This window comes from Muscardinus avellanarius (genome assembly GCF_963383645.1).
Source record: "Muscardinus avellanarius genome assembly, chromosome: 12".
NCBI classification, from domain to species: Eukaryota; Metazoa; Chordata; class Mammalia; order Rodentia; family Gliridae; genus Muscardinus; species Muscardinus avellanarius.
In genome coordinates this window covers 12,078,002-12,138,949 of record NC_137798.1, presented here as the reverse complement: position 1 = coordinate 12,138,949, position 60,948 = coordinate 12,078,002, and the positions used below count along the sequence as shown (strand labels likewise).

The 60,948-nt window shown below is 46.5% G+C and overlaps 3 protein-coding genes across 3 annotated transcripts in view; 2 read left to right on the top strand and 1 right to left on the bottom strand.

The window, feature by feature from the left end:
- Positions 1–6,369: 6,369 nt before the first annotated feature.
- AFG2B (AFG2 AAA ATPase homolog B) lies at positions 6,370–22,403 on the top strand (the record flags this gene model as incomplete). The annotated part of the gene is made up of 8 exons (XM_080707970.1): positions 6,370–7,431; positions 9,623–9,808; positions 13,264–13,422; positions 15,344–15,553; positions 16,824–17,016; positions 19,250–19,380; positions 20,710–20,835; positions 22,254–22,403. The coding sequence occupies 8 exons, from the start codon at positions 6,370–6,372 to the stop codon at positions 22,401–22,403; spliced, it is 2,217 nt and encodes a 738-aa protein (XP_080564096.1).
- Positions 22,404–26,974: 4,571 nt separating this feature from the next.
- LOC308271244 (normal mucosa of esophagus-specific gene 1 protein) lies at positions 26,975–31,567 on the top strand (the record flags this gene model as incomplete). Its single annotated transcript, XM_080707472.1, has 4 exons — positions 26,975–27,010; positions 27,629–27,714; positions 29,058–29,118; positions 31,499–31,567. 4 exons carry the CDS (start codon positions 26,975–26,977, stop codon positions 31,565–31,567), a joined length of 252 nt encoding a protein of 83 aa, XP_080563598.1.
- A 26,330-nt stretch (positions 31,568–57,897) lies between these two features.
- The window catches only part of SLC30A4 (solute carrier family 30 member 4), a gene marked incomplete at both ends in the record, with an annotated part of 25,921 nt that continues 22,870 nt past the window's right edge, over positions 57,898–60,948 (bottom strand). The window contains 3 exons of the mRNA XM_080707867.1: positions 57,898–58,052; positions 58,942–59,076; positions 60,720–60,825. Of these exons, the coding sequence (XP_080563993.1) occupies positions 57,898–58,052; positions 58,942–59,076; positions 60,720–60,825 (396 nt within the window). The remainder of the gene's footprint in view (positions 58,053–58,941; positions 59,077–60,719; positions 60,826–60,948) is intronic.

Here is a 60,948-nt window from a genome sequence, read left to right as displayed (position 1 = left end):
AGCATATTAATAAAACCTGAGCAGGAGGTGGTGGGAGCCCAAGTTACAGCTAGTCAGTGGACAGCACTGGCTGCAACCTGGGACGTGTGATTGACATCTGAAGGGGTTAGTCTTGTAGGACAGAGCTACTTAACCTGTAGGATCTGATGCTAGCTCCAGGACAATGCCAGAACTGAGCTGAATTGGAGAAAACCCAGCTTGTGTGTGTAAGAGAATTGCCTTGTCTATGGTGAAAACTTCAAGTTTTGGTGTTACAAGTGTTATACTGAGTGATTCAATGATATAAAAGTAGGGAAAACACCATATCCTGCCCCCATTCTTAATACCTGTACCCTTTTCTATTTCTTTTTTTTATATATATACTGGGGATGGAACCAGGGGCATTCTACCTCTGAGTTACACCCCCAGCCCTATTTTTTAGTCTTTATTTTGAAATAGGGTCTAAGTTGTGGAGGACCTCACCAAGTAGCTGAGGCTGGCCACAAACCTGAAATCAGTCCCCAGTCAGAGTGTCTGTCTGTCTGTCTGTCTGTCTCTCTCTCTCTCACACACACACACACACACACACACACACACACACACACAGAGAGAGAGAGAGAGAGAGAGAGAGAGAGAGAGAGAGAGAGAGAGAGAGATGTCTGTATCTTAAGGAACACCTGTTTGCATATTAGGCCACTTGATATATATCTGCATGAACATGTTGAAATGCAAACATTTGCAAATCATGCTTTTCTAGTGCAGTGAAATGAATCTCTATATTCAACTCTTGCAGTTTATAAACATTGCTAATGTTCAAGTATATTAGGGTTGAATATAATATGAAAAGGGAAACTTGAAGCCAGGCGTGGTGGCGCACACTTGTGATCCCAGCACTCGGGAAGCTGAGATAGGAGTGGCTCGAGGCCAGCCTCAGCTGCTTAGTGAGGAACCTTGCAACTCAGTGAGGCCCTGCTTCAAAGTAAAGAATAAAAAATAGGGCTGGGGTGTAGCTCAGAGGTGGAATGCCCCTGGGTTCCATCCCCAGTACCACAAAAAAGAAAGAAAGAAAGAAAGAAAGAAAGAAAGAAAGAAAGAAAGAAAGAAAGAAAGGAAGGAAGAAAGAAAGAAGAAAATGGAAACTTGGAAAAGGTCAGGATTCATTTTATCCAGCAGCATCATGACTCTTAGCTTTTGCATAATTATGCCATTTTTTCATGTAGTAAAATATACTTAATATATAATATTATTGATGCCAAAGGCCCCAAATTAATGTTTAAGCATTATCCTAAAAAATAAACAGGTCTCGATTATTTCTTTTTAGTTCTAGACATGTTGCAAGTTAAGAATTTCTATATTATTAGTTAACTAATTCAACATCAGATAAATTGTAACTTTGAATGTCTTAACTGAAGTCTCTTGACTTCAGTTACATCTTTTTTTTTTTTTTTTTTGCAGTACTGGGGATAAAACTCAGGGGCATTGTGCCTCCAAGCTACACCCGAGCCCTATTTTTTAGTCTTTCTATTTTTTGAAACAGGGTCTCACTGAGTTATGAAGGGCCTCACAAAATAGCTGAGACAAACATCTTTATAAACTATTTATTTAAAAATATTTAATAAGCTGGGTGTGGTGGCGCACATTTGTAATCCCCGCATTTGGGAGGCTGAGACAGGAGGATCGCGCAGGTTCGAAGCCAGCCTCAGCTACTGAGTGAGGCGTTCAGTAACTTAGTGAGACCCTATTTTCAAATAAAATATAAAAAGGTCTGGGAGTATAGCCCGGGGGTAGAAAGCCTCTGGGTTCCACCCCCAGTAGCACCAAAAAAAATTTGTTTTAATAAAAATATTTAAAAAAATAAATGTATTTAAAAATATTTAAATTGTTCATAATTTATAAACTATGTATAGTCTTTATAAACTATTTATTATACATTTTTATTAAACTTGTTACACGTCTCTCTTTAGGAAAATCTCTGAAAAGATTTTGTGTAGCAAAGCTACTTGAAACAATTCAAAGCTAGAAACGTTTCTAGACAAGATGTTTTTAGGCAAGATGAATTGTGTTTCTAGCAAGATGAATTGTTTGTTTAGACTTTGATTCCCCCACTAAATTTTAAATCTGGGGAAAGTCTTATTTTATATTTTATATAGAAATTAAATTTTAACTTGCCAACTGAGTTCTATCTGGGTTGAGGTATGCACAGATTAAGAGAATAAATTAGTTACTGCTGTAATCTGAATATTTGTGGCCACCACAAAATTGTAATGCTGAAACTGTTATCCTCATGATGATGATATTAAAAGGAGGACCTCTGTGGGTTCTTATGTCATGTGGGTAGATCCCTCATGAATGAGATTCATGTCTTTATAAAAGATCTGGGAGAGCCAGGTGTGGTGGTGCATACTAGTAATCCCAGTACTTGGGAAGCTGAGACAGGAGGATCATAGGTTCATGACCGGCTTCAGCTACTTAGGCTTTCATCAACCTAGAGAGACCCTGTTTCAAAATAAAGAATAAAAAATAGGGCTAGGGGAGGTGTATTTTGGAGGTAGACTGCCCCTGGGATCAATCCCCAGTACAGAAAAAAAAAAAAGAAAAGAAAACAAAGAAAAGAAAAAAAAAAAAAAGAAAAAGATTTGAGAGAGCTAGCTTCTCCTTTTCACTATGTGAGGACCATCAACGAGGCTCTCTCTGTGAACCAGAAAGCAGGCCCTCACCAGACATGTCTGCCCGCACAATGACACTGACTTCCCAATCTCAGGAACTGTAAGTAATACATTTGTAATCTATTATCTACTGAGTTTATGCTATGTTTCTATAAGCTCCACATAGACTAAGATGCTAAGCAGAGGAAAAAGATTGTTTCAAACGTGTCTGTGTGAATCCTGGGCAAGGCTGGTTAGCAGCCATAGTTGAGAACGCTTCAAGTCTCCAAACCACCCTGCTGGCTGCAGACTTAATTGGTTCTGGGCGCCCTCTAGTGGCTTCCCCCCTTTTTGTGCTCTGCAAGTCAGAATTACCAAATTTGGAGTCACACTGAGAGCAAATGAGCAAAAGAACCAGACAGCTCCTTTAGAAAGATTTTCCATAAGAAGATTGTATAATTGGATGGCATTATAAGTATGGAAGTACATATGGCTGGAGTAATCGTGTTGAAATGGTCTGGCCCAAGGGAACAGAAAGGATTTTATTAGATGACTGCGAAGGACAGCGAGAGTCCTTCTGAAAACTCAGTAGATGAGAGTTGAAGGCCCAGGGACAGGATCCCTTGTGGATTTCATTTGAGACCCGAGATGAAGACTGGACCTTGGGAGGGCGGGGGAAGTGGCTGTTTCCTGGCTATACAAGATCAGCGAGTCTAGTTTAATTTCCCAAATTAACCCAAACAACACCTAGTTTCCTCCGTATCATATTCCTAGTGTCAAAAGACTCTAGGACTGGCAATTAGCTTGGCATCTTTTGTTGACTTCCCTATGTTGGCTTGGTTATGCCTCCTGACTAGCCCAGGGTCTCACCAAGTTGCTGAGAGCCTCACTCAGTAGCTGAGGCTGGCTTCGAACCTGTGCGATCCTCCTGTCTCAGCCTCCCAAGCGTGGGATTACAAGTGTGCGCCACCACGCTCGGTTCCAATTGTTTATTCTTTATTTTGAAATAGGGTCTCACTAAGTAGCTGAGGCTGGCTCATACCTGAATCCTCCTATCTCAGCCTCACCATGCTCAGCTAAGATGAATCGTTAATTTCAACATATGCAGAACTGTTACTGAAAAGCCTGAAGACCAAAGAGATCAGAGGCCAATGAGGTTAAGAGAAAAAAGAAATTAGGAACGTGTGAGTGACCCCTTTCAGGACTTCCTCCTGCTACAGATGCTATTTTCAGATACCTTTTGGGTTGTTTCAATACTAGAGCTGGGAGAGTATAGCAGAGTTCAGACATGTTACAATGGAATATAGGCGTCTATCCCACGGCCACTGTCTGATATTGGGTTTAGGATAGAAAGAGATCAGGAATTGGCTAGTCTTTGTGTTTGTTTTTTTTTTAATTTTTATTACTTTGTTCCTTATTTTTGGTACTGGGAATTGAACCCAAGGACATTCTACCTCTAAACTACACCCCCAGACCTATTTTATTGTTTTATTTTTTGGTGGTACAAGGGGTGGAACCCAGGGGCTTTCTACCTCCAGCCTATGCTCCCAGACCTATTTTATCTTTTATTTGGAAACAGGGTCTCACTAAGTTGCTGATAGCCTAAGTAGCTGAGGCTGGCTTCGAACCTGTGCGATCCTCCTGTCTCAAGCACGGGGATTACAAGTGTGCACCACCATGCCCGGCTCCCCCAGACCTATTTTAATTTTGAGACAGGGTCTAAGTTGCTGAGGGCCTCATTAACTTTCTGAGGCTGGCCTGTTTTCTGCTATTCTCCTGTCTCAGCCTCCCATACTGAGATTACAGGTGTGCACCACCATGACCAGAACCAGCAGTGGTCTTCAGGTTCCAGATCTGATAGTTCTTTCCATTGATGAGATACTGCTGTATAGGTTTGTGTGTGTGTGTGTGTGTGTGTGTGTGTGTGTGTCTGGGGAAGGAACCCAGGGGCATTTGACCTCTGAGCTACACCCCCTGCCCTAATTTTTATTCTTTATTTTGAAACAGGGTCTCACTGAGTTGCAGAGGGCCTCACTAAGTAGCTGAGGCTGTCCATGAACCACGATCCTCCGGTCTCAGCCACCACGCCTGGCTTGGGATTGTTTGCTATAGAAACAACAGCAAGCTCCCAGCAGCTTAGGCACTCTAGCTGCAATATCAGCTCAATCTCACAAAACTGGGTTGTAGTCGAAGTGGAGGAAAGAAAGGTAGGAAGATGTGAGTACGGTTAAAAACAAGGCATATTTTCTGGCTTTTAAATACCTGTCCTTCTTTTTGGTGAAAACTAAAAGGGATAGGAAATGAATTCTACCTGATAAGAGGAATTCCTTGTGGAAAGAAGAGAGGTAAGACAGAAAGCACATGGGTATAGAATAGCAGGTGGTTGCCTTGATGAAGTGGACAGTTACAGGACTTAGTTCTGCCGTGTCCCAAATACTATGATTTTTTGTTGTTGTTGCCAAAGAACATTCGAAAGAGTAAATCAGGAAGCAGAATAAATACACTGGTGTGCTACAAATATATCGGCTAGCCAATATATTTCTTTCCCCTCCCTAAGGTGTCTTAAATGCCACTGTGCTCCTGTCCTGCTATGTTGGTGCTTTTCTACAGAAAGGCTGGGCCTGGACCTCCCAAACAGGTCAGAACCCTGGTTATGGAATGTGTCAAGGCTGTAATCTCAGCTACTCCAGTCACATAAGACACTGGCACTAGAACACCCCAAAATATTGACCCCATTAAGGATGGTCAGAGTTTCTTCACAAAACAGCAAGGTCTGTCAGATGATACTGGGACACCCGTAGGGGTAATGAAACGGGGATCTTAAATTTGAATGATCTTGTGGGCTGATGGTGATTTTCTGGCGCCCACCAGTCTCTTTCCTTCCTTTTTACTTCCCCCAATCTCACTGAAGCCGATGCAGATGTCTTTGAGATCCTGTTCCCTGCCGGCCATGGCGGCTGCACACCCATAATCCCAGTACTTGGGAGGCTGAGAGGTAGGATCGCAGGCTCGAGGATAGCCTCAACAAGTAGTGAGAATCATCAACCTAGAGAGACCGTTTCCAAATAAGAAATAAATTTTATTTATTGAAATAAATAATACTAATTTGATGAAGTAAAGCTCTTTCAAATGAGAAATAAAATTGGGCTGGAAATGTAGCTCAAAGGTAGAATGCCTCTGGGCTCAATCCCCAGTACCACACACACACACACACACACACACACACAAATAAACTTCAAAAATAATTAGTTAAATCCAGTTCCCAGGTCCTCTGCCCCGCCTAAGTAATGCTCCAGCCCGAAGGCCAGGGACATCGTAGGCACTGCTGGTAACTTCGTGACCTAGCGAAGTGAGCTTACGCTGCTCAGACACCTCTAGCGACTATCTCCAAAATGCCCTGGGACGGGAGACTAGATTTCACCAAAAACCACAAAAATTCCATTACAAGATCCTCCCCCCGCCGCGCGCGCGCGGCCTCATTTTCCAATTGGTCCTTCCCACTCACACTCTGCAGACAGTAACCGCGGGACACTCCCGGCGCCTGCGCAGTGCCAGCTTCCGGCTCGGGAGCGCGGTGTTGCGGCCTTTCCCGTCCGGGTGGGGTTTCTGTCCGGGTGGGATTCCTGTCCGGCTGGGGTTCCTGTCCGGGTGGGGTTCCTGTCCGGTTGATATTCCTGTCCGGGTGGAATCCCTGCCCCGGTGGGATTCCTGCCCGCGTTGGCTAGGCGGTCATCCTCCGTCTGCCATGGCCCCGGACTCAGGCGCCGTCCCTGAGGGGCTCTTGAAGCTGCTCCCCGTCGATGCGCGGGACCGGGGCACCCAGCGCTGCCGCCTGGGCCCGGCCGCCCTGCGCTCCCTGGGCGCGCGCCTGGGCTCGGCGGTGCTCGTCTCGCTGCCGGCGGGCGGCTTGGGGCTCTGCACCGCCTGGCCGCGGCGGGACGGCGCGGACGGCTTCGTGCAGCTGGACCTGCAGTGCGCCAGCCCCGGGGCGGCGGCGGCGGCGGGGCCCCTGCGCCTGAGCAGCCTGCGCCTGGTGCCCTGCCCGCCGCTGCGGCGCCTGGCGGTGCGGCCCGAGCTGCGGGCGCCGGCCAGCGCGGCCGCGGTGCTGGAGGCGGCGCGGGAGCTGCTGCGGAACCGGCCGGTGGCGCTGGGCCTGGTGCTGGCCGCGCCGCCCGGCGCCCCGGGGCCCGTGGCCGCGCTGCACATCGTGGGCGGCGCGCCCGAGCCCGCGGGCCGGGTCACCGCGCGGACCTGCGTGGCGCTGAGCCCCGAGCCCGCGCCGCCGCCGCCGCCGCCCGCGCCCTCGGGGGCGCCGCTGGGGGGCCTGGCGGAGCCCGCCGCCGCGCTGCGGGAGCTGCTCTGCCTGCCGCTGCGCTTCCCGCGCGCGCTGGCCGCGCTGGGGCTGCCCGCGCCCCGCGGGGTGCTGCTGGTGGGCCCCCCGGGCGTGGGCAAGACCCAGCTGGTGCGCGCCGCGGCCCGGGAGGCGGGCGCCGAGCTGCTGGCCGTGAGCGCCCCCGCGCTGCAGGGCTCGCGGCCCGGGGAGACGGAGGAGAACGTGCGGCGCGTCTTCCAGCGCGCGCGGGCGATGGCCGGCCGCGGGCCCAGCCTGCTCTTCCTCGACGAGCTGGACGCGCTGTGTCCCCGCAGGGGCGGCGCGCACCGGGCCCCCGAGGCCCGCGTGGTGGCCCAGGTGTTGACGCTGCTGGACGGCTTCGCCGGGGACCGCGAGGTGGTGGTGGTCGGGGCCACCAACCGGCCCGACGCGCTGGACCCCGCGCTGCGCAGACCTGGGAGGTTTGACCGAGAGGTGACTGGGCCGGGCGGGCGGGGAGGGTAGCCCCCTGGCCCCGGAACCTCGGGCTCTGGGGCTGGGGAGTCGGTGAGGCTGAGCTGGGGCATCTTTTTATTATTATTATTTTATGTTTTCGGTGCTGGGGATGGAACCCAGGGGTATTCTACCTCCGAGCGACACCCCAGCCCTATTTTTTTATTCTTTATTTTGAAACAGGGATTCACTGAGTTGCAGAGGGCCTCACTAATTAGCTTAGGCTATCCTTGAACTGAGATCCTTCTGTCTCAGCCTCCCGAATGCTGGGATTACAAGTGTGCACCACCACGGCCCGCTCTAGTCTTTATTTTTATTTTTTATTCTTTATTTAAAACAGGGTCTCACCAAGTTGCAGAGGGCCTCACTAAGTAGCTGATGCTGTCCGCAAACCGAGATCTCCAGCCTCAGCCTCCCAAATGCTGGGATTACAAGCGTGCGCCTCCCCGCCCAGCTTGACTGGGGTATCTTGTAATGAGTCCATATATGATCTGTGAGCTAGGACCTGCTCCCCGCCCCTAGAGTTAAATTGTTTCAGAAAGCACGGTGGCCCTTAGAGAATGGTTTGTGGTGCAGGGTCTGAAGATGAGTACTGTTATCAATAATGTTATGCTTAAGGAAACTAGATGTGTTATAAGCATGTTAAACTCAATAGATTTGGAATAGGAACTTAAAAGAGATAGTTTAAAAAAGTTAGTGTGTTGAAATAAAAATGGAGAATGCAGGGAAAAGCTAAATCAAAGCAGGCATGAACTCCACATTTATCCATTCATTATCAGACGCCGTACCCTACCCGGTAGTTACCCTACCCCGTAGTTACCCCTGAAGTACTGTTGGTCAGTGGGGGCGATGCAGGCTTGTAACCCCAGTACTTAGGAGGCTGAGACAGGAGGATCTCAGGTTGGTGGTCAAGCCTCAAGCCTCAGCTGCTTAGTGGGGCTCTCTGCAACTTAATGAGACCCTCTTTCAAAATAAAGAATAAAAAATAGGGTTGGGAGCCCGGCGTGGTGGCGCACACTTGTAATCTGAGCATTCAGGAGGCTGAGACAGGAGGATCGTGGTTCACAGACAGCCTCAGCTACTTAGTGAGGCCCTCTGCAACTTAGTGAGAGAGACCCTATTTCAAAATAAAGAATAAAAAATAGGGCAGGAGGTGTAGCTCAAAGGTAGAATGCCCCTGGGTTCCATCCCCAGACTTGCCAAAAACAGATAATGATAATAATAATAATAATAATAATAATAATAATAATAATAGAGTTGGGGGTATAGCTCAGAGGTAGAATGCCCATGAGTTCCATTTCCAGTACTGCAAAATAAATAAATAAATAAATAAATAAATAAATAAATAATAAAATAAAGGAAGAAAGAAAAAATAAAAAAAATAGGGCTGTTGGTGTAGCTTGGAGGTAGCATGCTCCTGGGTTCAATCCCCTGTACCACAAATAATACAGCTGTCCTGTTTTGTTAAAAAAAAAAAAATAGCTGCTTGTCTGTGGTGGTGCACACCCATAATCCCAGTACTTGGGAGGCTGAGATAGGAGGCTCATAGGTTCAAGGCCAGCCTCAGCAACTTAGCCAGACCATGTTTCAAAATAAAAAAAAATAAGGTAGGGCTGGGGATTTAGTTTAGTGGTAGACTGCCCCTGGGTTCAGTCCCCAGTGCCACAAATAAATAAAGCTGTCCGGTCTTACAAATTTTGGTCCTAAATTGATTTCTAGTCCTAAGGAATAGTTTGAAGCTTAGTGATTAGGTAATATTTGAATATTATAGTAGGATTCTGGAGATAATTGGTAGTTGAGCAGTTTTGCTTACTGTGTTCAGGACCTGAGTGGATTTCTTCCTTGTACCATCTTCTACTCATTTCCTGAATAGGCTTCAAAATGGCAGGGCCATGGACTGGCTTACTTTTTCATTCCCGGCTCCTAGAACTTGGTAGGTTCCCCAAAATAACAAAATCTCCTTAAACAACATGTAATTTTCACTGTGCAACTTTCTAGCCACTCTTAACTCCACTGGAAAATTGAGATTTTTATATAATCAGAATTTAAGATAGGCTTAAAATTGCACAGTACTAGTTTGGAACTGGTTCATTTAATGATCATATTGGCTTGTGAGGATAAAGAAACAACTTCAAACCGTAGATTTAATATTTTGCTTTTGTTTTGCCTAAAGGTTGTCATTGGGACACCCACACTTCAACAGAGAAAGGCAATTCTGGAGGCGATTACCTCAAAGATGCCGGTCTCCAGTCATGTTGACTTGGGTCTCCTTGCAGAAATGACCGTGGGCTACGTTGGCGCTGACCTGACGGCGCTTTGTAGGGAGGCGGCCATGCACTCTCTCCTTCACGGTGAAAAGGTAAGAAGTGTGTATTTGTGAACATCTATGCTCATTTTTTTAATCAATGCAATGAATTAATTTAGCGGTTTAAAAAGTGGTAAGCAGCTGGGCATGGTGGTGCACGTGTGTAATCCCAGCATCCAGGAAGCTGAGACAGGAGGATCAGGTTTGCAGACAGCCTCAGCAGCTACTTAGCGAGGCCCTTTGCAACTCAGTGAGACCCTGTTTCCAAATAAAGAATAAAAAATAGGGCTGGGGCCAGGCGTGGTGGCACACGCTTGTAATCCCCGCGCTTGGGAGGCAGAGACAGGAGGATCGCGCAGGTTTGAAGCCAGCCGCGTGCGCTGGCTTAGGAGACCCTGTTTCCAAATAAAAAAGTATAAAAAAAATAGGTCTGGGAGTGTAGCCCGGAGGTAGAAGGGCTTCCAGGAACCCCAGTACCACCAAAAAAAAAAAAAAAAAAATAGGGCTGGGGGTGTAGCTTGTAGGTAGAATGCCCCTGGGTTCCATCCCCAGTAACACACACACACACACACACACACACACACACACACACAGGTGATAAGTACCTCTTGGAAGCTACCTTTGGTAGGTTCCATAGCTGTTTCTTAATGTGGAGTTTTATACTTGAATTCCATATGAATAGTATATGGTTGAAGGCAGGGATAAAGGGCTGAGTATTCCAGGTCAATCCAGTACATTTCCCCACTCAGAGAAATTCCCTAGTGCTGAAGCCCAGAGTAGCTAGGAAAAGCAGTTCAGAAAAATCAAAGGTTTTCATTTTATTCTTTTTCTTTTTCAGTACTGGGGATGGAACCCAGGGGCATTCTACCTCTGAGTGAAACCCCCAGCATTATTTTTGATTCTTTATTTTGAAACAGGGTCTCACTGAGTTGCAGAGGGCCTCACTAAGTAGCCGAGGCTGTCGATGAACTGTGATCCTCCTGTCTCAGCCTCCCAAGAGCTTCGATGACAAGTGTGCGCCACCACACCCGGCTCAAAGGTTTTCTTTCTTTTTCTTTTTCTTTAGTACTGGGGATGGAACCCAGGGGCATTCTACCTCTGAGTGATACTCCTTCCCCTATTTTTTATTCTTTATTTTGAAACAAGGTCTCACTGAGTTGCAGAGGGCCTCACTAAGTAGCTGAGGCTGTCTGCGAACTGTGATTCTCCTGTTTCAGCCTCCCGAATGTTGGCATTACGAGTGTGTGCCACCACTCAAAGGTTTTCCCTTTCTTTCTTTCTTTCTTTCTTTCTTTCTTTCTTTCTTTCTTTCTTTCTTTCTTTCTTTCTTTTTTTTGTGGTACTGGGGTTCCTGGAAACCCTTCTACGTCCAGGCTACACTGCCAGACCTATTTTATATTTGGAAATAAATGTCAGGGTGTGAGCATATATGGCCTTTGAGGGAGAGAGCCAGTACCGGGGGACAGGGCAGGAGGTTTACATGCAGGATTTCCTCTGCTGTGAAGTTGTGGTTTGACCTTGAGCACCTCTGGCTTAGGTGGACCTGTCAGCTGCTGGCGCCCTGGGGTGGAGCCCGCTGCTACCTGAGGAGGGGCCTGCCTAAGCATAGTGCCACGACCCAGGGGAAGTGGAGGAGGAGAGGCAGGAAGGAAGAAGGACAGAGACTTCTGGGAAGGTACTGGCTCCATCTTTCTCCTTCCTGCACGAGGCAGCTGAGTGACTGTTACTGCCTTTGATTCCGAGGGCAGTCGAGGGGTCTGTTAAAGTTGGCTCAACTTTCTGCGATGTATTCCTATTAAGGAACTAGGAATGTAGTTTAATGCACACAGAGGGGAAAGAATTTATATGCCTGAAGTGGTTATGAGAATCAAACAAAATAATGAATCCACAAGTGATTTGAACTGTAGGTGAGATGTACAAATGATAGTTGTCGTTGCCTAAAATTGATTAGTCCTCAGGTACCCAGCGTCTCATACTGCCAGCCAATTAAATTGCCAGGTGCTGGGTGGTAGAGCACTGGCCTTCGTGGGCAAAGTCCTGGGTGTCCCCAGAAGCACTCTTCCCCTCAAGTGCTACCCCCGTGTGCCGCATAACAACGTCTTGACCAACACTGGGCCAGATGCACAGGGCATAGACCAGCAGCCCAGGTGCGCAGTAGGCGCGGCCATCTAGGTTTGTGTGTTTGTGTGAGTGTACTTCACGTTTGTAGTGATAAGACCACCTAATGATACATTTCTCAAAATGAATCCCTGTCGTTAAGCAACACAACTGTATTATCAAAAATTGTATAACAACATTCTTGGTGAGAAGTTAAACAAGATAGAAGATTATGACGTAAAATTTGCCAGCAATCTCAATTTCCAGATATTACAGTTGTTGACACTTTTGGAGAATATTATTCAGAATAGTTCAATACATGTATATTCACTTGAATAATTTTATATACATGAAGTGAAATAATCCTTGAAAATGGGAATTTGTGGACAACTGTATATTCAAAATGTGATAGGAGGGCAGATTCTTTGATAAATATAATATAGATGAAGCAAAGAGAAATGTAAGGAATTTCTAACCAATAAAATTTTTGTTTCACTAGAATGATCAGGGAAATAATAAAGCTGCTTACAAAATAAAATCAGAATATAATTTTAGAGTGAAGGTGGCCTAAGTATAACAGAAGCTGTTAGCTAAAGTAGGACATGATATGCTAATTTGAGCATTTGGGGTTGGAAAACAATATCGTAAGCACAGTCAAGACTGGGGAAAATACTTTTATTTCAGTTTCTGTGATAGAAAATGAATGCTTACAAATCTATAAAGAAACAGTAGTTACTAAGACAGGTAGTTCACAGTAAAGAAGACAACCATTAAACATGAAAAGTTTTTACTTTTTATTTATTTAGTATTGGAGTTGAACCAGGGGAGAAGTACCACTGAATGACTTTCTTTTATTTTTTGAGACCGGATATTGCTAAGTTGCCGAGACTGGCCTCAGAGTTGGCAGTCCTTCTGTGTCGGCACCTGGCTTGCTGCGATTAGAACTGTGCACCACCATGCCTGGCTCACTTTTTATTTCTTTACAAATTATTCCCTTTCAGTTATTTCTTATACTTTTTGTTTTGAAATAATTTAAAACATATGGGTAAGTTGCAAGATTGTTAAAAAGAACTCAAACTCTATTATTATTATTATTATTGTTGTTATTGTATTATTAGTTTGTGGTAGGGGATAGAAGGGATAGAACCCAGGGACTTTTCTACCTCCAGGTTACACCCCCAACCTGTTTTATATTTTATTTTGAAACAGGGTCTCACTGAGTTGCAGAGCCTCACTAAGTAGCTGAGGCTGGCCGCGCAAACCTTTAGTCCTCCTGTCTCAGCCTCCCAAGTACTGGGAAGATTTATAAATTTAACAGAGGAATAAAAAAACAAGGGATTGTGCTTGTGCACCACAAAGAAGACCTGCCTGATTTTTGGTTTGATTTTACTTTTTTGGGTGTATTTCTTCAGAACCAAGACAATCCCATGATTGATGAAACAGACTTCCATGAAGCTTTTAAAAAGATTCAGCCTTCATCATTTCGAAGTGTCATTGGACTGATGGACATCAAGCCTATTGGCTGGGAGCAGATTGGTGGCCTTGAAGACGTAAAACTGAAGTTAAAACAGGTAATAAACAATCTGCCTTGACCAGTAGACCGTACGGATTAGCATCCTGTGTGTTTATGATGTGATTGCCCCTGAGACCTGGAGCCTAGCTCCAGGGTCACTTCCAGCCTTGACTCAGCTGGACTTCTGCAGACATCAGAACTGCTTTTCATGCCTCCTGGCCTCAACCCTCTCTTTGTTTTTGCTTTAAATAGCTTATCTAGAACAGAAGCCAGCAGATTTGCTATAGACCGACAGCAAGTGTTTTAAGGGTAGTGAGCCATACGGTCTGCCACAACTATTCAGCTCTGCAGGCGTGCAAAAGCAGCTGCAGACAACACACAAGTGATTCTAGTCAGCCCTGCCTTGGGGGTTCTACCCTCAGTCTTCAGCCCTCAGTCTTCAGCGAGGGGCCAGCACTTAGGCCACGGGAAGTGGACTCCCGATTGTGCTCCCAGGATCCACCCCTTCCACAGGGGCTTGTAAGTGGCTCCCTGGCCTAGCGCCGTCCCTGCTGTGCCCCCCTTGCGCGTCCCTAGTGCCCGCCTCCTGTCTGCGCTTTAGCTCTGCGGCCTCTGCTTCCTCATCCTCTTTCTTCTGCTCACTTTTAGCGGACATGCGAGGGTTCCGTGCCCCTCTGTGGTGCTCCTCCTCGGATGCCTTCGCTGGCCTGGTTGTTATTCTTTAAGCCTGTCGCCCTAACTAGAATGGGTGCAGCCTAGGTTCAGCGATCTCGCCTTATTTTTTTATTCTTTTAGTGGCCACGTATTAGAGTTGAGTGCCCTGGAGTGGCATCACGGGCCTATCTTGGTTCTGCTGCATGAGGCAGTAGGAGCTGGGCTAGTTAACCTTTCTAAGCCATCCTGTAAATCAGAGTTGAGCCGTAGACCCTGCAGGCGGGCCTCATTAGGGGTTCAGTTCACATTTATTTAGCGCCGCTCTGGGCAGGTGTCATCTAGGTGCTGAAGACCTAGAGGTGCCCATTGAATACATTCTAGAAAGAGCTGAACAATAACCCAACATGGAAAAACTAATAAGTGCTCTAGTGTAAGATGGGCTGCAGCAGGAGGGGCTCTGCTATGACTGGAGTGGTTAGGGACGGCCTCTCCAAGAGAGCGACTGTGTGTGTGTGTGTGTGTGTGTGTGTGTGTGTGTGTGTGTGTGGTGCTGGGGACGGAACCCAGCGACTTCTACCTCCAAGCTACACCTCCAGCCCTTTTTATTTTGAAACGAGCTCTTGTTCAGTTGCTGAGAGTCTTGTCATGTTGCTGAGACTGGTCTGGGACCTGCGGTCTTCCTGTCTCAGCCTCCCAAGAACTGGGGTTACAGGTGTGCACCACCATGCCCAGCTGAGAATGCCATCTGAACTGGGCCTGAATGGCGAGGGACAGCCGGAAAGACGGGGATGTTGAGATGGGGAGAAGAGCCAGTGCAGGCTGGGACGGGGCACGTCAGGTGTTTGGAGGTAGATGGCATAAGGCCTTGTGAGGAGTGAGGAGTTTGGATTTTATTCTAGTTCTGATGTGAAGTCATTGAAGGGCTTAAAGCAGGAAGTAATGTGGCCTGAAATTCCTGGCTGAGCTGGGCGTGGTGGTGCACACCTGTAATCACAGCATTTGGAGGCTGAGACCGGAGGATCGAAGTCGTGGCCAGCCTCAGCTACTCAGCGAGGCCCTCCGCAACTTAGTGAGACCCTGTTTCAAAATAAAGAATAAAAAATAGGGCTGGAGATATAGCTTGGAGGTAGAATGCTTCTGGGCTCAGTCCCCAGCACCACACACAATAGTAAATAAATAAAATCCCTGGCTGCTCTGTGGAGAGAACAGGCTGTGTTTCCACCTGTAAAAGGTGCCTGAGAATCACTGAGAGTGAATTTCCTGAATTGTTTGGTGTCTGGTTACACTGAAAACGACCTTTCTGTCTCCTGTCTGCCTCTTCCCAGAGTGTTGAGTGGCCTCTGAGATTCCCTCAGGAATTCCTCAGGATGGGCCTGACCCAGCCAAGGGGCCTCCTGCTCTACGGCCCCCCTGGCTGCGCCAAGACCACCCTGGTGAGGGCCCTGGCCACCGCCTGCCACTGCTCCTTCGTCGCCGTGAGCGGAGCCGACCTCTTCTCACCTTTTCTTGGAGATTCAGAAAAGGCCTTGTCTCAGGTGTGTGTCCCTCCCCGGGTGCTCAAGTTTACTTTGACTTTATTTCAGGCCTCATGTTTCAAACTATGTTTTCTTTCCCATTATAAGAGTTGTACATGTTTGCTTATAGAAAACTTAGAAAATATTAAGACAGTTTGAATAAGAGACCCTCATAATCCCAGCACCTACTGTTAACAGTTTGGTGAGTTGCCTTTGTCTTTTTTCTTTTCTCTTTTTAAACAAAATAGAAGATAAATTTTTATCAATAGCTTTATCCTGCTTTTTTTTTTTTTTTTTTTTTTTTTTGTACTGGGGATTGATCATCAGGAGCATTCTACCTCTGAGCTAAACCCCCAGTCCTTTTATTTTTTATTTATCATTATTTTTATTTTATTTTATATTTTCAGTACTGGGGATGGAACCCAGGGGCATTCTACCTCTGAGCTACACCCCCGGCCCACTTTTTTATTCTTTATTTTGAAACAGGGTCACTCACTAAGTAGCTGAGGCTGGCCGCAAATTGCTGTCCTCCTGTCTCAGCCTCCCAAGGACTGGGATCACAGGCGTGTGCGTCATCATGCCTGGCTTTTTTCCTGCTTTTTTAGCTTAAAATTGTCCCTTTTGAAATTCCATATTAAATATCTTTCAAAACAATGATTTTTAAAATTCCTATATACTACTCCATTATTTCTTGATTTTTGTTTGCATTCTCCAATTCTCAGGCATTTAAAATCTTTGTTTTTTTTTTTTTTTTTTTTTAAGGGACATCCCCACCACCCTCCACCTTCGCCACTACCACCACCTTTGCCATCCTGGGGATTAAATCCAAAGACTCATTATCACTGAGTTGCATCACGAGTCCTTTTTAGTTTTTATTCTGAGACAGGATCTTCCTGAGTCTCCCAGACTGCCTGAACCTTCTCCCTCTGCCTCCCACATCACTGGGATTGCAGGAGTGCACCACCGTATCCAGCTCCCTCTCTTTCTGGTCTCTTATCCCATCGAGTTTGATTTCCTTTCATTATCCCTAGTAGAACCACACCCCCAGTACTTTTTTAATTTTTACTTGAAGCAGGATCTTACTAGATTAATGGGAGTCTCGCCACGTGTGCTGAGGCTGTACCTGTACCTGCAATCCTTTTGTCTCAGCCTCTCAGGTACTGGGATTACGGGTGTGCCCCTCCACGCCCAGCTATTACATTTTAAATTTTGTAAATAGTAATGCAAAGAACATTCATTTCCATGAGTAGTGGGTAACATCAGCTTCTTCCGGTGTTTCCCCTAATAAAAGGTATTTCGACAAGCAAGAGCGAACACTCCAGCGATTGTGTTTTTGGACGAAATTGACTCGATCGTGGGGTCTCGCTCAGGCAGCAGGACAGGATGTGACGTTCAAGAACGCGTTCTCTCCGTTCTCCTGAACGAGTTAGACGGAGTGGGACTGAAGACCACAGAGAGAAGAGGGAATACATCCAGCCAACAGGGTAAATACCAGGAGCAGAAAAAATGAAGAGGTATTTATTAGCCAGAATACACCAAAAATTCAGACCCAGATTAAGTACAGGCCTTACATGCTATTGCATTCTGGTGCTGAATTCATCTCATACAAAGATTTATGTAATTTCAGTTGGATTCTGTTGGGAGTTTTACAGGGCTGGCAAAAAATGTGATTTGGTCAGGCAAGGTGAACTAAATTTTATAATAAATTGCCTTAGCCAGGCACAGTGGCACACCTGTAATCCCAGTACTTGGGAGGCTGAGACAGGAGGGTCACAGGTTCAAGGTCAACCTCAGCAACACAGTAAGACTCTCAGAACCTAGTGAGTCACTGTTTTGAAGTAAAAAATGAAAGGGGTTTAGGGTGTGGCTCAGGCAGAACGCCCCTGAGTTCAGTCCCCGATGCTAGTTATGGGCTCTCACACACACACACAAGAAAAAAGAAAAGAAAAGAAAGTGAATTACCTTAGGTGTGTATGAATATAAATTTTATATTTCCCAAGAATGAGAAATAATATTGCTAATAGAGAAGGGGGATTATTCTTATTTCTGTATCTTGAAGAGCCAGTTTTCATCATTTTCTAAAAACTTCTAAGTAAAGCAAAACCACAGATTACTATTTCAATAATCTTAGTAAGTTACAGACCTAGTTACCTTGAGGAAAGATTTTCTTGGCTATAATGAGGGCACAGTGACCATTGACCCCCTCCCCACCCCTGCTGCTGCCGCTGCCGCTGCCGTCCTGGGGTTGAATCAAGACTCTCTCACTAGGTACATCTCCAGCCCTTTTTATTTTTTATTTTGAGACAGGGTCTTCCTAAATTACCCAGATTGGCCTCAAACTTGCTATCCTCCTGCCTCTGCCTCCCAGATCACTGGGATTACAGGAGTGTGCCCCCCATGTCTGGCTTCCTCTCTTTCTGAGTCTTTTATCCACATCCAGTTTGATTTTCTTTCATTATCTCTAATAAATAATTTTTTTCCTTTATTTTTTTCTTGTTCTTGTTTATAGTTTTTAAAAAATAAGTCCATGGAAGGAGAGTTTCAACAGCTCATCAGGAACATGTCACCCTAGAATTAGAATTAGAAGAGACCTATGAAGTTAACTAATCAAATTGTATACTGCAGGAATTTCTTTTACAGTATCTGGCAGTTGTTAACCCAGCCTCTGTTTAAAAAAACAAAGGTGCTTGCAAATATAGGGAACTTGCTACTTGGATTTTAATCAAAGTGTCATCACTGAAAAACCGCTGATTATTTATCGAAGGATTTTGATTGTTATTGTGCCTAAGGTTTTGTCCCATCTGCTTTTTTTTTTTTGGTGGTGGTGGTACTGGGGTTCCTGGAAGCCCTTCTACCTCCGGGCTACACTCCCAGACCTCTTTTTACATTTTATATTTGGAAACAGGGTCTCCCAAGCCAGCGCGCGCGGCTGGCTTCGAACCTGCGCGATCCTCCTGTCTCTGCCTCCCAAGCGCGGGGATTACAAGCGTGCGCCACCACGCCCGGCCAGTCCCATCTGCTTTTAAAGGTTTCTTCCCTATTCAGGATTTCCATACCCACAGCTTAGGTTGATTGTCATTATTTTTGCCTCTGGAAAGAGAAAAGTAAAGCAGTCTCCTTCCTTGGGGACAGGCTAGCCACGACTCTTCGGAGCCGTCCATTTCTTCGTTAGTCATGTGCTTGTGTCTACTGGGCAGGACATTAAGTTTAGCGAGTCCTCGAGGGCTCGCCAGCGAGGTGTTCTCCACTGTGCTCTGGGCCTTTTCATCAGCTCTCACCTGGAGGACGTCACAGGACGAGCTACTCTGATTAATGCCCTTTGTCTGGAGGGCCTTGAAAGTGATCAGGAGGCCAGGAGAGGTGGGCATGCTTGTTATCCCAGCATTTGGGAGGCTGAGACGGGAGGATCACAGGTTCACAGACAGCCTCCACTACTTAGGCCCTCCACATATCAGTGAGACCCTCTTTCAAAATAAAGAATAAAAAATCGGGATGGGAGTGTAGCTGGTTGGTAGAACACCCCTGGGTTCAATCCCCAGCACCACACACTAAAAAGATAAAGTGATCAGGGAGGTGGTCTGGATAGGGGTGTAAGCATCTGTCCTAAGAAGAGTTTATCCCTACTTAAAAACAAATGGACCTTCTGATGTATAACTTAAAACAGTTAATGAGCAACAGTTTATGGACGTTGCTTTGTATTGTATGTTTTTTCCTCAGAGTTCCAAGAAGTGTTTAATCGAAGCGTAATGATTGTTGCAGCAACAAATAGGCCCGATGTGTTAGATGACGCTTTGTTACGACCCGGAAGATTAGATAAGATTATCTATATCCCCCCTCCAGATGAGAAGGTAAGCATCGCACACTCACCTGAGCAATACACCAGCCTGGTGTAGGGGAGCACGGAGCCCTGCTGAGCAGGGCACATGCTTCCTCCTCGCCTGCCCTGGCCTTCCTTCAGTAAAGTCATGATCTTCATCTGCTCTTGCTGAGTGCCTGGCCCTGCCTTTCAGAGAAGCCCGAGCCCAGGAGAGAGAGAGGTCGTTACCTGGTGTCAGTGTCGGGGCAGGCTCTGGGCCAAGTCTGCTCCAGTAGATTTTGCAACTGGAATGGGGAAATTTTTTTTTTTTTTTTTTTTTTTTTTTGGGTCAGGGGATGGTACCTCCGAGCTACACCCCCAGCCCTATTTTTTATTCTTGATTTTGAAACAGGGTCTCACTGAGTTGCACAGGGCCTCACTAAGTAGCTGAGGCTGTCCGCGAACTGCGATCCTCTGGTCTCAGCCTCCCGAATACTGGGATTACAAGTGTGCGCCACCACACCCGGCTTTGGAATAGAGAAATCTTCAAGTGTTAAAAGAGGCTAAAAGGGAAATTATGTGAGATTGCAAGATTATGCAGTGCATCCAAGTCAATCAGTAAATCCTTTGCCCTTCACATCCAGAGCGCTGACACGGAAGTAATGAAGGACTCACAGAATGGGTTTTTTCTTTCCTTGGGCTTTTATCAAATTTGAAGCTATAGTTTTTGTTTGTTTGTTTGTTTGTTTTTGTGGTACTGGGAATGGGACACAGGGGCATTCTACCTCCGAAGCTACATCCCCAGCCCTATTTTTTATTCTTTATTTTGAAACAGAGTCTCACTAAGTAGCTGAAGTTGGCCATGAATCGCGATCCTCCTGTCTCAGCCTCCCGAATGCTTGATTACAAACGTGCACCACCTCACCCGGCTCAGTTATAAAAAAATTTAATGTCTGTAATACTTTTAAATTTTATCTGGTAATTCATGTATTTGCCTCTTAAGCTGTTCTAATTAGCATTTTTTGTATCCAGAAGAGGGTGCACACTTATAATCCCAGTACTTGGGAAGCTAAGACAGGAGTATAGCAGGTTCTTGGCCAGCCTCAGCTACTTACTGAGGCCCTCTGCAACTTAGTGAGACTCTGTTTCAAAGTAATGGATTTAAAAAAAAAAAAAAAATGTAGGGCTGGGGGTGTCACTCAGAGGTAGAATGCCCTGGGTTCCATCCCCAGTACTGCAAAAAGAGAGAGAGAGAGAAAAAAAAAAAAAAAATATATATATATATATATATGTATATGTATGTGTATATATATATATATATATATATATATATTCATCTTGTCTCTTAAATATGACCATATTCTTTTTTATTTTGTTCCAGGGCAGGCTTTCTATTTTAAAGGTCTGTACAAAAACCATGCCAATAGGGCCTGATGTTTCCTTAGACAATCTAGCAGCAGAAACCTGTTTCTTCTCTGGAGCTGATCTCAGAAACCTCTGCAGAGAAGTAAGTTAATTAGTGAAGTAATAATCTGTGGTCAGAACATTTCTTCATCTACTCAACTCTTCACTGACATGGAAGTCCTTACCAAAGACTTGCTGTGTGCTTCTAAGACAGATGCCCTTTTGCTTTCAGAGCACACAGGTTGGTGGGGAGGGCGGTGGAGAGGCCAGTGGTAGCTCACTTGCTGAGTGGAGAGACAGTGAGTAAGGGTTAGGTGCCTCGGGAACGAGTCAATGTCAGCCCTGACTTGGGACATAGGAGGAGGCTGAGAGGAGATATATGAACTGAAATTGGAAAGCTGGTCAAGGAGCCAGCCAGCTGCTGGAGACAGGATAACGTGCAGAGGATTGGAGGGAGGAGGTGACCTGACGCTGGGCCATAGCAGAGAGAACAGCAGCAGATAAACATGGAGAAGTGACCAGAAGCCAGTTACATGGATCCTTGTAGGCCATTTTAAGGTGTTTAGGCTTTGAGGGTAGAAGAGGCCGTTGTAGGTATTTCCTTTTCTGAAAGCTTTTGCCTAGGATAACATAGAAAAACGCACAGGTTACAAGGACATAGTTTGTGAAATTAATGTGAAGTGATCGCACTGCTATTACCACCACTCTTGTCATGAAGTGTTACCGCAGGCCAGGCTCCTCTTTGGCCCTTCCCTCCCTCGGCCCGCCACCTCCGGCACCACCCGGGCCTGTTTTGCCTGCTCTTTATTGTTACACAAGCAGAACTAACTGAGTGTAGTGTTTTCTGTCTGCATCAACTCAATATTGTGTTTGAAAATCCATGTGTGGTTTTGTGTGGAGCCGTACTTTGTTGTTTCCATGGCTTTATAATTTATATGTGAATATTCTGTATTTATCCATTCTTAAATTTTTTAACATTTGGGTTTCTACTTTTTACCATTATGAATTATGCTGCTATGGATAATTTTTGCACATGTCAGTTGGCATATGTGTGTGGTTATCTATTCCATATGTGATTATGGTGACAAGGAGGATTGGTGGGTCACAGAGAGTGCTAGGTCCTTTCTTTGATGGTCAGTGCTGTCTAACACTATGAGGTCAGGAAGCTTCCTCTCATCTTTAAATATATCTGTGGACTCATAGTCTGTACATTATTCTGCAGCTTGCTTTTTTCTTTTTCTTTTCCCCACTTAAGGCTCAAGTGTTGTTTGTTTGTTTGTTTTATGGTACTGGGTGTAGGAAACAGGTCTCACTGAGTTGCAGAGGCCTCACTAAGTAGCTGAGGCTGTCTGCGAATGGCGATCCTCTGGTCTCAGCCTCCCGAATGCTGGGATTACAAGCGTGCGCCACCACGCCCGGCTAAGGCTTGAGTCTTAATGTAGGAGAAATTACGGTCTACTAAATGGATGTTTTTAATTTAAAAAAGAAGGAAATTTAATATTTATTGCTTTTCTTTTACAGGCTGCTTTGTTGGCTCTGCAAGAAGATGGCCTGGAAGCAACCACGGTGAGACAGGAACACTTTGCAAAATCCCTCAGGACTGTAAAGCCCTCCTTGAGTCACAGGGACTTGACTTCATACGAAAACTTATTTAAGAGACAAGGGCTTTAAGCTTGGAAGATATTAAACATTGCTCTATGTCCTCACTCCGTTGTTTACATTAATTAAGATGTGAATTTGCCTGTGGTTTGCAACTTCACACTTTTACAGTATGTGTGTATATTTTTTGTAAATTAAAAAGACGCTCAGTCCTGGGGAAGTGGCTCGATGGTAGAGCTTTCCTAGCAGATGCGAGGCCCTGGGTTTAATCCTCACCATTGCGAAGACGAACAATAAAACTTTGTGCCTGAGCTAAGGCTCATCTGATTTCTAAGAAGTATATTAAATACTGTAATTTAGGAAGAACGTGTGTGCATCTGTGTGTTGATTTTGTAAGGGTGATGGGTTTTTGCCGATTTTTTGGTAACTTTGAAATAACTTTAGAGAACAGTTGCAAGAATACTAGAGAGAAGTCTCATGTGCTCCAACCCAGAATCTCTCGTTTTTAACATTTTGCCACACTTTCCCCACTCTCTGAACAGTGTAAGACTAGCATACAGCCGTGCCATGGTGCTTGGCACAGGGGATGTGTCCTGAGAAAGGCGTCAGTCGGCCTTTCACAGATACGTTTATACAAGCTGATGGCTCCATCACCAGTGATGCTCTCTCCGGAGACCACCGCCACAGTGCGGTCTGCCTTCGATGAGCACCTTGTTGCGTGCTCCGTGACCGCGGCTCGCTTTGCCCCTTAATACTTCCCTGTGTCTTTCTCACAAATATGTTTCTATACCACAGTGCTGTCACCAAATTTAGGGAAATTAACTTGATATTTCAATCTATTCAATGAACTTCATTACCTCAAGGACGCTCTCTGTAGTAGGAGTATAGACCTACTTTATAGAACAGGGGTCTGCTTTGCGTATGCTAGTGTTCGGTCATGGCGGACTCGGCTTGGGTATCCCACCAGGGTGGCCCTGCCTCAGCATCACGTCTGAGTTGCATGTCAGCTGCATGTTATGGTGATGTTAATTTTGATCACTTGTATGGTACTGCGTGATTATATTTACATTTTTTCCTTTTGCAGTAGTAATTTTTAAGGAGATATATGTACATTTTATTTTCCTTTATTACAGAAGTAGTAGTCTAGAAAGTACAGATAGACACAAAAAAGAAAGTCTTTGGGTATTTGACCTTATGTTCCTTCATGGATGTATAGATGATTATTTATTTATTTTTTTTTTTTTTGGTGATACTGGGGTTCCTGGAAGCCCGTCTATCTCCGGACTACACTCCCAGACCTATTTTATTTTTGGAAACAGGGTCTCCTAAGCCAGCACGGCTGGCTTCGAACCTGTGCGATCCTCCTGTCTCTGCCTCCCAAGCGCGGGGATTACAAGCATGCGCCACCACGCCCGGCCTATAGATGATTATTTAAAGCCAGAAGGTAGCTGGGTGTGGTGGCGCACACTTGTAATCCCCGTGCTTGGGAGGCTGAGACAGGAGGATCGCACAGGTTCAAAGCCAGCCTCAGCTACTTAGTGAGGCTCTCAGCAACTTAGTGAAACCCTGTTTCCAAATAAAAATAGAAGCTGGGTGTGGTGGCGCACGCTTGTAATCCCAGCATTTGGGTGGCTGAGACCAGAGGATAGCGTTTCGGGGCCAGCTTCAGCTACTTAGGCCCTCCACTTATGGAGACCCTGTTTCAAAATAAAATAAAATAAAATAAAATAATAGGAAACCGGGCGTGGTGGCGCACACTTGTAATTCCCGCACTTGGGAGGCGGAGACAGGAGGGTCAAGGAGGTTCGAAGCCAGCCTTGCTGGCTTAAGAAACCCTGTTTCCAAATAAAATATAAAATAGGTCTGGGAGCGTAGCCCGGAGGTAGGGGCTCTGGGCCCCTGCAGGTCTGGGTGACTAACTAGAGAATGTTCTGGAAGTTCTGATAGTTGGGGAGGGGAGGCAGAGCCCCTCCAAGGCCTGGGCATAGCAGTCTCCACAGAGGGCGGTGCGACTTGGTGTTGGGGGTGGGCGCCTTTGGGAGCGGCACCTGCTTCTGGTGATCCAGGCAGCTGGTGGGCTGGGGAGACCCTGGCCTCCTCTCTACTCTCTGGGTGGTGGTGAGACTGTGAACTACACTGCATTTTAGATGCCCAGTGTTAGTATTGCTGAAGAACTGAATGATGAGTGGGCGTGGTGGGCACGCTTGGCTTGTCATCCCAGTATTGGGAGGCTGAGACCGGAGGATCGCGGTTCGCGGCCAGCCTCAGCTACTTAGTGAGGCCCTCCGCAACTCAGTGAGACCCTGTTTCAAAATAAAGAATAAAAAAGAGGGTTGGGTAGCTCGGAGGTGGAAATGCCCCTGGGTTCCATCTCCAGTAACACACACACACACACACACTTCTGACAAAAGTAACCTTGGAAATCCTACAGGAGACACATTAAGACTTCTGTGGTTCTGTAGGACCCCACCAGGCAGAATTAATGTCAAATATTCTTTGAATTATCTGATGTGGATCTAACCAATCAGCAAATGTCTCCTATTATATTTCTGGGATTACACACTAAGAACCCTTGTCAAATAGTGAGGGGAAAGCTACATTTATGATCTGCCTTGTATAAAGCAAATCTTTGCAAATAACTAGCTGTTTCTCCAATGACCACTACCCACAGCGCAGAGCACCAGAGGGTTTGAATGCATCGTCCCTGAATTAGGCGTGTCCCCATTTTGCAGACAGATAGATGGACACTAATAAAGGGTAAGTGTACTTTACTCCAAGCCAGTCACCACGTGCTGCAGGGTACTCAGGTCTGATTGCAAAACCCATGTGTATAACTAAAGTGGGACTGACATGCAGACGGGTCGGGCCATTTCCAGGGAACAGTAAAACGTTTCCCTTCCACTGACAGCTTGCATTCCAAACTGCTTTCAAACAACGGAGCGTCTGTTGTGAATCACAGTAGCTCAGAGAGGGGTGCGGAAAGCGCAGGCTCTGATCACACCCCCCACTCCCTAGTCATGCACCTGGGACATCTCCGAGTCTTAATACTGTTGCGGGAATGCGGCTCGCTGCCTGTCACTCGGCCCTGGCTTAGTGAGACTGTTACCATGATTCCTAAAGCTGTGAGGCGTGGTTGCTGGTTTCGGGGAGAGCTGGGAGGGCACTCAAAGGTGAAGCCTGTTGATGGGGTCTTGCAAAAACAGCCCTTCCTCTTGGAAGCCTGGTTCTTTCTTTAGTGTCTGCTCTCATCCCTGATATATGATATATTGTATATGACATATATAATATTTCAGGGATGAGAGAAGACACTGTATATATAATTCATATATATAAAAATCATATATATATATATATATATATATATATATAATTTTTATTTTTTGTGCTACTGGGAATGGAACCTGGGCATTCTAGCTCTGAGCTACACTCCCAACCCTATTTTTTTTATTTTTTATTTATTTATTTATTTTGTGTGTGTGTAGTACTGAGGGTGGAACCCAGCTACTTTTCTACCTCCGGGCTATACTCCCAGACCTATTTTATACTTTATTTAGAAACAGGGTCTCACTAAGTAGCTGAGGCTGGCTTTGAACCTGTGCGATCCTCCTATCTCAGCCTCCCAAGCCCTGGGGTTACAAGCATGTGCCTCCACGTCCGGCTCCTGATAATGTTTTAATGGAAAAAACAACACAGAGTTATGCTGAAATAAAATTTATAAAGTATTTCTCTGTGTGCTGCATCACATTTTTGGATTTTTAAATGTGAATTTTTTTCCCCTTTGGTACTGGGATTGAACCCAGAGGTATCCTATTTCTCAGCTACACCCCCAGCTTTATTTTATTTTATTTTATTTTATTTTATTTTATTTTATTTTATTTTATTTTATTTTATTTCATTATTTTTCACTACTGGGGATGGAACCCGGGGAATTCTTCCTCCGAGATACATCCCCAGCCCTATTTTTTTTTTTAATAGACTATCTAGCTGAGGCTGTCAGCGAACCGCAATCCTGCAGTCTCAGCCTCCCAAGTACTGGTATCACAGGTGTACACCACCACGCTTGGCTATGACTGAATTCATTCTAACTTACCCGCCTGCACGCGGGGTTCAGGGTGGGAAGCCAACCCTGAGACCCGCCCCCCATGTGGCTCTGCCCTTTTGGAAATGTCGATTTCCTTTCACCCAGACCTCAGCCATCGGCGCTCCTCGTGCTCTCCCCAGACGCCTCCTTCCACACTAGACCCTCCCAGGCTCCTCGCCAGGGTGGCCTTGAGCGGTCCAGGACCACAGGTGAGGATGGCGTGGGCGGCCAGCGTCCCGCACCTGCGCCTGCACCTGCGCCCGGAGTCCTGCAGGGGGCGCCCGGGGGCCGGGCACCCGCCCCGCGCGCCCCCGAGAGCCCGGCCCAGCGGTTGCGGTCAGTACTTAAGGCGGAGCCAGCGCAGCGGCCGCTCCGGGCGTTAGCATCCTCTAGGTGAGCCGGCTTTCCGAGGCAGCTGCCCCGCTGGGAACTTTTCAGCGCGCTGGAAAGGCTGTCCCCTAGGTTGGTTCCTAGTAGCCAAAGCTTTGATCAACTGTCTTGGATTTGTTTTTTTCTTTTTCTTCTTCTTCTTCCAGATTTAGCATTCTACACTGAGGTCATCATGGGCTTTTTCCGAACCTTAATGAGACATAAGGAAGTAAGTGTTTAAAAAGCAGTCGAAAATCTTGACTGTAAGTCTTTATATATATATAATTTTTTTTTATGGTACTGGGGGTGGATCCCAGGGGCTTTTCTACCTCCAGGCTATACTCCCAGACCTATTTTATACTTTATTTATTTTTATTTTTAGGTGATACTGGGGGTGGAACCCAAAGGCTTTCTACCTCTGGGCTATACTCCCAGACCTTTTTTTATACTTTATTTGGAAACAGGGTCTCACTAAGTTGCTGAGAGCCTCACTAAGTAGTTGAGGCTGGCTTTGAACCCTTGCGATCCTCCTGTCTCAGCCTCCCAAGCGCAGGGATTACAAGCTGCGCCACCATGCCTGGCCTTTTATACTTTATTTGGAAACAAGTTTTCACTAAATTACTGAAAGCCTCACTAAGTAGCTGAGGCTGGCTTCGAACCCTTGCGATCCTCCTGTCTCAGCCTCCCAAGCGCGGGGATTACAAACTGCGCCACCACGCCTGGCTAAGTCTTAATTTTTTAAAGACGAAAAGATGTTGTAGATATTGAAGAAAATAGGAGTGATGTGTAGCTGCTTTGTTAAATCTCAGTTTTCATACCGAATTCACCCCAACCTGTTACTCGGTAGCTCATCCCCCTGGCGCTGTTCATGACTGTGGCAGCGTGTGGAGCCTCGTCGTTCGCGGTGTATTCCTTACAAAAACCCGACATCATGTAAGTAGGCCTCTTTTATTTAAAAAAAAAAAAAGTTTTTGGCGATGTTTGGCTGATTCTTGTTTCTGAAATGCACGACACCGATTCTCTAGTTTGTTCTTGTGGATAAGGTTGTCAAACTGCAGACTTGGAGCCAGCCAAGAAAGCATCCCGGCACCAGAAGACGATCAGGTTCTGATAGTAGTGACCGTTCCTTGTGTCCAGACATCCCTTCATTTAGCGGCCCTCTTTCACTCTCCTGCAATGAATCAAAATTTGTTTTTTTTTTAAGAAGATTTAAGTTTTGAAATTTGAAGTTCTTAAATAATATGAGGGTATATATACATAGATATATATTATAAAATGTAGTCATTTGATTAGGGTTTTTCTTTTGTGGTACTGGGGATGGAACTTGGTCATTCTACTTCCAAGCTACACTCCCAGCCCTATTTTTTTTTTTTATAAACTTTATCTTGAAACAGGGTCTCACTAATTTGCAGAGGGCCTCACTAAGTAGCTGAGGCTGTCTGCGAACTGTGATCCTCCACTCTCAGCCTCCCAAATGCTAGGATTATAAGCGTGCACCACCACGCCCGGCTTTTATCCTTTATTTTGAAACAGGGTCTCCCTAAATTGCAGAGGGCCTTACTAAGTAGCTGAGGCTGTCTGAGAACCAAAATCCTCCTGTCTCAGCCTCCCGAATGCTGGGACTACAAGCGTGAGCCACTATGCCCGGCTGATTAAGGTTTTAAATTTCAATTTAGGTCTTCCCAGGTGTCGCAGAATTGGAATTGTCTGCCATTTTAAATCTTGACTTTGTTTTTTCTATACTTTTTTTTTAATCTATGCCTTGTAATTATATATCATAGTAAGATTCAAAGCGATACCTTCATAAAATAAATTTCAACTTTGAATATAAGAAAGTAAGCGCCGGGCTGGACAGGGCAGGAACTCCGGCTGACCAAGGGCCGGGGGGCTGGTGCCCTGGGGCAGCACCACAGAGGTCAAGCCCTGCCCCTTGAACCTTCCAAAATTGCTCCCCTGACCTGAACGCTGGCCCTCAGCCTAGCACCTCCCCTTCCATTGTTACTCTGCTTGGGGAGTGTTCTCCAGTTTAGCCCAATAAAGAGAACACATTCCTACCCGGCAGAGGAATTGATCTCCGCTTGAGCCAAACCATTAAAGTCCCTTCGTGGATCCTCCGTCAGTTTCAGTTAATACTGCTGGTCCCTAATATGAATTAACAGGTGAATCCTGAGTGTGAAGATGGGGCCTGCCATCTGGCGTGTTTATAGACTCAGTGTCAGTGTTTGTTGAAATTCACTAGTGCTTTCATGTTGAATTAACCCTTCTTTTGTTTTTAGTCTCGATCGAAAAAGAAATCCAGAGCCTTGGGAAGATGTGGATCCTACTGTATCTCAAAAGGTATCCCCGTTAAAAATACACCATTTACATTCAGCCCAAAGCCCAGCCAGCGCCTTTGTCAGCAAAATAGATTTAGTTCCATTAGATCAAAGTACCATTTGATGAAATGTTAATGGAAGAGTCTTAGCAATCCACTTCAAAGCCGTGCTCCGTTACTCACAGGTGATTTGAGACACTTTGATTGCTCCAAGGGTCTCAGAATCAATAAAATGGGCACGATGGCGGGGCTCTGCCTCGGAGTTAAGAGGATTAAAGAAAATAAAATACAGAGAGCCTTTTGCACAGCACCTGGCCCAGAGTAAGCACTCGAATAAAACTTACATCATCATTGTAATATATTATCTCATTTTATTATCTCATTGTATCCTTACTTTTCTCAAGTTAATCTAAGTCTTTCAGGCTAGATAACTCGCTCCTGAACACAGGAGCATGTTTTACTCTAGGGAGATTAATTCCCACTCACTCTTTTGAGACTACAGCAAAGACTGCATGTGCGTGTGGTACTGGGGATGAAACCCAGGGGCCTTCAACCTCCGAGCTACACCCCCCAAAATATTTTATTTTTATTTTGAAGCTCACTAGGTTGCTGAGTCTCACTACTTGCTGAGGCTGTCCTTGAACCTGCGATTCTACCTCAGCCTCCCCAGTACTGGGATTATAGGTCATCATGCCTGACTACAGAAAAGGTTTTACTTTTTACTTTTTTTTTAGGTTCAGGGGATTGAACCCCAAGGGCATTCTACCTCTGAGCTATGCCCCCTCGGCTCAGGGGATTGAACCCCAAGGGCATTCTACCTCTGAGCTATGCCCCCTCGGCCCTATTTTTTTTTTTTTTTGTGGTACTGGGGGTGCAACCCAGGGGCTTTCTACTACTAGACTATATTCCCAGACTTATTTCTATATTTTATTTGGAAACAGGGTCTCACTAAGTTGCTGAGAGCCTCACGAAGTAGCCGAGGCTGGCTTCGAACCCGTGCGATCCTCCTGTCTCAGCCTCCCAAGCGTGAGGATTACAAGTGTGCGCCACCACGCCCGGCTAGTCCTATATTTTATTCTTTATTTTGAAACAGGATCTCATGAAGTTGTGGAGGGCCTAGGTAGCTGAGGCTGGCCACAGACTTGCAATCCTCCTGTCTCAGCCTCCCAAGTACTGGGATTACAAGCATAAGCCACCATGCCTGGCTAGGTTTTACTTCTTAACAATTTAAATATTTTGGAAGTGAGAAACATTGGGTCTGTTGGAATGAACACTAGTTACAACTGCCAAGAAATACGTGTGTGTGTGTGTGCGCGTGCGCGTGTGCATGCACATGTGTTTGTGGGGGGGTGCTAGGGATGAAACCCTGGGGTATTCTACCTCCCAGCTACACCTCCCGCCCTATTTTTTATTATTATTTTTGAACAGGGGCTCACTGAGGTGCAGCTGAGGCTGGCTTGGAATCACAATCCCCTTGTCTCACCCTCCCAAATGCTGGAATTACAAGCATGCGCTACCACACCTGGCTTTTTAAAAAACTTTTAAAACATTTTCTAATACAAACTCTCAGCTAACTGACCTCATGAAGGTCATTCAGGATCCTTACAACTAGTGACATTCCCTAGATCCTGGGGCCCTGGGACACTCATGAGGATAAGTGGGAATGTCTGAATGTGAATCTGTGTTTGGAAATTCACCCTGTCCACGGCACTGTCCCTTGTGCCCTGTTGGGGACCATGGATCATTTGTGCCGTCACAGAAAGGGCAGTCGCGCAGAGGGAATCCTCTTCTCAGCTATTGTGTCCCGAGCTGTGCTAGGAGCCTTGCACATCCACTTCTGAGGAGCAGGCACACCTTTTGAACTTGTAGCTCTTATACTACCTCAGCAAATTTTTTAAAAACCCCATAAACCTGCCGGGCGTGGTGGCGCACGCTTGTAATCCCCGCACAGGAGGATCGCGCAGGTTCTGAGCCAGCCGCGCGCTGGCTTAAGAGACCCTGTTTCCAAATTAAAAAATGTAAAATAGGTCTGGGAGTGTAGCCCGGAGGTAGAAGGGCTTCCAGGAACCCAGTACCGCCAAACAAACAAAACAAAACAAAACAAAACAAAAAAAAAAACCCCATAAACCACTAATGAAAATAGGGCAGCCTTTTTCTTTGAATCCATAACACTTAGGCATCCAAGGGCGTGAGGGACGGATGGATAGAAATCAGCTTACGTTACTATTAGGCGCGTGTCGTAGAGATGGGAAGAGGTGGTTCTGATCTGAGCTCTATGGTGAGGCTCTCCCTAAAGGGAGCGCGGACAAACTCCAGAATGGAGCGAGACGTAGCTGCATACTTAACATTTCATTTGTTTACTTTTTCTTTTTTTCCTTCCTTCCTTTTTTTTTTTTTTTTAAGCTCATAACAATCAACCAACAATGGAAGCCCATTGAAGAGCTCCAGAGGGCCCGGAGGGCAGCCAAGTGACCTGTTCTTGCTTCTCTTCCCCAAAGAGTGCTCTGTGAGTCTAGTGGGAACACTCCCACGGGAACTAGGCCGTGGGTACAGGTAGACGGGAATGCTTCCGCTACGTTCTCAGGGGCTGTCTACATTCTTTGGACTCTGGATGAAGAATTAAAGGCAGAGCCGTAATAACCAAGAGAGTTATTTAAATAAGTTTCTTTGTTTATTGCTTTGAGCAGTATATCAAATACAATCACATCAAATATAACTTTGAATATTACATGTTGAACTTTGTATGTTTATGATGCCAGTTTCTTGAACTGTATAAAAATTTGTAAATTGGATTGTTATCTGAAATAAAATATAATTTGTGCAAAATATCTTAAGTGTGTGTTTAAATGGAAGAGAACAACTTTTTATGGAAAAATATATATGCATATATAAAACATATATATGATGTTGCAGGGGATAGGTTGGGGGGGGAAAGGTGTGTGGTGTGAAATAATCCCCCCCACCACCAGACACACAGAGACAAACAGAAAAACCGTGGATTCTTGTCCTAAGCTAAGAATAAGTATTCATCGCTTGGACAGCTGCTGCAGATTTAAAGAAGTTTATTAAAGGATAGAAATATAGAGATAGTCACAGCCCTGTGCCGGAGGAGACACAGGGGGGCAATTCGAACGAAAATGCCAACGAACTCCAGTTCACTGAATATTTATCCTGTCTAAGTCCAGCAGGTCCCTTTGATTTTTGGAGATCATGTTACACCTTATCGCCAGCCCCGGCTCTGCTTCTGTTATCTCTCCAGCTGGGTTTATGGCCTGAAAGGGGGAGACATCTCTGTCTCCAAACACAGGCCCAGATTTATGGCCTGAGAGGGAGGCATCTCTGTCTCCAGACACAGGCTTTTACCTTTCGTCTTTTCCCCCACAATGTGTTAAATTGTTCTTAGGAATGCAAGGACATGTTAGCTAACCCTGGCTTTCTTAGTAAAGACGATATGTTTCAAGGTTGGACATCTTTCCCAGGACTGATACATTAATACTTTTTAAACTCTCTTCCCAATACCAGTACATATGATATCATATTATATGCATAATATAATCTCTTCATGAACTGAGGATTAAATCTAGGTGCTTTCTACTTCTGAACTACACCCCTAGCTCTTTTTTCATTTTTCATTTTTTTTTCCCACGGGTCTGGAGATGGAACCCAGGGCCATTTGACCTTCGAGCTCCACCCCCTGCCCTACTTTTTATTCTTTATTTTGAAACCAGGTCTCACAGAGTTGCAGAGGGCCTCACTAAGTAGCTGAGGCTGTCCGCAAACCGTGATCCTCAGGTCTCAGCTTCCCGAATGCTGGGATTATAAGCGTGCACCACCATGCCCGGCCTTACACCCCTAGCTCTTTTAAAAAAATTATTATTTATTCATTTATTTTCATTGTTACTGGAGATCGAACCCAAGGGCATTCTACCTTCAAGCTATACCCCAGCCCCATTTTTCATTCTTTATTTATTTTTTATTTTTTTATTTATTTATTTTTTGGTGGTACTGGGGTTCCTGGAAGCCCTTCTACCTCCGGGCTACACTCCCAGACCTCTTTTTACATTTTTTTTTATATTTGGAAACAGGGTCTCCTAAGCCAGCGCGTGCGGCTGGCTTCGAACCTGCGCGATCCTCCTGTCTCTGCCTCCCAAGCACGGAGATTACAAGCGTGCGCCACCACGCCCGGCCTTCATTCTTTATTTTTGAAACGGTCTCACTAAGTTGTGGAGGGCCTCACTAAGTAGCTGAGGCTGATTGTGAAACTGTGATTCTCCTGTCTTAGCCTCCCAAGTACTAGGATTGCAAGCACGTGCCACCACACCTGGCTCCCCCAGCCCTTTTTAAACATTTAATTAATTTATTTTAATTTTTTTTGGTACTGGCTATTGAACCCAAGGGCAGTCTACCTTCAAGCTACACCTCAGTCCTATTTTATTTTAAAACAGGATCTACTGAAGTTGCTGAGGCCCTCCCTAAATTGCTGAGGCTGGCCTCAAACCAGTTTGATTATAATTTTTTTGAAGTACTGGGGATGGAACCCAGGGGCATTCTACCTCTGAGCTATACCCCCAGCCCACTTTTTATTCTTTATTTTTGAAACAGGGTCTCGCAGAGTTACAAAGGGCCTCACTAAGTAGCTGAGGCTGGCCGTAAACCATGATCCTCCTGTCTCAGCCTCTCAAATCCTGGGATTAGAAATTTGTGCCACCATGCCCAGCTAGATTATAGTTTTAGAAAACAAAGGGCTCTTCAGATTTAAGGCTAACACCCTAGGTGAACGATCCTTTTTTTATACTTAGGTTCAATTGTAGAACTGTGATTGGACAAAAGAAACTCAATGCTAATAGACGGGTGGGGGCTAGGGCCAGGTCTTTCTGTTGGGATTTTTCTTGGCCTCTCTAGGGGCAGGACCCTTTCTGCAATACCCTCGTGCCGTCACCACCTGATCTGAACATCACAGTTATTATCAGTCTTTGTACTTGCCTGCAATACCACGAGCGTCAACTGCAGACATCTCATTTTTTTTTCTTCATTTTTAAAATTTATTTTAATTGGTGCATTGTAATCATACATCACATTGGAATATAAGACTTGAGAGGATATACTAGCACACATCATCCAATTAGCCCTCATCCAGCTCCCATCCCATTCCCTCCCCCTCCCTCGATCCCATGCTTGTTTGGTGATTAACTTTGATACATGTGTTTATGTACCTCCTGCTTTTTAAAGAGGCTCCATCCTCCCCTATTCCATACCCTCTGATTGGTCACCTTAGTTGCTTCACTATAGGGCCCTTTCTATAGCTCGACCACTTCCTGTCGCCCCTTTCCTCCTAGTTATTGCTGATTAGGGGAAGCATCTGGTTTTAATTTTCTGCGATATTTCTCTGTGCATGCCACGTTGCAAATATCGATCCCACTCTTGATGGCCCCAGTTGTGGCCTGGCTACCTGGTGGACTGATGCAGACCTCACTGGCTCAAGCAGAGGCCTTGCCTCATGGGAGGCCCTGGTTCTGGCCTTGCTGGCCCCGACACTGGCCTAACCCCTCAGCTGGCTCCGATCCTGGCCTTGGAGGCCCCAGCACCGGCCTTCCTCACGGCAGGCTCCGATCCCGGCCACACTGGCCCCGGCACCAGCCTGACCCCTTGGCAGGCTCTGATCCCGGCCTCAGAGGCCCCAGCACTGGCCTTGCCTCACGGCAGGCTTTGATCCCGGCCTTGCTGGCCCCAGCACTGGCCTAACCCCTTGGCAGGCTCTGATCCCAGCCTCAGAGGCCTCAATAACGGCCTTGCCTCACGGAAGGCTCCGATGCCGGCCGTTGGCCCCGTCACTGGCCTAACCCCTCGGGAGGTTCCGATCCCGGCCTCAGAGCCCCCAGCACCAGCCTTGCCTCACGGCAGGCTCCGATCCCAGCTTGCTGTGTCCGTCACCGGCCTCACCCCTCAGCAGGCTCTAATCCGAGCATCCTCTTTGCCCAACTATTTGTCCCATGTTTTCGAGGATGCGTGGTGGTGGTAGCATTCTGCCTCTGGGGTCATTACTTCAAAGGTTCCAGGTGTAATGTATCAGATCTCTGCCTCCCCTGATCACTGGCCACTGCCATTGCCACTGCCTCCACCATTTCAAATCTTTCCCAAGCTCTTTTTCCACTCTGAATGTTGTCCAGTCTTCCTAAGCATGTGCTATGGTAGCATTCAACCTTTGGTGTAATTTCTCCAAAAATAAATAAATAAATAAATAAATAAGGTTGGTAGGCTCCGATTTCTGCTTCTCCCAAATACAAGTCTCTACCGCCAATGCAGAGACCATTTTCAGCACCGCCTTTCTCCTTGGTCTCCGCTAAAGTCTCTCTCCTTACAGATGATGTCCAAGATTCTTAACAATGTAGAGAAGAAGCAGTCCTCCTTAGCGGGGAATTTTTCCAATAATTCCAGTTCATTTGGATAAGTTTTGTCTGCATCTCCAGTATCCTGGCATCCGCCACCTCCTTGATCCCTCTCTGATATTTTCCTTTTTTCTTTTTCTTTTCCTTTCTTATAGGGTCCTTCCGGGTGGAGAGGGTTTCGCCTAGGGGCGCCCCGCCAGCGCCTGCCCACCCGCCCAGGGTCGGGGCCAGGGGCCCAGACCACGGGGTCCTTCCGGGTGGAGGGGGGTTGCCTAGGGGGCGCCCCGCCAGCGCCTGCCCACCCGCCCAGGGTCGGTGCCAGGGGCCCGGACCACGGGGTCCTCATCTCATCTTTTTGACATTTTTAGAAAAACATAAGGGTGTACCAGTTACCAGTTCTTTGTCTAGAATAACCCAAAGTTTCCACAATGGGTGTAAAATTCAAAGCAAGAAGTCCCAGCAATCGTGAGTTGCTACTGAAGACAGTGATATCCCACTGCTCCCAAAAAGCTGTGATTATCTTTCTGTATATGTATATTATCCCAGGATATCTAGAATAACCTAGAATTAGAAGTCATCAAGGCCACTAAAGCAGAAGGGCTTCACAAATTTACCAAGGCAGAGAGGCCTGGAAGAGCATGATGTCTTCATGTTTAATCTGAAAACAGTTTATGACATAGAATTTTATTTTATTATTTATTTATTGCAATACTGGGGATGGAACCCAAGGGCATTCTAACTCCAAGATATGCCCCCAGCCCTATTTTTAATTCTTTATTTTGAAACAGGGTCTCACTGTGTTGCAGAGGGCCTCACTAAGTAGCTGAGACTGTCTGCAAACCGCGATCCTCCTGTCTCAGCCTCCCGAATGCTGGGATTACAAGCGTGCGCCACCACACCCGGCATACAGTTTCTTTCTAAAGGATAATTATCACTATAAAATTAGAGAGCTCTTAGTGTGTTTAAGATTACACTCTTGAGAGTGGGAGCATTGCTTGTTTGCAGTGCACACACATCTGCCTCTGGTGACCCCCAGCCACCTGTTTCCCAACACTCCAATCACACCTCTCAGAGAACACGCACGCCGGCAGATAAGTATCTCAAATCCACTTTCACCTACACAGATACCCAGCAAAGTGTAAGCACCCCTGCTCATGAGCACACATGGATGATCTCACATCCAGAGGCAACGCAGTAATAAAACCAATGTGTGTTCACCTGCGCCTCTATCTGTATCTCCTTAGAAACAAATGATTACTAAAAAATCAGTTGTGCTGTACTTAGCCAGCACATTACACATTCTCAGAATCAAAAGGGCTGGTGTACGGTGTGAATGATGAAGGAAGGTGAAGTGTATGTACCTAAGATAGCAATCAGAATGAAATTGTTATTATTAATTTTTGCGATACTGGGGATGGAACTCAGGGGCATTCTACCTCTGAGTGTCAACCTCGGGTCAGACTTAGAGGGCTTCTTGCTGGAGTCAGGTGGGAGACGGCTCACAGGGACAGAGCTCGCAGGCTGACTCTAGCAAAGAGGAAAGAGGAATAGCCTTTCTGGCATCGTCAGGGTGGGCGGGGACTTGCCTCTGGCATCACCCGGTGGGGAGGTGGGACTTCAGTCACACCTGGCTCTTTACCAGCTTCTTCACTGCCATCTTCAGTCTCCACCTAGGGGCGTGCTTTTCACCAGGACAATAAGTCAAAGGTCACTACTCTAGAGCCTGTTTTAGGCATATTCTAAAGCCTAGAATTCTAGGCATATTCAGAGCCTATTCTAGGCCTGGGCTTCCCTCCTCCCCACCTGGAGTTGCTCCTTATCATCTAGAAACTTTCTGAGATTATTTTCAGAATAGTGCACACCCTGCTTTGGCTGGTGTTTCTCCTGACCACATAACCTCAGGAGGCTGAGCGTCTGCGTTATCTCACCCCGAAACCTTAAAGGCTAGTGTACTTTTAACTTCTAATTTTCTAGTATGGCTGTTTACCCCATAAAACTGACAGTTAGTGTGGCAGTCTTATTTCCCCTGGAAGGTGCTCATCCCGTGTCCTAAGGGATGTCCTGTTTTTCCTGGGGGTCCCTGATTGTGTTAGGCATACTCAGGCTATCAGAGAGCAGGGTCAGGCCAGGCATAGACCACCCCTCCGGGCTGGGCCACACGGGTCACCTGTTCAGATACACTGATCCTAGCATCCTAACTTGAGGGACAATGGAGTCATTAAGTGCGTGGACAGATGCACACGCGTGTGGTCACTGCTTGTCCTTTGTATGCAGATATGACACTGCTGACCAGCTGTGTCGGGACAGTCTGGTTCTGGTTCTTCCAGGGACAGTCAAGCCTCACACTAACTCAACTCCACAGTTGGCTCAGTGGGCTAGGAGCAGGCCGACAAATCAGATCCTGAATCAATGTTCTGCCAGTCCAAAGCTGTGTGAGCTGGACCATCTGCCTGACCTTGCTTTGTAAGGAAGGACTCAATTCAGGGGAAACCTGCGCAGAGCAATGGGTGAGTGCCGCTATCTCAGGAGTAGGTCCCGATAAAAGGACAGGTTCAGCCCCATCTCCCCTGCCCAGCTTTCTGTGTCCTGTCTGCCATTATGAGATGATGTAAGAAGGCCCTCAGACTCAGAGTTCCCAGCATCCAGAACTCTGAAAGATAAACCTCTGTTCTTTATAAATTATCCACTCTCAGGTGTTCTGTCATAGCAGTACAAAATGGACTAAGACAGTAGCAAAAAGCTGAGAAGCTCTGGCCCAGACCAAAGACATTTCAATGTAGACATTTCACAATCCATTGCTGAGACCACAGTCTGAAAGCCAGTAGCATCTGTTGTGTGCAGGATGTTGGGAGAGAATGGGGTTTTCCTTGGAGGGTGGAGCTTGGAAAACTGAGCAGACTTTAGGCTGGAAGAATTTGTGATGATGTAATTGTCTCCTCTACACCTAAAAGGACAAACATTTTAGTCAACATGGAGGAGCGGACAATCAAATGGGGATGAGATCAGCTCTTCCAGGACTTGGAGTGCTTTTCCAGTCTGTCTGTCTGTCTGTCTCTCCAAGTGTTCTACCACTGAGCCACACCCCCCAGCCCTTTGGTCTCTTTCCTGAAGACCCCACCAGACCCCAAGGCCTCAAAAATTATGCTAGATGGATCAGACTCTCTCTCAAGAGAGAGAGAGATGTAAGGAACAGATGTAAGAGATGACACAGAGGCCATGTTATTCAGCTTTCTGTTACTCTAAGGAAATCCCGAGCTAATCAGCTTATAAAGAGAAAAGGTTTATTTGGGCTCACAGTTTTAGAGATTTCAAGTCATTTTCATTTGGTCCCCTTGCTTTGAATGAGCCAGCACATCATGGTGGGAGCAGCAGGTAGTGAAGCAAAGCCACTCATTCTACGGCCCAGGAGCCAAACAAAAAACAAGGAAGAGGAAGCAGCTGGGCCCACTGTCCCTTCCAAGGGCACACCGCGGTGACCCAAAGACCTCCCCTTGGCCCAGCTCATAAGGCTTCCACCAGCTCCCCGTGGCGGCGGGTCTGGGGGCCAAGTCTTAACACACAGGCCTTTGCATGGCAGTTTTCCAGACTGAGGCAGAGGTGCATGCTTGAGAAGAAAAGAAAGGCTGAAAAAAGGAAAGAAAAGAGGGTCACTTGGCACCCCCTATTTATTTATTTATTATTTATGGTGATACTAGGGATAGAACCCCAGCCATTCTACTGCCGAGCGACACCCCCAGACCTATTTTTTATTCTTTATTTTGAAACCAGGTCTCACTGAGTTGCAAAGGGCCTCACCAAGTAGCTGAGGCTGTCTGTGAACCACGATCCTCCTGAATCCGCCTCCCAAATGCTGGAATTGCAAGCGTGGGCAACCACCCCCCGGCTTACCCCCAATTTATTAATGGAGTCAAAATAGAAAGAAAGCCAGTCAGGAAAGAGCAAGGGGGCTGTGCAGAAAGCCAGGAAGTAGACGCAGTGAGAGCACATGCCAGGCTGCTAGGATGACGCTTGTGAGCTCAATGCTCTGAGATGTACCTAGGACACTGGGACCCCAGCACTTGGTGGGGGCGGGGGAAGGTTGAGACAGGAGGATTGCAGATTTGAGGCCAGCCTCAGCAATTAAGCAAAGCTCACAGCAACTTAGCAAGACTCTGTTTCGGAAAAAAAAAAAAGAGGGGGGCTGAGATTATAGGTCAGAGGTAGTAGAATGCTCCGGGTTCAATCCCCAGTCCCTCTCTCTCTCTCTCTCTCTCTCTCTCTCTCTCACACACACACACACACACACACACACACACACACACACACACACACACACGTCAGCTTCAGAAGCAAGCATCAGAAGAAACCAAGCCATCATCACCCTTAAGTGCCTTGCCTGGCTGCACTCAGAAGCCACCAGCCAGCTTATACCCTCGCCCTGCGCGGCCCTGGGGCGGGTTCCTCCTGGGCTTGTCCCCCAGGGACTTTGGCAATGGAGGAGCTGGCACCGAGGAGAGGGGCCCCGCAGGGCCCAGGGCTGAGGCAGGGACTGGGAGGCCCCTGGTCACACCTCTGGGCGTTGGGCAACCTGGGCGAGGTGCCGCATTCTTCCCCTCCTCTGAGCCCAGGGTGAGGTCAGCTTCAGTTGAAGCTTTGCTTCAAACAACAAGGGCAACACCTCTCCTTCCTCCTTACACCTAGATGTTTTTTGATGAGGCATCAAGGACGGGGTGGTCTGGAGCTGTGAGCTTTCCTCTCCTGGTCGTGCGGAGCTCAGGGGCCTCACCCGATTAGCTGATGTGTTAGGTCTCTGGGCTCCAGGCAGCTTCCTCTGCTGGACCAAAGACAATTCCCTTGCCCCTCACTCTGCCCCAGAGGCCCGACCATTCTTCCCCAGCTTTCCAGATGCTGGGGGAGGGGGGAGCTTCGCCTGCTGGGATTCATGCCAGGGGGTCCAAGGTGGAGTACTGGAAGCCCTGAGCTCTTCCCCAGGGCCAAGGCTTCCTGCTTCTAGCTCTGCCTGTGGCCATCCGACCGTGGGAGGGCATCGCTTAGACTGGCCATACTTGTTTGAACCTTAGGGGCTGGGATGCCCTCTGTTGTCATCCGCCACAGGGCAGTATACCTCTGAGCTACAAGCCCTGCCCTTAGTGGTCCTGTGAAGGTCCTCTATAGGAAGAACCAGGCTAAGACCCCACGGAGCCACAGCAGAGTGTGGGTCTCACTGCAGACCTGCACGCCTACGTCTGTATGTCTGCATTCATTCATTCATTCATTCATTCATTCATTCATTCATTCATTGGTACTGGGATTGAACTCAGGGTGCATTTGACCTCCAAGCCACACCCCTCAGCCATTTTTATTTATTTATTTTTTATTTTTTGCGGTACTTGGGATAGAACCCAGGGACATTCTACCTCGGAGCGACACCCTCTGCCCTATTTTTAATTCTTTATTCTGAAACAAGGTCTCACTGAGCTGCAAAGGGCCTCACTAAGTAGCTGAGGCTGTCCACAAACCGCAGTCCTCCTGTCTCACTCTCCCAAATGCTGGGATTACAAGTGTGCGCCACCATGCTCGGCTGCCATTTTTATTTATTTTTAAATTTTCTTTATTTTTTAATAATTGCTCTCCTCACATTAGGGCACATGAGAGTATGGTCGGTATTCCTTAAATGTTTCCTAATTAGACTCAGCAGTAAATACTCTTGTAAAGATTTGTGCCATAATTAATTTCTGGAATATATAATCACAACATTTTAAATTTTATTTATTTATTTATTTATTTATTTATTTATTTATTTATGGTACTGGGGAGGGAACCCAGGGGCATTCTACCTCTGAGCGACACCCCCAGCCTATTTTTATTCTTTATTTTGAAACAGGGTCTCACTAAGTAGCTGAGGCTGGCTTTGAACCTGTGCGATCCTCCTGTCTCAGCCTCCTAAACGCTGGGATTACAAGCGTGCGCCACCACGCCCAGCTCCCCCTCTTTTTAAATTTTGAAACAGGGTCTTGCTAAGTTGCTGGGGGTTTCGCTAAATTGCCCACTGGTCTTGAATCTGTGATTCTCCTGTTTCAGCATCCCAAGTACTGGGATTACATGTATGCATCACCACACCTGGCTTTCTCTGTCTATCTGTCAATCCATCTCTCTATCTTCTATCTTCGAGCCATCTGGACACGTTTCAAGGTTATCTGTCTAGTCTATTACCTACTTGTCATCCAGCCATCTAGCCATTCTTGTCTTCTGAACCCATGGAGACCAAGCAGTGGTCACAATGCCTTATCCTGGAGCATTTTAGACTGTATCACGCAAAGACAGGCTAAGTTTTAAATTCATGAGATTCATTGGGCTACAAACCAAAGGGTGAAACACTGTCATTTAGCCGGGCATGGTGGCTCATGCTTGTAATCCCAGTAGCTGGGAAACAGTGACAGAAGGATCACTGGTTCACGGACCGGCCAGCCTCAGCAACTTAGTAAGGCCCCTTGCAACTCAGTGAGACCCCGTTTCAAAATAAAAAAATAAAATAAGGTTAGGGATGTAGTTCAGAGGTAGAATGCCCCCTGGGTTCAATCTCCAGAACCACCAAAACCCAACCAACCAACCAAACAAACAAACAAATCAGTGATTTCTTTTCACAAAAGAGGGGAAGATAATCCGGGAAATGGTGACCTCTCCCCTGCTCCTCCTCCCTGGTGGCAGAAGGGCTCCGGCCAGGGGAGCATGGGAGAGACTCGGGCTATTGGGAGGACTTGTTCTCAAGGGCAAAGCCAAGCGCTGGGCCAGCGTAGCTGGTGGAGGGGTGACGGGCTGTTAACGTGGCGCTCCTGGGTGACGGGCTGTTAACGTGGCGCTCCTGGGTGACGGGCTGTTAACGTGGCGCTCCTGTCCCGTCAGTGCTAGCGGGTCTCCATCACAGCGGATGACTAGCTGGGGCTCCTGCTCCCCTCCTCAGCCCCAGGCCCTCACAAGGGTCCTGTGCCATACCTGATGAGACCTGTCCCCACGGCGGGTGCTGGTGGGTCATGTCCCCCTCTGTGCGCCGACCCTGTCTTCACAGACATTGCCCCCTTTGGTGCTCAGGACACTCCTGCGGGACCGGGAGGCTGGGGGCATCAGGTCAGGAGAGCCAGCGTCCTGTGCCTCCCACAGGCCCTGCAGGTCTTGCTCTTGAGATGCCCGGGCACGGTTGGTCACGCTGCCCCAGGAAGGGGAGCCAGGTCACTACTTCCACGCCTGTCCCCAAGGTCACTAACTGGGCCTGGATGGGGAAACTGGGCCTCGTGGGCCTCATGGCAGTTGGGTCTCAGGCTCCAGCCGGGAGGCAGCATCTCAGAGCCCCCTCCTCGGTCCACAGAGCCTGCCTCCTGGGGCCTCTGGAGGGGTCTTCCCCTCCCTCCCATTCCACTCCAGGTCTTCAGCCCTCAAACCACCCACTCACAAGGCAGGGCCTCTGTCTTCTCCATGACCTGTGGCTCTTGGCTCCTGGAGGCCGGAAGCTGGGTGGGGCTCCAGGAACCCACGGCTCCTTGCAGAGAAAACAAGGAATTTCCCAGTAAGAGTCTTTGGCAACTCCAGATGGCATGATGTCACAGCTGGTGGGAGAAAGAAAGACGAGGGATAAAGAAAGACAAGGAATTTCCCAGTAAGAGTCTTTGGCAACTCCAGATGGCATGATGTCACAGCTGGTGGGAGAAAGAAAGACGAGGGGGGGAGGGGTCAGAGGGGGGGGGGAGAGTCAGAGAGAGAGAGGAAGAAGGGAAGGAAGGTAGGAAGGGCCGGCATGGTGGTACACGCTTGTAATCTCAGTATTTGGGAGGTTGAGACAGGAGGATTGCAGGTTCACAAACAGCCTCAGCTTAGTGAGACCCTGTGCAACTCAGTGAGACCCTGTTTAAAAATAAAGAATAAAAAATAGGGCTGGGGGTGTAGCTCAGAGGTAAAATGCCCCTGGGTTCCATCCCCAGTACCAAAAAAAAAAAAAAAAAAAAAAAGAAAGAAAGAAAGCAAGGAAGAAAGAAAGAAAGAGAAAGAAGGAAAGAAAGAAAGAAAATGCCCTGCCCACCCCACCAGGGGCCTCTTCCTAGCTGGCAAGATAGCGCTGCGTCCCCACAGTCAGGTCCCGAAGAACCTGGCTGCTGGCGGGTCCCCTTACACACTGACACCATCTCCACAGCCCCACTAGGAGCAGTTCTCCATCCTGACTGTGTGTTTGCAAAAAGGTGTGCGTCCAAAAGGTTGAGGGCCATTCATGCACTAAATGAATAAAATTTGGCTGGGTGTGGTGGTGTATACCTACAGTCCCAGTACTTGGAAGGCCAAGGCAGGAGGATCACAGGTTCAAGGCCAGCCTAAGCACTTTAGAGAGATCCTGTTTCAAAATAAAAAACAAAAACCAGGCGTGGTGGTGCACACGTGTAATCCCAATACTTGGGAGGCTGAGACAGGAGGATTGCCTCAGCTGAGGAGGACAGCCTCAGCTACTTAGTGAGGCCCTCTGCAACTCAGTGTGACCCTGTGTTAGAATAAAGAATAATAAAAAAAAAAAGAATAGGTCTGGTGGTGTAGCTCAGAGGTAGAAATGTCCCCGGTTTTCCTCCCCAGTACTGCAAAAACAAACAAAAACTGTAAACTCCTTGGGGGCAGAATCTGAGTTCTCCCCAGGACTTCGTGTACACACTGCTTTGCACGGAGCAGCACACAAAACATATTTGGCGCATGAATGAATCAGAAAGGAATCCTCATAGCCGGGCGTGGTGGCGCACGCTTGTGATCCCAGCATTCGGGAGGCTGAGACAGGAGGATCACACTCTGCGGACAGCCTCAGCTACTTAGTGAGGCTCTCTGCAACTCAGTGAGACCAGGTTTCAAAATCAAGAATAAAAACTAGGGCTGGGGGTGGAGCTTGGAGGTCGAATGCCCTGGGTTCCATCCCCAGACCTGCAAAAAAAGAAAGGAAGGAAGGAAGGAAGGAAGGAAGGAAGGAAGGAAGGAAGGAAGGAAGGAAGGAAGGAATCCCAGAGAATCACAACTTGCCTTCTAACAGCTCTGGAATGAATCGCATTGGTGGAAGATCTGTCAGCCTCCTTTCCCCTTCCTTGGGCGTCTGGTACGTGCTGGGTTGCACAGATTTGAAGAAGACAGTTGCTGTCTGTCCCTGAGAAGCGGAGTGTCCGGCGGAGGACACAAGTTCATGACCTCGTGATTCTCTTTACTGGAACTGGCATTGCATGCTATGAGTGCGCCAGGAAGTGGAGGAGAGGTGGGGAGAGGGGACCTGGCGTGGCACAGGCATGCAGTGGCAGGATCCTGCCAGGTCAAGGCACCAGGAAGGCACTGGGGGCAGAGGGGCCTGAGGGACTCACACTGTCCCAGGGCCCAGAGTGGTGCTGATGGGACTGGACAGGCAGACATGGCCAGAGAGGCCTGAGGGCTGAGCTTGGGATGGGGCCCCCATGCCAGGAGCAGAGAGAGTCAGCAGCACACCTGTGCAGGTTCCGTTTTTGACCAGCCACATCGAAGTGACTCCTGACTCAGAGCCGCTCTGTGGTCATTCCTGTCCCGCCTGGGAGGGTCCTATCGGGCGGGGTCAAGTTTATCCCCATCTCTGGCCATGAATGACACTAGGTGCCACAGGTGTGTGTTTGGGAGGGTGGAGATAATCTCAGTGATTTCATTGCTTGGAAGTATAACTGTGGGGCTGGAACCAGCCGGAAAAGTTGGGCCCCTTCATGAGTAACAGGCAGGATGGGTGGGCTTAGGCGAGGGGCCCTGCCCATTCTGTGTGTGTGTGTGTGTGTGTGTGTGTGTGTGTGTGTTTTACTGGGGATTGAACCCAGGGGCATTCTACCTGAGCTACACCACCCAGCCCTATTTTTTTATTCTTTATTTTGAAACAGGGTCTCACTGAGTTGCAAAGGGCCTCACTAAGCAGCTGAGGCTGGCCGCGAACCACGATCCTCCTGTCTCAGCCTCCCGAATGCTGGGATGACAAGCGTGCGCCACCACGCCCGGCTTTATTCTTTATTTTGAAACAGGGTCTCAGTGAGTTGCCAAGGGCCTAAGCAGCTGAGGCTGACCGCGAACCGCGATCCTCCTGTCTCAGCCTCCCAAATGCTGTAATTACAAGCCACCACTCCCGGCTTATTTGTGTGTTTTAAATCATGACTCTGCCCTCAGCTCCGTGACATCGTGGGCACTTAATCTCCCATTTCATCTGTGCCATGAGGGGTGGGCCAGGTGCTCTTCTCACTACAGTTCCAAGGAGGAGGAAGTTCAGGGAGCAGTGTGGGGGTTTTGCAGATAAGCCTGGGAGGGCGGGGACTCCCACACAGGGGCAAGGCTCTTCTAGAGGGGACGTGGCAGCCTCTTCAGAGTGGGTGAAGAGAAACTTCAAACAAACCCAGTTGCTTGTCCTCTATGGTCACAACACAGATAATTCCTGCGATCCCCAAATGTGTGAGGATTCCCCCCACCAGCCAGTGAGCAGGTCTCCAGGAATGCCCAGCTGGACATCTTTTCTTTTTCTTTTTTCTTTTTTTTTGGGTGGTACCGAGGGTGGAACCCAGAGGCTTTCTACCTTCGGGCTACACTCCCAGACCTATTTTATGTTTTATTTGGAAACAGGGTCTCACTAAGTTGCTGAAAGCCTCACTAAGTAGCTGAGGCTGGCTTTGAACCCGTGCGATCCTCCTGTCTCTGCCTCCCAAGTGCGGGATTACAAGCGTGCGCCACCACGCCCGGCGGGCATATTTTCAATTCAACTCTGACACTACCTGGCGGGGTAGAGTCGAATCCCGCAGGTTGAGGGCTGGGAGTGTAGCTCAGAGGTAGAATGCCCCTGAGTTCCATTCCCAGTACCATAAGTTCAATCCCCAAGACTGCCCTCCGTTTGGGATACAGTCTCCAATTCAGGCCTCTGGATGAAACCCCTCTGAGGCTTGATATGTTTGCTAGAGCAGCTCACAGAATTCAGAGAAGCACTTAAATTCACCAGTATTTATTTATTTTTGTGCTACTGGGGATGGAACCCAGGGGCCTTCTACCTCCAGGCTACACTTCCAGGCCTATTTTATATTTTTATTTGGAAACAGGGTCTCACTGAGTTGCAAAGAGCCTCACTAAGTAGTAACTGAGGCTGCCCGCGAATCATGATCCTCCTGTCTCAGCCTCCCAAATGCTGGGGTTACAAGCGTGCGCCACCATGCCTGGCTCTGGATAACTAAATTTTACAAACCACAAATGCTCGTACATAGACTTAAAAGGACTTATCTGTCCTCACTGCAAACATTTACTGAACATTTACTGTACCAAAACCTTGCTGGGCTCAGGGGGCCCCAGGGGGCAGCTGTTCCCAAGAACACCCAGCAGATTCAGGAGAGCCCTAGAGGAGAGCCCAGGGCCCCCTAACTCTAGGGCGTCTCAAGGAGGGAGCAACTTAAGCCCGGCCTGGGGCCTGAAGGCAGCGGCATCGGTTTCTGCAGCCATCCAAGTTATAGTTTTTTTTGTTTCTTTGTTTGTTTGTTTTTGGTGTTGGGATTGAACCTATGAGCTACACTCCCAGCCTTATTTTACTTTTATTTTGAAACAGGGTCTAAGTTGCTGAGGCTGACCTTGAATAGGCATGCGCCCCCACAGCCAGCTCAGAGATCTAATTCTTTGTAAAAGTATTTGTTTAGTGTTTGTATCCCCTGCGAGACCACCAGCTCTTGGAGGGAGAGTGATTATATTTACTCTAGGACCCGGGACCCATCACCATGCCAAGTAAGTGTTCCATTTCCTTGGCCAACATGAAGAGCTGAATGAGGAACGATTCTTACACACACGTGGATTCGATCAGAAGGGCACAGAGTAATCACCAGAGACACAGCCAGTCACCTTAATAGCAGGGTACAGTAGGCACTGCACTCCAAAAATCCCTCTTTGGGGTTTGTCTAGAGAAAGGCTGGGGGGCGGCTGGAACCCGAGGTCCACTGGGTTCAGCTCCACCGTGTCAGGGTTCACATCCTTTTGTGGTCAAAAGAATGCAGGTTTCTGTGGTGGCCCTTGACTGTCCACAAGGCGGGTTTCATTTCCTCAAACACCCTCGTCCTGCCTCCTGGCTTTCCTCCTCCTCCCTCCTCTAGACTGTCCTGCCACCCAAGTGAGCCAGCCCTCTCTGGATCTGCCCTGGGTGGAGTCCAGGGTGTCCCCTGGTTTGAGAGGCCTGGGATCACCTCTCCCTCCCACTTCCTCCCTGCTTCCTGTCCCCTCTCTCCTGATCTGGCTGAGAAAAAGGCCTAGAGGTGGCAGCAGCTGGTCAAGAATCGGGGACCAAAGTTTGCCCGGCCTCACATGTGCAGATCCCAGAGCTGCAGGCCAGATGTGGCCAGGTGTGTGGCGCTCCGGCAAATGCAAGACCACAGGCGTGGGGGTGGGGAGTGGCTGTGATACGTGTAACATTTGCCGATTTCCGTGGTGCGAATACACCTTCCCAGGCCAATTCCAAGTGACCAGCAAGATGGCGCTGAAGGTAGAATTGGGAAGAGAGCCCCTCATTTACAATATCTCCACTTTCCAGATACAAGGGGCGGGAACAGCCTCCAGGGACTACGTCACCGCTCAGCCAGGTGCCACAGGCTTGTAATCCCCGTGCTTGGGAGGCGGAGACAGGAGGATCACGAAGGTTCGAAGCCAGCCTAGCTGGCTTAAGAGACCCTGTTTCCAAATAAAAAAGTATACAATAGGTCAGGGAGTATAGCTCAGAGGTAGAAGGGTTTCCAGTAACCCCAGTACCACACACAAAAATATATATACATATACATATACATATACATATACATATACATATACATACACACACACACACACACACACACACACACATAGCATACTTAGCTGGGCGTGGTGGCGCACACTCGTAATCCCAGCATTTGGGAGGCTGAGACAGGAGGATCGCAGTTTGTGGCCAGCCTCAGCTGCTTAGTGAGGCACTTTGCAATTCAGTGAGACCCTGTTTCAAAATCAAGAATAAAAAATACAGCTGGGGGTGTAGTTTGAAGGTAGAATGCCCCTGGGTTCCATCCCCAGTACTATATATATATATATATATATATATATATATATATATATATGTATATATACCTTTTATATTTTTATCATTTAATGCTTAAAGGAATGGCAGTACAATGACTTCCTTGCAAAACTGAAAATCTAGCAATTAGCTCTTAAAAGCAACATGAGCTCTAGCAAATCATCAAATCCTCGGGGAGCACTTGCGAACTTCACACTCTAGAGGTTGCTCTTTGTACAGCTGTGACCCCCCACCCTCGCCCCTTGCCTGGACACCGGACACAACCCCTCTGGGTGGCTAGTCATGGGCGGTGAGCCTCAGAAGCCCCGTGCAGAATCAGACCCAGGAGGGGCAGAGCCCGGCCCTGAGCCCTCACTGCCAAGCAGCCCCAGCCCCAGCCCAGCCCCTGGACACCTACCCCGGGAGCCCCAGAGCTAGGAAGTAAGTTTTCATGGTGCAATGTCCTTCCCCTCAAAAGTGTGAAATCTTGCAAATTTCCTCAGTGCTCAGACTTGAGGTTGCTCAATTAACCCTGACGGTGAAGTAAGCAAGGGGAAGACCCTGGACCAGGTGGCCCTGTGCCGGAGCCAGCCAGCAAAAGCACGGTTCTGAAGAGAGGCGTGAGGGTGAAAGATTTCAATTCTAAGAATGTGATTCAAAGAATACTTAATTCTAGCATGGAAGGATCGCCAGTCCACTCCCGGGTCAATATCTCTAATGGCCGATCCCGGGTTTATCTCTCTTGCCCTATTTATACAGTTCCAGGTCAATCAATCTCTCGTGCCATCACCACCTGTGCATGTAACAGTCAAGTCAATCAATCTCTCGTGCCATCACCATCTGAGCTTCTCTCAGACCTTTTACTTTGAACTTTCCATGATCCCAAACCTTACTGACTCTGGGCAAAGGACAGTCAGAAGTATTCTTTTAGGGGAAAACCTTAATGGCTCCCCACGGCCCTGGTTTGGAGGAAGATGGACAGAGGAGGACCCCTAGCTGCAGCTCGGCCTGAAGTCGTTTCTAAACAGAGATGACACAAAGCAGCAAAGGAGAGCCGGGCGTGGTGGCGCACGCTTGTCATCCCAGCATTCGGGAGGCTGAGACAGGAGGATGGCAGTTCACAGCCAGCCTCAGCTACTTAGTGAGGCCCCTCGCAACTCAGACCCTGTTTCAAAATCAAGAATAAAAAATAGGGCTGGGGTGTAGCTCAAAGGTAGAATGCCCCTGGGTTCTATCCCTAGTACCAAAAATAAAATAAAATGAGAAAAAAATAGGGTTCGGGGGTGTAGCTTGGAGGTAGAATGCTCCTGGGTTCCATCCCCAGTACCACATATATACACACTAAAAAAAAATAAGTAAAATAAATAAATAAATATAAAATTGGGCTTGGGCTGTTGCTCAGAAGCAGAATGGCCCTAGGTTCAATCCCTAATACCAAAATAATAATAAAAGCCCTGTCCTGCCCCCCCTAGGGTAAGTGAGTCACATCTCTGGCTCCTTCCCACAGATGAACTGTTGACTCGTGTGTGTCTGACGCAGTGGTGTCAACCCGGGGCTTGTGAAGCTGGGGCCCAGGGTCTCCTCACTGCTGTGCCTGGGACCCAGGGCTCCCCGGTGCAGGGCTCACGTGCTCTGGTTCCTAAACCCAAGGAGCTTGGAGCTTGCCGTCCATTCAGCCAGAGCCGGGGGTCGGGAGGGTGCTGGGCAGGAGGAGGAAGGTCTTCCAAGCCCAAGTGGAGGCAGGCTGAGGCCGAGCCAGGGCAGCCTCCGCCCTGAGTGAGGCGGGAGGGCCAGAGCTGGGCGTGGCGGCCCATGCCTGTAATCCTGGTACTTAGAAGGCTGAGAAGGGAGGATCACACTTCCAGGCCTGTCTCAGCAATTCAGCGAGGCCATTAGCAACTTGGTGAACTCTATTTCAAAAACAAAGATAAAATAATAGGGCTGAGACAAAGGTGGGATGTCCTTGGTTTCAATCCTTAATACCGCAAAAAAAAAAAAAAAGAAAGAAAGAAAGAAAAAAAAAGAAAAGGAAAGAAGGAACGCGTGGGGGAGGCATCGCTACAAAACCTCAGGCTTCAAATATTTTTCTTTCTCTTTTTTTTTGCGGATCTGGGGATGGAACGCAGGGGCATTCGACCTCCGAGCTATACCCCCTACCCTAATTTTTATTCTTTATTTTGAAACCAGGTCGCACTGAGTTGCAGAGGGCCTCACCAAGTAGCTGAGGCTGTCCGCGTACCGGGATCCTCCGGTCTCAGCCTCCCGAATGCTGGGGTTACAAGTGTGCGCCACCACACCTGGCTCTTCAAATATTTCCCACTGCACAAGTACGGTTCCCATCCGATTACTATACTGTTCTCACCAGGAGGTCCAGTTGAAGATGTTTTCCACCTATTTATACCGGTCGAAAGATTAGTCTAGCTTTAGCATTACTTACTCGCAAAAATACTTGGGGAGGTTGAGTTGAAATTCCGGTAGTGGGTTAAATGCTCGGGCGCAAGGCTGGCTCGCCATCTACTGGTCTATTCTGAATATGACAAAATTTGAACCCGCAGCTCAAGTCTCCTGATCCACCCGCGAGAAAGTTATAAACAGGCTTCTAAGGTTACGCAGGCAAACATTTTCTAATTTTAAAAAGTTAAAGGTGGGAAGGTATGTGCCACAACACATGAAACTGGGAAAGGATGTGTCAGAACCTATAAAAAGTTACCTGTTAGTGTACAAATCTCAGTAGAAAAAAATGAGCCCTAGACTTAAAGGCGCAACTTATAAAAAGGGTTATCCAAATGCACAACACTTCTATGGAAGATGGTCAACTCTTTGCTTTTAGAAAATCTTAGGGAGAAGAGGTGGAGAAAACCCCAGGAAACCTATATACTCCGCATCGTAGCCACCTGTATACGCTGAAAAAAATCTTCCAGGTAAGCCAGGTGTGGTGGCACACGCTTGTAATCCCAGCATTTGGGAGGCTGAGACAGGGGGATCAAGGTTCGTGGACAGCCTCAACTACATAGTGAGGCCCTCTGCAACTCAGTGAGACCCTGTTTCAAAATAAAGAATGAGAGATCAGGCTGGGCTCTCTCTCAGAGGTAGAATGCCCCTGGGTTCCATCCCCAGTACTGGAAAAAAAAAAAAAAAAACCCTCTCTCCCCTTCCTCCCTCCCTCCTCTTTTCCGCCCTCTCTCACCAAGCATCAACCTGGGCTCTCCTCACACGGAGCAGCGTTACCATAGCAACAACACATCACCAGTATATCCCCTACTAGCAGGTAATGGTTAAGAAGAACCAATCTTGAAGAATCTAAAAGCAAGGCTGCTATGAGCCCTCTGGTAACTTTCTCATACCTTCTGCTTAAAACCCCCCAAGTCAGAAGGACCGTGAAGCGACCTTTCATGGGCCAGTACTTGTGCTGGAAAGCAGCTGAGCATTGGTTCTTCTGCTCTCTGGGAGCGTCCTGTCCTCTGAGCTCACCATAGGACACCTGTGTTGCCATCGGACGGGCGCGCCGCCCCACTAGAGGGGCTTCGCTTTGCCTTTTAATCCACACTAGGGAATTGCAGATTAAAACCCAAGGAGGGCCAGGTGTGTTGGCTCACACTTGTCATCCCAGCATTTGGGAGGCACTGTGATCCGCACACAGCCTCATCTACTTAGTGAGGCCCTCTGCAACTCAGTGAGACCCTGTTTCAAAATAAAGACTAAAAAATAGGGCTGGGGTGTAGCTTGGAGGTAGAATGCCCCTGGGTTCCATCTCCAGCACTGAAAAAAAAAATGACAGACATAAACTAATGCATACTGTATGAAAATCATATAAAGCTCAAAACTAGACAAAACTTTTTTTTGAGGCATTCTATTTCCGAGTTACACTTTTAGCTCGATTTTATTCCTTTTTTTTTTTTATTTTGTGGTACTGGGGATGGAACCAAGAGGCTTTCTACCTCTGGGCTACACTCCCAGACCTATTATTTATTTGGAAACAGGGTCTCACTAAGTTGCTTGAGAGCCTCACCAAGTAGCTGAGGCTGGCTTCAAACCTGCACAATCCTCCTGTCTCAGCCTCCCAAGCACTGGGATTACAAGCGTGCCCACCACGCCCAGCTATTTTATTCTTTAATTTCGAAACGGTCTCACTAAGTTGCAGATGGCTTCATTAAGCTGCTGAACGTGGCTGCGAACCTGAGATTTTCCCGTCTCAGCCTCCCAAGTACTGGGATTAGGAGCCTGCACCACCACACCCTGCAAGCAAAACATAACAGCTTCAGATTTAGGGTGAGCTGAGGAGGGTGGTGACTCAGATTCTCTCCACCAGGGGGCGTGCCTCCCTTTCCTGACGCTGAGAATGGTTGCCCTATGCAAAATTTTGGCTTTTTTTCTTTCTTCCTTTGTATTACTGAATTATTGCCATGAACAGAATAATTTAGGAGGATCGTGGTTTGCGCACAGCCTCAGCTACTTAGTGAGACCCTGCTTCAAAATGGAGAATAGGGGTGGGGTTTAGCTTGGAGGTAGAAGGCCTGGGTTCAATCCCCAATACCACACACACACTCAAAATACGGTTAGGTGGAGTTCCGCGGTAGAACGCCCTGCGCTCCATTCCCAGTCTCTCCCTCTTTCTCTCTCTCACACACACACAAAATCAAAGAGGGACTAGCCGGGCGTGGAGGCGCACGCTTGTAATCCCCGCGCTTGGGAGGCGGAGACAGGAGGATCGCGCAGGTTTGAAGCCAGCCGCCCGCGCTGGCTTAGGAGACCCTGTTTCCAAATAAAAATGTAAAAATAGGTCTGGGAGTGTAGCCCAGAGATAGAAGGGCTTCCAGGAACCCCAGTGCCACAAAAAAAAAAAAAAAAAAAAAAAATCAAAGAGGGACTATATTTTGAGGTTATAAAACTAGATAGGTTAAAATCTATTTTTCCAATGTTTTTCTTTTTAAGAAGAGCATGTTTTAAGATTATTAACCAATGAAAAGAACAAAAATTAAGGGAGTATAGTTTCATTTTTAATAAATCACATGGCAAAACAACACTTTATTTAATAAATGTATAGGAAATTACAATTTGAAATTTGCAAATACAGTACATATACATATACTTTGATCTTAATTACATGAACAAACCCCAGCTTCAAAATCTTTCTAAAAATCAATCATATGCAAAATACCTGGTTTCTGAAGGGGCACATGGAAAAGTATATACAATTTTTTAAAATGTGGTATGGCTTATTTAATAACATTTATTTAGAGAAGCATTAAGGTTTCCAAATACACAGTATCTTCCAGATGGAAAACTGATATCCTGGCACATTTCAATTTTGTGTGGCATTTATTTCAGAATATATTAATTGCACTCTTTATTTAAATTGACAGTCATAGACTTAACTGGCAAAGTCACCATTTATGTTTTTGCAATCTTTACAAAAATCAGAAAGTGTTTGTGGGTCCTCACAATGTGATTGGAAGAGCAGCTTAAACCCTCTGTAGGCAAGAACTCAACAACTGGCAGGCCTGAGTGCGCGCACAGTAATTCAGCACTGAGGAACTCGAACACAATCTCTTCCTCCAATCTGCGGCTCCACTAACACCGAAGACAGCACACCTGACTGGCAGTCTGTCAATCAAGTCTGAAGGCCCGGCTGACGAGACTGTCAAAACAGCGCTGCCGTTCGGGTCTGCAAACAGTATTTTGGCTACAGAGAAATTAAACTTCACCAATGATCCGGAGATCTGACTTGCCCCTGCCCTACACAGCACAGAGGGAGGTGTCACGTGTTCTTACGACTAAGCTAGGCTCACAGATGAACTCGGAGTTATGGACACATCCTGCAACTTTAAATTTACTATGTACAAGGTAGTCAACTGCAAAATTGCCTAAAGCTTTCAAATGCATTCAGTTCTTTAAGAACATCTTATTCATCATGAATTAATATAAATGTGTAAAAAGAAAAAAAATGTAGCTAAACTGTGCTTGTTTCAGAATCAAATGATTATCTAAAAAACCTCAGAATCTCGTTGGCAATGATCTCATAGGTGGTTGCGCACGGTCTATTTCTGTCTAGGATACTTGCTCCGTGAAGTTCCGTGTGCAGAAATCTCAATCAGAAACAATCAGCTGCCAAAAAAAAAAAAAAGGTTCTTTGCCACTTGCAAACACATTTATAAGTGGCACCTTGTCTCTGAAAAATGTTTTTCCTCCCATGATGACAAGAGAAACTCACGGATCTGATCTTGACTGTCAGCCGGAGCATCTGGGCTCAAGAGATAGAACACAAACCCCTCAGAGCAGGAAACTTAGTTTTAGAGAATAGAAATAAAGCACCCAAAGTGGAAAAGAAAACAGCAAACTAAGAAATGCAGTGATATGGCAAACAATACAGGTGGGAGGTGTGGTGAGAGCCCCACACAGGTTACCTATGGCCCAGCTAGTGGGATGGTGCAGGAACCACAACCGCTTCCCGTTCTGCAGGACAAAGCACTGAACATCCTCCACTGCAGCCCGGTGCCCGCCTAGGGCAGCACGACCATTAGTGAAGCAAAGGCCTTCTCCTAAAACAAATCAAAAGGGTGTGTCTGGCCAGAGTCGCGACACACAAATTAAGGTACACAAGTAACTTTGATTATTTGCAAATGCTAATTAGAATACAGCTCAACGAAGAACTGCCAAATTTTTCTGTTGTGATCTACTGTCTCACTGTGATCCGTTTTCCCAGTGCAAAATCAGTCATGTTGTCTGTCTGTTGGACTCAGTTCCTGCTTTTCACAGGGCAACAGAGCGCTCTGGTGCTCAGCGGAGCGTGACCGCCTGTGGTGGCCCTGCCGGTAACTGCCGAGTCCGTCAGTCCTCTCCTGTGGTAACTGCCAAGTCAGTCCTCTCCTGTGGGTTTTGTCAAGTTACAAAGTGAAGTCTATCAAATCTCAACTCTTGTAGATCTAGTAAAGTACAAAGTCTGTAGTTCTTGCTATAAAAACAAAGCACAGGAAACTTCATGAGTATCTTACTTTAGGCAGAAGATGGTAAGTAAGATGTACAAAAGTGTTCAGTGTTTTGGTATTTTACAAAAGGACCCTTTTCAATTTTAAAATATAGTTTTAAACTGTTTTGTCAGATAACTTTAGAAATCAGGTTACTGTGAAAAGCCAGATATACCTATATAAAATAAAGTTTATAAGAAACAAGCTTAGTAGGTATGGGAAAATTAGCAGCATGTAAAGCACATGATCTTCCTTTCTCATCAAGATACTCAGAGCACATAAATACCCAAGTGGCCGCTGAAATGCCGCTCATTTATTCTTACTTCTCTATGTAGAGTATCTCAATTTAAAGTTCATATTCTCTTGGATTTTTTGAAATTCAAATAATTACTTTAGGTGGATGCACAATAAGAATCTCATAAGAGACATTTTTTTCAATTCAACAAAGATCTACAGTTTTATTAGGCATCACCAACCTTTTTTTTTTTTTTTTTTTGGTGGTACTGGGGTTCCTGGAAGCCATTCTACCTCCGGGCTACACTCCCAGACCTATTTTATATTTTTGAAACAGGGTCTCTTACGCCAGCGCGGCTGGCTTCGAACCTGCGCAATCCTCCTGTCTCCGCCTCCCAAGCGCGGGGATTACAAGCGTGCGCCACCACGCCCGGCATAACCTTTTTTTTATTATCAACTCCTAATCATCTTTTAGTTAAATTCAGGTTTTTTATTTTAGATTTACTTACAGGTAAGATACTTGGTAAGATGAATTCTCTTTCCTATTCTTCATTTTACTACAAGCCATCTGCAATCAAAAGGCTGCATCTGGCTAGAGTTGTGAAACACAAGTTAAGGTGCACAAGTAACTTTGGCCAAGTGACCCAAGACTTCAGTTCACACGTCGCCTAATAGACTGTTACGCTTTGATTCTCTGTGGAGCCAAGAGCCACACCCATTCTTGGCATAAGAAAGTGTCCTGCTGAAGTGGGATTCCTAAAGTGCATGAAGACACGCTCAGCACCAGTGTGTGCCAGAGAAACAGGAGTGCTCAGATGCCCCTTCACCCCAACTCTTATCTGGCTGCCTTCAGTTTGAAAATGTTTGTACCTCCTCTCTAACACAGATTTATCACTCATCCCTATCCCAGTGCTTACACACACACACACACACACACACACACACACACACACACACACACGGTCAAAAGCATTTTACCTTTAGTTTTCTCAAAGTAATATCTCCTTCTAGTCCTTCTGGACCTTTATGGTTATGGTATGGTATTGGAAAAAAATCTCAAAATTATATCTTGGGGTTTCGGGATTCCAAGGAGAATCCCTATCCTGTATCAGAAACCAGAAATTCTTTCTAGAGTAATTTGGTTATCTACACACGAGATACTGTAGTGGCTATTACAAATTGAACCTTAGTCCTCTAGTGTTACCTTGGAAGGAACATACAGATCACCTGGAATGGAGGAAGAAACCAAGGTGCCAGGCAAAGTGTTTGTACAGAATGTTGGCCGTCCTGACGGGGACAGAGGCTCACTGCTTATACTTCACTATTCTTAATACAATTCTATAAACAATAAAAGTGATTTTTGAAAAGATGTAAGTTTGAAACTGAACACCCCATCCTTGCTTCTTTTGTTTTAAATAATCATATGGTAATTTGAGTTGAAGACTAATTTCTGCCATTCAGAATTATACTAAAAATATTTCCTAAATAATTTAATGACAGTGATCATAATATTTGAAGATTTAGTTCTGATAAAATTATAAATAATCAAAAAGGTTAGCTTGGAGATTCAAAACCTGGTAATATCTGAAAAAGTTGTTATAAAGTGTAACTATAACAAAAACATTAAGACTTATTTGTGAAATAAAACATTTCTTAAACACTTAGGAATACATGCTCATTCTGCTCTCTGGATAATTACTAGTACTTTCTGAAATCTGTTGAGAGATAATTTCTGTAAAAAGAGAGCAGCAATTCCAAAAGCTGGGTATCAAGATTACATAATAAGAAAAAAACAAAACAGCAACTCAGTTTGTCGGCACTGGCTTGACATAAAGTGGCCTTTAAAAAGTATTTTTAAATGCAAATACTGAATTCTGATGCTTCCTTTAAGACATGTACTCTTTCAAACGAATGAAGTATGGTCTTGGATTGTCTTCCATGAGGTATCTGGAGAGTCACGTCTCATTCTGTGAACAGTACTTTGGAAACATCTTCATCTGACATCATGGTGAAGCCTGGTTTCACCACGCACAGAAGCTCACACTGTCAGGCTGGAGTGACTGTTTGAGACTGGTGCTTGGCATGGACACGACTGCCAGGGACCCGCTTTCCACTTAGGTTTGCACCTATTGCCCTCAAGTCTGTGACTGCAGATAAGGCAGCAGGCCCCGACACATAACATCAGGAACTGGAGCTCTGACAATCTGCACAAGTTCTGGTCACTTCTTGCCTGTAGCTCTGAAGCTGAATAGTACATTTATACATGCCGAATGTGTTCAATAACAGATGCTTTGCTTTGGACTGTACTTCTTCCCACCTAGATGAACTTCCAGGAACTGCAATGTCAAGAAAATATTATTACTACTCATTGTACAGACTCATGCGCTAGAGAATAAGACAAAGAGGAAAAACAACCTTAATATACTATACGCATATGTTTCTTAGCTGGATTTTTACCTTCTCCAAGCTATTCTCAGAGAAATAAGTTAGTTTACACATCCAGAATGTCTTCTCGTTATTTCCATCTCTTCAGCCCACTCTCAGAGAAAGACCAGTCAACATCAATTATAAGCCTGTCATTAAAAAAACTCAGGCACTTTAAAAATAAACCCATGCAGGTATTTTGATAAAAGGAATCAATCTGTGAAATGACTTGAAATAAAAAATATAAGAATCTAGTTTTTCTCATGTAGAAGATCATGGTAAATATACTTAATGCCTTTAATCTGAAGGTAAAGATCTATTTGTGACATCTCTTCTCAAAGAAATAAACTGTTCTGCCATCAATAGTGACCTGAAATTAGCTTTTGAAGAGCTTCACTCTTACCTTTTTTAGCAGAAAACTCTTCCAAAACAACAACAACAACAACAACAACAACAACAACAACAACAAAAACAACAACCTCTTCCTACTTTATTGTAAGCTCGGATGTTTAGTTTCTTTTTTTTTCCTTGTGGTACTGGGGATGGAACCCAGGGGCCTTCTATCACCAGGCTACACTCCCAGACCTATTTTATATTTATTTTTTTTGGAAACAGGGTCTCACTAAGCTGTTGAGAGCCTCACTAAGTAGTGGAGGCTGGCTTCGAACCTGTGTGACCCTCCTGCCTCAGCCTCTCGAGCGCTGGGATTACAAGTGTGCCCACCAGGCCTGGCCAGATGTGTAGTCTCAAAGGTGAAAGTCCAGTGGCCCTGGGCAGCCCACATTTACCAAGAGAACGTACTTAGCTGCATGTGAACTATGGCAGTGGGTTTCCCGGAAGTGAGGGACCAGACTTTCAAATCCTCCACAGAATGCACATCCTCTATTCTCATCAAGGCTTCTTTGATGCAATCTACATTCAAATGGCTCGGTACTCCTGTAATCCGGAACGGAGGATTTGTTAGTGAGGTTTACTTTGGAAGAAAAAAGTGTTATGTTACATTCAAAGGAAACAAATGGCTTTGCCACATTCAGTTTAAGAAATACTTCTTAAAGTATTAAAGTACATTCCTATGCACATGTTTCTATAAAATATAGAACGTATACAAGAGGTGAATACATACTTTGTGTGTGTGTGTGATACTGGGGATGGGACCCAGAGGAATTCTACCTGACCTCCACTCAGCCCTATCTTTATATTTTATTTTGAAACCAGGTCTCACTAAGTTGCAGAAGGCCTTGATAAGTTGCTGGGGCTGGCTGCAAAGCTGCGATCCTGTCTCAGCCTCTCAAGTACCAGGATTACAGGTGTGTGCCACCACACTCTGCAATACCTACTTTAAAATTATTCTTTCTCGAGGCCAGGCATGGTGGTGACCGCTTGTAATTCCTGCACTTGGGAGGCGGAGACAGGAGGATCGTGCAGGTTCAAAGCCAGCTGTGCTGGCTTAAGAGACCCTGTTTACAAATAAAAAATATAAAAAAAATAGGTCTGGGAGTGTAGCCTGGAGGTAGAAGGGTTTCCAGGAACCCCAGTACCACCACCACCAAAAAAAAAAAAAAAAAAAAAAAAAAAAAATTGTTCTTTCTCAGCCGGGCGTGTTGGCTCATGCTTGTAATCCCAGTACTTGGGAGGCTGAGACAGGAGGATCACAGGTTCAAAGCCAGCCTCAGAAGCCAGGCATGGTGGCACACGCATGTAATCCCCGCGCTTGGGAGGCTGAGAAAGGAGGATTGCATGGGTTCAAAGCCAGCCTCAGCTACTTAGTGAGGCTCTCAGCAACTTAGTGAGACCCTGTTTCCAAATAAAATGTAATAAAAAAAAGGTCTGGGAGTATAGCCCGGAGGTAGAAAGCCTCTGGGTTCTACCCCCAGTACCACCAAAAAAAAAAAAAAAAAAGCCAGCCTCAGCAGCTGAGGGAGGCTGTCAGCAACTTAGTGAGACCCTGTTTCCAAATAATAAAAAGGGCTGGAGATGTAGCTCAGAGGCAGAATGCCCTTGGGTTTAATCTGTGATAACACACACACACACACACACACACACACACACACACACACACACGAAAAAAAATGTTCTTTCTCACTAAACTAGAATAGTTTAACAGATAAACTAGGATAGACAAAACAAGGAATAGAAAAAAGAAGAATATATGATAGTGATAAATCTCCTGTTGAGAAACTTTTACTTTCATGCTTCAACATATCGGTAAGACAAGGATGTCAGAAATACAACAAAGTCACTCGCAAGTTGAATGGGTACTAGGAATTCAGCATTTAGAATCAAGACCTATCTAGCGCCACGGCTCGTCAGCAGCGAGCCCGTAACCAAGTCACGTTGCTCTGAGCTCACTGTTTGTACGTGGGGACACTTCATCCCATCCTGCCTTACCTACTTTGCCTAGGTATTATAAAGTGGATAAGACGGGAGGTTACACTGACTCTATACACATACGATACTATATATAGTCTAATAAGTATCAGTAAAATGCAAAAGATATAAATTTTACCCAGAGTAGCTCTTTGACTTCCAGTCTATTAGGGAAGAAATGAACCCCACTGGGGATATCAGTGAAGTCTTACCTTCTAGTATTATAACCACTGTGTCCCAGATGATGCGAAATGTCGTGAAAGCCACAAGCAATGAGAATACGTAAGTACAGATGGGATCAGCAATCTTGTACTCTGGCTAAAAGATCAAGGTTGTATGGTTAAATACAGACAGACATGAAACACACTGTGAGCAATAAAATATATGGCCCCTGTCCTGTGGCTTTCTTTAGCAGTAGGGAATTCCTTTACATACGATAAT